The sequence below is a fragment of the Papio anubis genome, chromosome X (genome assembly GCF_008728515.1).
Source record: "Papio anubis isolate 15944 chromosome X, Panubis1.0, whole genome shotgun sequence".
Taxonomy (NCBI): Eukaryota; Metazoa; Chordata; class Mammalia; order Primates; family Cercopithecidae; genus Papio; species Papio anubis.
In genome coordinates this window covers 91347566-91400917 of record NC_044996.1, presented here as the reverse complement: position 1 = coordinate 91400917, position 53352 = coordinate 91347566, and the positions used below count along the sequence as shown (strand labels likewise).

The following is a 53352-nucleotide window of genomic DNA, read 5'->3' as shown; positions in this document are numbered from 1 at the left end:
GGAGGGTTTTTTGTGTCTCTATCTCCTTCAGTTCTGCTCTGATCTAAAATTGACACTCTAACATCGCAATTAAAAGAACTAGAGAAGCAAGAGCAAACACATTCCAAAGCTAGCAGAAGGCAAGAAATAACTAAGATCAGAGCAGAACTGAAGGAGATAGAGACACAAAAAACCCTCCAAAAAAATCAATGAATCCAGGAGCTTATTTTTTGAAAAGATCAACAAAATTGATGGACCGCTAGCAAGACTAATAAAGAAGAAAAGAGAGAAGAATCAAATCGACGCAATAAAAAATGATAAAGGGGATATCACCACCGACCCCACAGAAATACAAACTACCATGAGAGAATCCTCTAAACACCTCTATGCAAATAAACTAGAAAACCTAAGAGAAATGGATAATTTCCTGGACACTTACACTCTCCCAAGACTAAGCTAGGAAGAAGTTGAATCCCTGAAGAGACCAATAGCAGGCTCTGAAATTGAGGCAATAATTAATAGCCTACCAACCAAAAAGAATCCAGGACCAGATGGATTCACAGCCGAATTCTACCAGAGGTACAAGGAGGAGCTGGTACCATTTCTTCTGAAACTATTCCAATGAATAGAAAAAGAAATCCTCCCTAACCCATTTTATGAGGCCAACATCATCCTGATACCAAAGCCTGGCAGAGACACAACAAAAAAAGAGAATTTTAGACCAATATCCCTGATGAACTCGATGAAAAAATCCTCAATAAAATACTGACAAACCGGATCCAGCAGCACATCAAAAAGTTTATCCACCATGATCAAGTGGGCTTCATTCCTGGGATGCAAGGCTGGTTCAACATACGCATATCAATAAATGTAATCCAGCATATAAAGAGAACCAAAGACAAAAACCACATGATTATCTCAATAGATGCAGAAAAGGCCTTTGACAAAATTCAACAGCCCTTCATGCTAAAAACTCTCAATAAATTTGGTATTGATGGAACATATCTCAAAATCATAAGAGCTATTTATGACAAACCCACAGCCAATATCATACTGACTGGGCAAAAACTAGAAGCACTCCCTTTGAAAACTGGCACAAGACAGGGATGCCCTCTCTCACCACTCCTATTCAGCATTGTTTTGGAAGTTCTAGCTAGGGTAATCAGGAAGAGACAAAATTAAAGATTATTCAGTTAGGAAAAGAAGAAGTCAAGTTGTCCCTGTTTGCAGATGACATCATTGTATATTTAGAAAACCCCATCATCTCAGCCCAAAATCTCCTTAAGCTGATAAGCAACTTCAGCAAAGTCTCAGGATACAAAATAAATGTGCAAAAATCACAAGGATTCTTATACACCAGCAACAAACAGAGAGCCAGATCATGAATGAACTTCCATTCACAATTGCTTCAAAGAGAATAAAATACCTAGGAATCCAGCTTACAAGGAATGTGAAGGACCTCTTCTAGGAGAATGACAAACCACTGCTCAGTGAAATAAAAGAGGACACAAACAAATGGAAGAACATACCATGCTCATGGATAGGAAGAATCAATATCGTCCAAATGGCCATAGTGTCCAAGGTAATCTATAGATTCAATGCCATCCCCATTAAGCTACCAATGAGTTTCTTCACAGAATTGGAAAAACTGCTTTAAAGTTCATATGGAACCAAAAAAATTGCCCGCTTTGCCAAGACAATCCTAAGCCAAAAGAACAAAGCTGGAGGCATCACGCTACCTAACTTCAAACTGTGCTACAAGGCTACAGTAACCAACACAGCGTGGTACTGGTACCGAAACAGAGATATAGACCAGTGGAACAGAACAGAGCCCTCGGAAATAATACCACACATCTACAACCATCTGATCTTTGGTAAACCTTACAAAAAAAGAATTGGGGAAAGGATTCCCTATTTAATAAATGGTACTGGGAAAATTTTCTTGCCATAAATGGAAAGCTGAAACTGGATCCTTTCCTTACTCCTTATATGTAAATTAATTCAAGATGGATTAGAGATTTAAATGTTAGACCTAATACCATAAAAACCCTAGAAGAAAACCTAGGTAATACCATTCAGGACATAGGCATGGGCAAGGACTTCATGTCTAAAACACCAAAAACAGCGGCAACAAAAGCCATTATTGACAAATGGGATCTAATGAAACTAAAGAGCTTCTGCACAGCAAAAGAAACTACCACCAGAGGGAACAGGCAAGCTAGAGAATGGGAGAAAATTTTGCAATCTACTCAATCTGACAAAGGAGCAATATCAAGAACCTACAAAGAACCGGAACAAATTTATGAGAAAACAAACAACCCCATCCAAAAGTGGGCAATGGATAAGGAATAGACATTTCTCAAAAAGAAGACATGCATACAGCCAACAGGCACGTGAAAAAATGCTCATCATCACTGGCCATCAGAGAAATGCAAATCAAAAACCACAATGAGATACCATCTCACAACCAGTTAGAATGGCAATCATTAAAAGTCAGAAGAATGTGGTGCTGGAGAGAATGTGGAGAAATGGAACACTTTACACTGTTGGTGGGATTGTAAAACTGGTTCAACCATTGTGGAAAAACAGCATGGTGATTCCTCAAGGATCTAGAACTAGAAATACCATATGACTCCAATATCTCATTACTGGGTATATACCCAAAGGATTATCAATCATAAGCTGCTAAAACACATGCACACATATGTTTATTGTGGCACTATTCCCACAATAGCAAAGACTTGAATCAACCCAAATGTCCATCAGTGACAGACGGATTAAGAAAAATGTGGCACATATACACCATGGAATACCACAGCCATAAAAGGATGAGTTCATGTCCTTGTAGGGACACATGGATGCAGCTGGAAACCTTCATTCTCAGCAAACTATTGCAAAGAACAGAAAACCAAATACCACACAAATTCTCACTCAGGTGGGAATTGAACAATGAGATCACTTGAACTCTGGAAGGGAACATCACACAGTGGGGCCTCTTATGGGGAAGGGGAGAGGGGAGGGGATGGCACAGAATTATACCCTGATGTAAGCGACGAGTTGATGGGTGCTGACGAGTTGATGGGTGCAGCACACCAACATGGTGCCAATTATACATATGTAACAAACCTGCACGTTGTGCACATGTATTGTAGAACTTAAATTATAATAATAATTAAAAAAATAAGTTAGAGTGCTACCTAGGTTAAAAAAGAAAGAGAAGATTCAAATAAGTACAATCAGAAAAGACAAACATAACATTACAACTTATTTAATGGAAATATGAAAGATTTTCGGATACTATGAAGAATTCAATGCACACAAATTAAAAAATATATATAGAAAATGAAAGTATTCCTGGAAACACACCATCCCCCAAGATTGAATCAGGAAGACAGTGAAACCTCGAACAGCCCAATATTGAGCTCTGAGATGGAATTGGTAATAAGAAACTTACCAATCAAAAAATGTCCTGGAGTAGATGGATTCACAGCCAAATTCTACCAGATATACAAAAAAGACATGGTACCAATACTACTGAAACTATTCTAAAAAATGGAGGAGGAAGGAGTCCTCTCTAACTCATTCTATGAAGGTTTCTTCACCGTAATACAAAAATCTGGCAGAGAGACGCCAGCAAATAAAAACTTCAGACCAATATCCTTGATTAACATAAACTCAAAAATCCTCAATAAAATTCTAGCAAACCAAATCCAGCAGCACAACAAAAATTTAACTCATTGTGATCAAGTAGGGTTTATTCCTGGGATGCAAGATTAGATCAACATATGCAAATCATTTAATGTGGTTCACCACATAAACAATTAAAAGTAAAAACCATGTGATCATTCCAATAGATGCAGAAAAATAACTTTTGGTATAATTGAACACCCCTTCTTTATACTTATTCCCAACAGACTAGGCATCAAAGGAACATACGTCAAAATAATAAGAGCCATCTATACCGAACACACAGGCAATGTCACACTAAATGGGCAAAACCTGGAAGCATTCTTCCTGAGATCTGAAACAAGGAAAGGGTGCCCACTCTCACTACTCCTGTTTGACATAGTACTGGAAGTCCTAGCCAGAGCAATCAGACAAGAGAAAGAAAAGGCTTCTAAATAGGAAAAGAAGTCAAGCTGTCTCTGTTGATGATATGATCTTATGCTTAGAAAACGCTAAAGACTTCACCAAAATCCTACTAAAACTGATAAACGAGTTTAGCAAGGTTTCAGAATACAAAATCAATGTAGTAAATCGGTAGCATAATAATGTCCTGGTTGAGATTCACACAATCCCATTTACAATAGTCACAAATAAAATGGACTACTTAGGAATACAGCTAAACAAGGAGGTGAAAGATCTCTACGAGAACTGCAAAACACTGCTGAAAGAAACCAGAAATGGTACAAATAGATGAAAAAAATTCTGTGTTCGTGGATTGGAAAAATCAGTATTGATAAAATTGCCATGCATCCAAAAGCAGTTTACAGATTTAACGCTATTCCTACCAAACTACCAAAGATATTTTTCAAAGAATTGGAAAAAAAAAAAAACTATTTTAAAATTCATATGTAACCTAAAAAGAACCTGAATAGCCAAAGCAATGCTAAGCAAATAGCATCCAGAGATATCACAGTATCCCCACTTAAAACTATATTAAAAAGCTACAGTCACCAAAACAGCATGGTACTGGTACAAAAACGGACACATAGACCAATGGAACAGTTGAGAAAACTCAGAAATAAAGCCACACACATATAGCCATCTAATCTTTTTCAAGGCCAACAAAAATATGCAATGGGGGAAAGACTCCCTATTTAATACATGGTGCTGGGATAACTCACCAGCCATGTTTGTAAGACAGAATCTATATACTTATATTTCACCATAGGCAAAACCTAACTCAAAATAGATAAATATTTAAAATGTAAGACCTCAAACTATAAAACATTCGAGATGAAAACCTAAGAAATACCCTTCTCTATATTGACCTTGTCCCCCCACCCCACCCCCCCCCAAAAAAAAAACAAAAAACGTGGTCAACTCCCTAAAGCTATTGCAACTAAATGAAAAATTGACAAGTGGGACTTAATTAAACTGAAGACCTTTTGCAAAGCAAAATAAACCATCAACAGAATAAACAGGCAACCTACAGATTGGGAGGAAATATTCATAAACCATGCATGCAATAAAGATATAATATCCAGAATCTATAAGGAACTTAAGCAAATCAGCAACTAATAAACAAATAACCCATTAAGAAGTGACCAAGATACATGATCAGACATTACTCAAAAGAAGATAGACAAGTGGCCAACAAATATTTGAAAAAATGCTCATCAGGATCAAGTTCACAAATAGCAATATTAGCCGTAAATGTAAATGGGCTAAATGCCCCAATTAAAAGACACAGACTGGCAAATTAAATAAAGAGCCAAGACCCATTGGTGTGCTGTATTCAGGAGACTCATTGCACATGCAAAGACACACATAGGCTCAAAATAAAGGGATTGAAGAATATTTATCAAGCACATGTAGAGTAAAAAAAAGCAGGAGTTGCAATTCTAGTCACTGATAAAACAGACTTTAAGCCAACAAAGATGAAAAAAGACAAAGGAGGGCATTACATAATCGTAAAGGGACCTCTGTACCAAGAAGAGCTAACTATCCTAAATATATATGTACCCAATACAGGAGAACCCAGATTAATAAAGCAAGTTCTTAGAGACATACGAAGAGACTTAGAGTCCTATACCATAATAGTGGGAGACTTTAACACCCCGCTGTCAATATTTGACAGATCAACAAGACAGAAAATTAACAAGAATATTTAGGACTTGAACTCAGCTCTGGACCAAGTAGACCTAATAGATAGCTACAGAATTCCCCACCCCAAATCAACAGAATATACATTCTTCTCAGCATCACATTGCAGTTATTCTAAAATTGACCAAATAATAGGAAGTAAAACACTCCTCAGAAAATGCAAAAGAATGGAAATTATAACCAACAGTCTCTTAGACCACAGTGCAATCAAATTACAATTCAGGATTAAGAAACTCACTCAAAACTGCACAACTACATGGAAGGTGAACAACCTGCTCCTGAATGAGTACTGGGTAAAGAAATTAAGGCAGAAATAAATATGTTATTTGAAACCAGTGAGAAAAAAGACACAATATACCAGGATCTCTGGGACACAGCTAAATCAGTGTTTAGAGGGAAATTTATAGCACCAAATGCCCAAAGGAGAAAGTAGGAAAGATCTAAAATTGACACCCTAACATCACAATTAAAAGAACTAGAGAAGCAAGAGCAAAGTAATTCTAAAGCTAGCAGAAGACATGAAATAACTAAGATCAGAGCAGAACTAAATGGGACAGAGACACACAAAAAGCCCTTCAAAAAAATAAATGAATCTAGGAGCTGGTGTTTTGAAAAGACTAACAAAATAGGTAGACTGCTAGCCAGACTAATAAAGAAGAAAAGAGGAGAATCGAACAGACACAATGAAAAATGATAAAGGGGATATCACTACTGATCCCACAGAAATACAAACTACCATCAGAGAATACTTATAAACACCTTTACGTAAATAAACTAGGAAGTGTAGAAAAAATGGAAAAATTCCTGGACACATAAACCCGCCCAAGTCTAAACCAAACCTGGAAGAAGTTGAATCCCTGAATAGGCCAAGAAGAAGTTCTGAAATTGAGGCAGTAATTAATAGCCTACCAACAAAAGAAAAGCCCAGAACTAGATGGATTCACAGCCAAATTCTACCAGAGGTACAAAGAGGAGCTGGTACCCTTCCTTCTGAAACTCTTCCAAACAATAGACAAAGAGGAACTCCTCTCTAATCCATTTTATGAGGCCAGCATCATCCTGATACCAAACCCTGGCACAGACACAACAAAAAAAGAAAATTTCAAGTCAATATCCTTGATGAACATCGTTGTGAAAATCCTTAATAAAATACTGGCAAACTGAATCCAGCAGTACATCAAAAAGCTCATCTACCACAATCAAGTCGGCTTCATCCCTGGGATGCAAGGCTGATTCATCATACACAATTCAATAAATGTAATCCATCACTTAAACAGAACCACTGACAAAAACCACATGATTATCTCAATAGATGCAGAAAAGGCCTTCAATAAAATTCAACACCCTTTCATGCTAAAAACTCTGAATGAAGTAGGTGTTAATGGAACATATCTCAAAATAATAAGAGCTATTTATGACAAACCCACAGCCAATATCATACTGAATGGGCAAAAGCTGGAAGCATTCCCTTGGAAAACCGGCACAAAGATAAGGATGCCCTCTCTCACCACTCCTATTCAACATGGTGTTGGAAGTTCTGGCCAGGGTGATCAGGCAAGAAGAAGCTTTTGTTGGCATGTTTTTGCAATGGCTGGTACCAGTTTTTCCTTTCCATGTTAGTGCTTCCTTCAGGGTCTCTTGTAAGAGCCTTGGGTCTGGTGGTGACAAAATCTCTAAACATTTGCTCATCTGTAAAAGGATTTTATTTCTCCTTCACTGATGAAACTTATTTTGGCTGGATATGAAATTCCTGGCTTGAAAATTCTTTCTTTAGAATGTTGAATATTGGCCCCCCTCTCTTCTGGCTTGTAGAGTTTCTGCCGAGAGAGATCTGCTGTTAGTCTGATGGGCTTCCCTTTGTGGGTAACCCGACCTTCTCTCTGGCTGCCTTTAAGATTTTCCTTCATTTCAACTTTGGTGAATCAGGCAATTATGTGTCTTGGAGTTGCTCTTCTCGAGGAGTATCTTTGTGGCATTCTCTGTATTTCCTGGATTTGAATGTTGGCCTGCCCTACTAGGTTGAGAAGTACAAACCACTGCTCAAGGAAATAAGAGAGGACAAAAACAAATGGAAAAACATTTCATGCTAATGGATAGAAAGAATCAATATTGTGAAAATGGCCATAATGCCCAAGTAATTTATAGATTCAATGCTATCCCCATCGAGCTACCATTGACTTTCTTCACAGAATTGGGAAAAACTACTTTAAATTCCATATGGAACCAAAAAAGACCTCCGATAGCCAAGACAATCCTAAGCAAAATGACCAAAGCTGGAGGCATCACATTACCTGACTGCAAAGTATACTACAAGCCTACAGTAACCAAAATAGCATGGTACTGGAACCAAAATATATAGACCAATGGAACAGAACAGAGGCCTCAGAAATAATGTCCCACGTCTACAGCAATCTGATCTTTGACAAACCTGGCAAAAACAAGCAATGGGGAAAGGATTCCCTATTTAATAAATGGTGCTGGGAGAAATGGCTAGCCATATGCAGAAAACTGAAACCGGACCCCTTTCTTACACCTTATACAAAAATTAACTCAAGATGCATTAAAGACTTAAACATATGACTTAAAACCATAAAAACCCTAGAAGGAAACCTAGGCAATACCATTCAGGACATAGGCATAGGCAAAGACTTCATGACTAAAACATAAAAAAAAAAATGGCAACAAAAGCTAACATTGACAAATGGGATCTAATTAAACTAAAGAGCTTCTGAACAGCAAAAGAAACTATCATCAGAGTGAACGGGCAACCTATAGAATGGGAGAACATTTTTGCAATCTAGCCATCTGACAAAGGGCTAATATCCAGAATCTACAAGAAACTTAAACAAATTTACAAGAAAAAAACAAACATCCACATCAAAAAGTGGGTGAAGGATATGAATAGACACTTCTCAAAAGAAGACATTTATGCAGCCAACAAACATATGAAAAAAAGCTCATCATCCCTGGTCTTCAGAGAAATACAAATCAAAACCACAATGAGATACCATCACATGCTAGTTAGGATGGTGATCATTAAAAATTCAGGAAACAACAGATGCTGGAGAGGATGTAGAGAAATAAAGATGCTTTTACACTGTTGGTGTGAGTGTAAATTAGTTCAACCATTGTTGAAGACAATGTGGCGATTCCTCAAGGATCTGGAACTAGAAATACCATTTGATCCAGCAATCCCACTACTGGGTATATACCCAAAAGATTATATATCATTCTACTATAAAGCCACATGCACACATATGTTTCTTGTGGCACTGTTCATGAAAGCAGACTTGGAACCAACCCAAATGTCAATCAGTGATGGACTGGATAAAGAAAATGTGGCATATATACACCGTGCAATACTATATAGCCATAAAAAAGGATGAGTTCATGTCCTTTGCAGGGACATGGATGAAGCTGGAAACCATCATTCTTAGCAAACTAACACAAATCAGAAAACACTGCATGTTGTCACTCAAAAGTGGAAGTTGAGTAATGAGAACACATGGACACAGGGAGGGGACCATCACACACTAGGGCCTGTTGGGGGTTCGGGACCTAGGGGAAGGATACCATTAGGAGAAATACCTAATGTAGATGACGTATTGATGGGTGCAGCAAACCACCATTGCACATTTATACCTATGTAACAAACCTGCACGTTCTGCATATGTATCCCAGAACTTATAGTATAATAATAATAATAAATTCCAATTGAAACCTCTCCTTTTTTTCTGGTTTCCATTTACTTGGTAGATTTTTCTCAATTTTTAAAATTTTGAGCCTATGGATGTCATTGCATGTAACATGGGTGTGTTGAAGACAGCATACCAATGAGTCTCACTTCTTTATCTGGCTCGCCACTCTGTGCCTTTTAATTGGGGCATTTAACCTGTTTACATTCAAGGTTAGTATTGATATGTTGGATTTGTTGCTGTCATCATGTTGTTACTTGGTTATTATGCAGATCTGTTTGTGTTATTGCTTGTTAGTGTCAACAGTCTGTGTACTTTTGTGTTTTTGTAGTGGTTTGTAATTACCTATTATTTCCATTAGTGCATCTTCCAGAGGCTCTTATAAGGCACATCTGGTGGCAACAAATTTTCTTAGCATTTGCTTGCCTGAAAAGGATCTTATTTCTCTTTTGTTTATGAAGCTTAGTTTGGCTGGATATGAAACTCCAGGTTGCATTTTTTTGTTTTTAAAGAATATTCGATATAGGTCCCCAATCTCTTCTTCCATGTAGGATTTGTGCTGAGAGGTCTGTTGTTAGTTTGCTGGGCTTCCTTTTATAAGTGACCTACCCTTTCTCTCTAGCCTTTAACATTTTTTTCTTTCATTTCAGCAGCGGAGAATCTGATGATTGTGTGTCTTGGGCATAACCTTCTCATGAAGCATTTTGTGTGGGTTCTCAGTTTTTTCTGAATTTGAATGTTGACCTCTCTATCTAGGTTGGAGAACTTTCTCCTTGGTGGTATCCTGAAATATATTTTCTAATTTGTCTTTTTTCTCTTTTTCTTTTTCTGGAATGTCAATGAGTTCTAGATTTGGTCTCTTTATGTTATTCCATAATTCAGGGAGGTTTTGTTCATTAAAAAATTCTTTTTTCTATTTAATTGTTTCACTATTTTATTCTATTATATTTTACTATTTTTTAAAATTTATTTATTATTATTATTATTATTATTATTATTATTATTATTATTTTAAACAGTCGCTCTCACATTTAGTACATTTATTATGATCGTGACTGTACATCATTGTCTCCCAAAGTCCATAGTTTCAATTAAGATTCATTCTTGGTGTTGTACATTCTATAGGTTTTGCCAAATCATCTTCAATCCAAATTATATTACAGAATAGTTTCCACGCCTAACAACTTCATGTTTGTTCTTTGCCTCTCCCTATTCATTCACTTGCTCCCTCTTAAATCTTGACAAACCACAAATCTTTTTACTGTCTCTAGTTTGCCTTTTCCAGAATGTTACATAGTTGCACTCCAAACTGTATATAGCCTTTTTCAGATTGGCTTCTTTCACTTAGTATTATGCGTTTAAGATTAGTTCCATGTTTTCTCATTGTTTGATAGCTCATTTCATTTCAGAACTGAAAAAAATATTCCATTGTCTGGAAGCACTACAGTTTACTTACTCATTCACCTACTGAAGGACATATCCATTCCTTCAAGTTTTGAGTCATTACGATTAAAGTTGCTTCTCAATTATTTACATAGGGGTTTTGTGTGGCCACAAATTTTCAAATCCTTTGGAATAGCAGGATTTTCTGCATTGAAATGATAAGGGTGTTTCTATTTTGTAAGACCACCAAATTGTGTCTTTCAAGTAGTATGTAACATTTTTACCTTCCCATTAGCAATGAATGAAAATTCTTTTGTTCTACATCTTTGTCAGCATTTAATTATTGGTCAGTGTTTTGGGTTTGGCCATTCTAATAGGGTGTCATAGTATCTCATTGTTCTTTTAATTTGCATTTCTCTGATGGCATATGCTGTTGAATAATATTTCTGTGCTTATTGAATATCTGTGTATCTTCTTTGCTGAGGTACTTATTCGGGGTTTTGCCCATTTTATTGGGTTATGGAATTTTCTTATTTTAGTTTTAAGAGTTCTGTATAAAATTTGGGTAATATTCTTTATGGGTATGTCGCTGTAAATATTTTTTCCAGTCTGTGGCTTGTCTTCTCATTCTCCTGATGCTGCTTTGCAAAACAGAAGTTCACGAATTTTAATGGAGCTCAGCTTATCAATCACCTCTTTCATGGATCCACGCCTTTGGTATTTTTATTTAAATGCCATCTCAATACCCAGGTTCACCAAGAATTTCTAGGTATGTCATTCTCCAGGATTTTGTAATTTTGCATTTTACATTGAAGTCTGTGATCCATTTTGAACTAATTTTTGTGAAAGGTTCAAGGTCTGTGTCTAGATTAATGTTAGGGTGAGATGTGGCGAACGTCGGATTGTCTGCTGCAAATTTGTTGAAAAGAGACTGCTCCATTTTATTAATAGCCTTTGCCCCTTTGTCAAACATCAATGGATTATACTTAGGTGAGTTTATTTCTGAGCTCATATTGTCGGTCCATTGATTTGTTGTCTGTTTTTTCACTAATGCTATAATGTGCTGATTACTGTATGTTTATAGTAGGTTTTGAGGGTAGTGCTGTCAGTCCTCTGCTTTGCTCTTTCTTTCAATATTGAATTTACTCTCCTGAGTCTTTTTCCTCTTCACGCGACTTTAGAACCAATTTGTAATTTCATACAAAATAACTTCCTGGGATTCTGATTGGAGATTGCATTGAGTCTGTACATTCATTTGGAAAAACTGACATCATATGACAATATTAGGTTTTCTACCCATGACCTGGAATATCTCTCCATTTATTTTTTTTTTTGATGTATTATTTATCAGAGTTTGTAGTTTTCCTCATATGTATCTTGGACTTTTTTTTAGATTTACACTTAAGTATTTTATTTTAGGGCTGCTAATGTAAGTGGCAATGAGTTTTTTTTAAATTTCAAATTTCCTTGTTCATTGATGGTACATAGAAAAGTGACTTATTTCTCTTGTATCTTGCAGCACATAAAATAACTTATTGGTTACATCAGGTTGTTTCACAGATTTAAAATTTTCTACATAGACAATATATCATCTGCAAACAAAGACTGTATTATTTTGTTCTTGCCAATCTGTATACATTTTATTTCCTTTTTGTCTTATTGCAGTAGCTAAGTGTTTGCAGTAAGATGGTGAAAGCAGAAGTGAGGGATAGCTTTGCTTTGTTTGAAATTTGCCTTCAAATTTCTTACTATTAAGTATGATATTTGCTTTGTCTGAAATTTGAAGCCTTCAAATTTCTTATTATTAGAATAGTGCCAGCTATAGGACTTTTGTAGATGTCCTCTATCAAGTTGAAGTCCCTTTCTATTCTAGTGTGTTAAAATTATTTATCATGAATGAGTGTTTGAATGTTGTAAATGCTTTTTCTGCGTCTATTGACCATGATTGTGTGATTTTTTCTTCGTTGGCTATGATGTGATAGTTAAATGATATTCCAATGTTAAAACAGCTTTCCATACCTGAAATAAAATCCACTTGATTTGGTAATTGTAGATGATAAGTGCTATCTCCAATAGCAAATTGAATCAATAATGTGTATAAAGAATATACACTTTTATGTTGAGATTTTTATCTATGTTCATGAGAAGTGTCGTCATAGTTTTATTTTCTTGTAATGTCTTTGAATTTTTATATTGGGAAATGCTGACTATTATAGAATGGGTTAGAGGGAGTATTCCTCCTGCCCGGTCTTCTGTAAGATACTATGGAGCATTGATATATGTGTCCTTAAATATTTGATAGAATTTTTTAAAATTTATTTATTATTATTATACTTTAAGTTCTAGGGTACATATGTGTGCATAGCGTGCAGGTTTGTTACATATATACTTATTATATGTTGGTGTGCTGCACCCATCAACTCGTCAGCAGCACCCATCAACTTCGTCACTTACATCAGGTATAATTCACTAGGTTGGGAAGTTCTCCTGGATGATATCTGAAGAGTGTTTTTCCAACTTGGTTCCATTTTCCCCTCCTTTCAGGCACACAATCAGACATAGATTTGGTCTTTTACATAATCCATACTTCTTACGCAGGCTTTGTTCATTTCTTTTTCTTCTTTTTTGCTGGAACTCTTCTCGCTGTTTCATTCGTTTGATCCTCAATGCAGCTGATGCTCTTTCTTCCAGTTGATAGAATTAGGTTACTGAAGCTTGTGCATTTTGTGGCGTGTTGTCATGTCATGGTTTTCATCTCTTTCATTTAGTTTATGACCTTCTCTTCCTTAATTATTCTAGCCATCAATTCTTCCACTTTTTCCAAGATTTAGTTTCTTTCGCTTCAGGTACGTAATTCCTCCTTTAGCTCTGAAATTTGATGGACTGAAGCCTTCTTCTCATCTCGTCAAAATCATTCTCCGTCCAGCTTTGATCCATTGCTGGCGATGAAGGCTCACGCAGCGCTGATGCGGGAGATGCGCTCTTATTTTTGAATTTCCAGCTTTTCTGCCCTGCTTTTTCCCCATCTTTGTGGTTTATCTGCCTCTGGGCTTTATTGATGGTGACGTGCTGATGGGGTTTTGGTCTTCTGGAGTGTCCTTCCTGTTTGATAGTTTTCCTTCTAACAGTCAGGATATTCCCTCAGCTGCTCGTCTGTTGGAGATTGCTTGAAGTCCTCAGACCCTGTTTGCCTGGAGTATCAGCAGCTAGAGATGAATATTGCACTGAACAGCAAATTAACCGCATAATCACCAGTTCTTTTTGGGGAAAGCTTCCTCTCGGGGTGTACTCCCACCCCACCAGTGAGGTGTGAAGTGTCAGACTGCCCTAGTGGGGATGTCTCCCAGTGGAGGCTACTCGGGGTCAGGGGACCCGCACTTGAGCGAGCAGTCTGTCCCTTCTCAGATCTCAACCTCCGTGTTGGAGATCCACTGCTCTCTTCAAAGCTGTCAGACAGAGTCGTTTAGATCTGCAGAGGTTTCTGCTGCTTTTGTTATTGTTTGCTGTTCCCTGTCCCCAGGGGTGGAGTCTACTAGAGACAGGCAGGTTTCCTTGAGCTGCTTTGAGCTCCACCCAGTTCGACTTCCCTGCCAGCTTTTTTTACATCATAGCCCCTCGGCAATGTGAGAGCCCTTCCCCAACCTAAAACATGCCTTGCAGTACATCACAGACTGCTGTGCTAGCAATGAGGGGGAGGCTCAGTGGCGTGGGACCCTCCCGGCCAGTTGTGGGATATAATCTCCTGGTGTGCCTGTTTCTTAAAGTGCAGTATTGGGGTGGGATTACCCGGTGCCAGGTGTTGTGTGTCTCCAGTTCACTGAGATTCCCTTCCTCCTTGCAGCACAGGTGAGGCAATGCCTCACCTGCTTCAGCTCTGGCTGAGTGGGCTGCAGCAGCTGACCAGCACCGATCATCCGGCCTCCCCAGTGAGATGAACCTCAGTTGAAAATGCAGAAATCACTGATCTTCTGTGTCGCTGGCGCTGGGAGTTGGAAACTGGAGCTGTTCCTATTCGGCCATCTTGCTCCGCCTCCCCATTTTATTTTAAAAAGCCAATCTTCAAGCTTCAATATTCTTTTCTGAGCTTGGGTATTCTGCTGCTAATGCTTGTGATTTCATTATGAAATTTTTGTAGTGTGTTTTTCTGCTCTACCAGGTTCATTGTGTTTTTTTTTCTATATTGACTATTTTGTCTTTCAGCTCCCGTAAGTTTTTATTGTGAATTCTACCTTCCTTAGATTGGGTTTTAATATTTTCTGGGATCTCAATGATCATTCTTTCTATCTATGTTCTGAATTTTTTTTATCTCATTTCAGCCATCTCAGCCTGGTTAAGAATGCTTGCTTGAGAATTAGTGTGGTTGTTTGGAGGAAAGAAAACACTGTTTTTTTTGAATTGTCAGAGTTGTTGCTATTTTTGTTGGTCTGTTGTTTCTTCAATATTTAAAGTTGTTTTTTGGATGAGTTTTTTTTTCTTTTATTCTACTTGATGACCTTGTGTGATTTGATTGTGGTATAAGGTGGGTTCAGTTGACTGGCTTCATTTCTGGAATATTTAAGATGGCCAAGACTCAGCTCAGTACTCCTGGATTGCATGCTCTGACTCTGGGGGACTGGTATCAGGTCTCCACTTTCTTCTCTGACTTTTCAAGGTTAGGAACTTTCTGGGAGGGCTGAGGTGCTCCTGGACCCATATAAGGGGCAAGGTGCTGCCAGATCACTGGTCACAATACTTCAATGGATAGTACCAGCCATAGGGCTGTGGCAGCAGTATCTGCCCTTATTCTTTTTTTTGTTTGTTTGTTTTTTTGAGACGGAGTCTCGCTCAGTCGCCCAGGCTGGAGTGCAGTGGTACGATCTCGGCTCACTGCAAGCTCCGCCTCCCAGGTTCACACCATTCTCCTGCCTCAGCCTCCCGAGTAGCTGGGACTACAGGCGCCCGCGGCCACGCCTGGCTAATTTTTTTTTTTTTTTTGCATGTTTAATAGAGACAGGGTTTCACCATGTTAGCCAGGATGGTCTCGATCTCCTGACCTCATGATCCGCCCACTTCGGCCTCCTAAAGTGCTGGGATTACAGGCGTGAGCCACCGCACCCGGCCTTATCTGCCCTTATTCTTATGTGCCAGTTGCAATTCCCACTGCAGTATGTATGGGTTTATGCTCGTCAGCTGCAGCACGGTGCTAGCAGGTGCCAGGGTGCTGACCTTTGTGAGAGCATTCGCAGCAATTGCCAGTATTGACAGCATTGCCTTTTGTAGGCCAGTGGCTGGCCGTCATGCAGGTGTTTGCATTGACAGCACGACTAGGGGTCATAGGGCTTCCCGGCAGCAACTGTGCATACCTTCACACTGGTGGCAGTGTTATCATGGGGTTAGGATGCTCTGGTTGGCACAGGTCTTTGTGGGCCTTTTATGCATGTTCCTGCAGGTGGCGGTGGCGACTCAGGGTGCAGGCGGGTCCATTTTTTCTATGCCTAGTTTCTGCCGGCAGCTGTTTCAGCACAGAAAGGGGGTACTGGTGGGGGCAGTGCTGGCATGCCTTCTGCTTGCCAATGATCTGACAACAATGGTGGTGCAGTGGGGGGAAGAGGTAGGGTGCTGTGCACTCATGCCAGGAGTAGTGGCATGGCAGGGTGCACACAATTATGTGTACTGGTAGAGAAGGGAAGACAAGATTCCCCCCCCCTCCCCACACACACGAGTACCAGTAAAGCAATGTTGGAGGTCGTCATGGGTGAGTGCATGTAGGCAAAGTGGCACAGGGGAGGCTGCTGTAGTGGGAGGATATGGGCTAGCTGGGCTTGTCTTCTGGGGCAGCTCTGTTCCAGGACTTTGCAGGTCAGATGCTGTCCACCAGCACAGGAACTGTGATGCAGGACCCCGGGAGGTACTTAGGGGCTGCACTGCAAGCAGGCATGGCCAGACTGGGGCCCTGGGAGAAGCCAGCAGAATGAGGGGTGCTCAGATTGGACTGGCCCTGTCTCATGGGCAAAATCACCCTGCAGAGTTCAGGTCTGACAGTTCCCCTAGGGCTTAAGTCTCCTGTGGGAGGCAGTCGAGCCTAGGGGCATGGGCAACCCTTGTTGTGCTCCTCCAGATGTTCTGGCATCATCTTCCAGCTCTGCTCCAGCTTGAATTCTGCCCCTACCACTTCTCTGAGCACCTCTCCCTGCTAATCCAAGTGTCCGTGGTGGTCAAGGTATTTTTCCTGCTATGATTCCAGAGGCTCATGTTGAAAGTTGGTTGCTCCTTGACTGTTCAACTCACCTTTTCCCCCAGGTGTTTCTGGGAGCCAGGAGCAAGTCCCAGTGAACAGTAGCCCTGTGCAGGGTTCCCAACTTCCTCCCCATTCAGCCCAGCATCTGTGTCTTCCCTCCATCCACCCTCAATGCCTTCTCTCTGAAGATCTGCTAGGATTGTGTCTTCCCAATGCCCCAACCAGTCTTCCCAATGCCCCAACCCTTTGTGGGAGATGTTCCTTCTGGCTACATCTAGTTGGCCATCTTGCCCCTCAGGAGAAAACAATTATTTTTATTTAATAACTTTTAAACATTACTTTCTGTGGCTCTTTTAGGAATGCCCAATTCTTCTGGACTCATGAACCGCCGTGATGCCATTTCCAAAACAGATGCCACTGTGGTGGCATTACTGAAGGAAGCTGGTGCCATTCCCCTTGGCATAACCAACTGTAGTGAGTTGTGTATGTGGTATGAATCCAGTAACAAGATCTATGGCCGATCAAACAACCCATATGATTTACAGCATATTGTAGGTGGAAGTTCTGGTGAGTTGGACATTTTAGTAGGGCATCAAGAGCTGTGTTAACAATAATAATTATGAATTGTATTAATAAACCTGATACAGTATAGCATCTCTAACCTATAAGAATGGATGCAAAAACCCAGGGTATGTGTGTGTTGATGGAGAAGAAATGGGAGTCATGTGAGAGCCTTGGTTAACTCTGATATTTTGAAGATAGATAGAGGAGAAGTAGCCAGCAAAGGGAATTGAGAACGAACTACAAGTGATGTAGATAGGAAACATCATAAAGTGTATAGAGACTAGAAAAAAAAGGTGTATGGAGACTAGAATTGACAAGACTTTTATTAAGCCTGAATGGATGCATACGTGGGTTAGCAAAATATGATGTTTAAACTTGTGGGTGCTAAAGCTACATAGACATTTGAGATTTCTTTTACTATATGACCTTAGTCACATGAAGTAGGTGCTCATTAAGTCAGTTTCCTTTGCTTGTAAGATGGCCATATTAAAGAAATCAGACTTGTAAGGTTACTGTGATGATTAAAAATTTAAGTGTGACTTCAGGTTTCCGGTCTAGCATATATGGGGTTTAGAAGTTTTTACTCCAATTCACACAATAAGAACAAAAGCTGAACAAACTAAAAAATAACAACCATTATTAGATTTATCAATATGCCGAGATAATGGGAAAACCACTCTTCCCAAAACTGAATGAAAGACAGGCAGATACAAAGAATCGGAACTTGCTAGAACAGAAGCCTAGGAGCAGAAAATTTCAGGGGAACCAGCACAGCAGTAGAAAAACCTAAACTATAATTGATCACTTGCTGGAGGTTCATTTTGAAAAAGTTTAAGAGTCAAAATGTATGTGGTGGTTGGGTGGGGGGATCTTGGGGGCCTCACACAATTTCAAAAGTTTTACCTTCAGGAGCCCTACTGTGTTCCCAGGTGAAGATCGGAGAGAAATCTTCTCTTGCTTCTTGCACAGGGAGGGAAAAAGTAGCCATTTTGAAATACTACTTCCAAAGCCTACTGTTCTTCTAACAAGGAATTTCCTCAGAGAAACTATTTTTATCAGAACCTAACTTAGTAACGTTTTATAAGAAACTAATGGACTTGACCTAGGGGAAAGAAAATATCCAACTCCAGTCCTGTCTAGGTTTCCTGTCCTACTGAAGGGGTCAAAGCAGAATAAAATTGGGAAGCACATGTTAGGGTCACAGAGCAGGGGCACATGCTAACTAAATGACTGAGACCTAATCATATGATTATAAAATACTTCCTCTCCTTGCCTCCACACACCTTATCACTACACCAATAGGGATTTTCTATAATGGGGGTTCTATATAAACCAGAAGAACTGTACATCATAGGTGTTATTTAAGAAGTCTCTAGGGAAACTCAAAGACAACAGAGGAGGTGGAAACTGTGGCACCAGTTGAAAATTTTACACCTGAAACCTATGGCTACAGCAGACAGTAAACACAGACTAACCCCTAGCCAGGGAAACATAAAACCTCACATTAAAGGCCAAATACCCCCAGTTCTTTTATCTCAGTACATCATGTTTGGCTTTCAACAAAACGATTATAAGGCATACTAAAAGACAAAATCACAGTTTGAAAAGACAAAGCAAGCATCAAGATTAGCAATATGGCAGAGATATTGAGATTATCAGACTGAGAATTGAAACCATTTGTGATTAATATGTTAAGGGCCACAATGGAAAAAAATGGTCAACATGCAAGCACAGATCTGTAATGTAAGAAGACAGATGGGAACTTCAAGAATCAAAAGCAAACGCTAGAAATAAAAAAGTTATAACAGAAATGAAGAACATCTTTGATGGGCTCATCAATATGTTGTATACAAAATAGGAAACCTTCAGTGATATGGAAGACCTGTCAACAAGAACTTCCAAAACTGAAAGTAAAGAGGAAAAAGAATGAAAAAGACAGAACAGACTACCTAATAATTGTATGATTACAAAAGCATATAATACACATATATAATTGGAACACTAGGAAGAGAAGAAAGAGATTTTAAGAAACAACAATAAATGTTTGAGAAGAACTACACCTAGCATACTGTTTCATCCTTAGAAGATTAAAGAGAAAGAAAAAAAATATTTAAAGAAGAAGGAAAAACATACCTTATCTATACAGGAGCAAAGATAGAATTATATTGGTATTTTCTTCAGAAACCATGCAAACAATAAGAGATGGGCATCCACTTTGGGAGGCCAAGGCAGATGGATCACTTGAGGTTAGGAGCTCGATACCAGCTTGGCCAACATTTTGAATCCCCATCTCTACTAAAAATACAAAAATTAGCCAGGCCTGGCAGCAGGCGCCTGTAATACCAGCTACTCGGGAGGCTGGGGCAGGAGAATTGCTTGAACTCGAGAGGTGGAGGTTGCAGTGAGCTGAGATCATGCCACTGCACTCCAGCCTGGGTGACAGAAGGAGATTCCATCACACACACACACACACACACACACACACACACACACACGGGAGTCCAATATTTAAACCATTGAAAGAACCATCAACTTAAAATTCTGTCTAGCAGATCTATTCTTCAGAAATGAAAAAGAAATAACGATACTCTGAGACGAAGAAATATTGACAGAATTTGTTGACAGTGGAGCAATAGAGCAAGAATGTTAAAAGATGTTCTTCAGAGAGAGAGAAAAAAAAGAATACAGGCCAAAAACCTGAATTCATGTAAAAAAAAAAAAAAAAGAAAGAAAGAAAAGAAAATTATTAGAGAAAGATTGAACAAAGTAAAATAAAGTATTTTTAAATTATTGATTGATCTAACATGTAATTGTTCAAAATAATAATGCCAAAAATGTATTGGGTGATTATAGCTTGTGTATGAGTGAAATGAATGACAACAATGTTATATGGGATGGGATAAAGGAATTGGGAATGTTCCTTTATAAGATAACTGCACTACTTGGGAGGTGGCAGAGTATCATTTGAAGGAGACTTGAGTTAGTTCTAAATGTATATTGCAAACTCAAGGGCAAATATTAAATTTTAAAAAAAGTATACTTTAAGTGGCAAGAGAGGAGAATAAATGAAAACATACAATATAGTCAGTTAAAATCAGAGACTTAGCCTCCCACACAGTAATAGTGGGAGAACTTAACACCCCAATGAAAATATTAGATAGACATTGAGACAGAAAATTAACAAAGATAATCAACACCTGAACTTAGCTCTGGATCAAGTGGACCTGATAGATATCTACAGAACTCTCCACCCCCAAACAATGGAAAACATATTTTTTTCTTTCTTTTTTTAAAAAATTATTTATTATTATTATACTTTAAGTTCTAGGGTACATGTGCATAACGTGCAGGTTTGTTACATATGTATACTTGTGCCATGTTGCTGTGCTGCACCCATCAACTCGTCAGCACCCATCAACTCGTCATTTACATCAGGTATAACTCCCAACATATATTTTTTTCATCATCACATAGCACTTACTCTAAAATTTATCACATAATTTGAAGTAAAACATTCCTCATTAAATGCAAAAGAACTTAAATCATAACAATTTCTCAGATTACAGCACAATCAAATTAGAACCCAAGATTAAGAAAGTGACCCCAAACCAAACCACACAACTACGTGGAAATCGAGCAACCTGCTCCTGCTCCGGAGTGACTTCTGGGTAAATAATGAAATTAACAAAGAAATCAAGAAGTTCTTTGAAACTAATGAGAACAAAGACACAATATATCCGAATCTGGGCCACAGCTAAAGCACTGTTGAGAGAGAAATTTATAGCACTAAATCCCCACATCAAAAAGCTAGAAAGGTCTAAAACTGACAACCTAACATCACAACTAAAAGAAGTAGAGAAGCAAGAGCAAACAAATCTCAAAGCTAGGAGAAGACAAGAAATAACCAAGATTAGAGCAGAACTGAAGGAGATAGAGACACAAAAAATCCTTCAAAAATCCATGAATTCAGGAGCTGTTCTTTTGAAAAAATAAATAAATAAATAAAATAGACCACTAGCTAGACTAATAAAGAAGAAAACAGAGAAGAATTAAATAGACAAAATCAGAATGATATTACCACTGACCCAACAGAAATAAAAACAACCATCAAAGATTACTATATACACCTGTATGGACAACTAGAAAATTTAGAAGAAATGGAAAAAAATTCCTGGATGCATACTCCTTCCCAAGACTGAACCAAGAAAAAATTGAATCTCTAAATAGAACGATAATGAGTTCTAAAATTGAAGCAGTAATAAATAGCCTACCAACTGAAGGAAAAAAAAAAAAAAAAAGGCCCAGGACCAGATGGATTTACAGCTGAATTCTACCACAGGTAGAAAGAGGAGCTTGTACCATTTCTGCTGAAATTATTCCAAAAAATTGAAAAGGAGGGATTTTTTTTGTAACTCATTCTATAAGGCCAGAATCGTCCTGATAAGAAAACCTAGAGACATACATAGGCTCAAAATAAAGAGTGGAGGAAGATCTACCAAGCAAATGGAGAACAAAAAAAAGCAGGGGTTGCAATCCTAGTCTCTGATAAAACAGACTTTAAACTATCAAAGATCAAAAGAGACAAAGAAGGCCATTACATAATGGTAAAGGGATCAATTCAACAGGAAGAGCTAACTATCCTAAATATATATGCACCCAATACAGGAGTACCCACATTCATAAAGCAAGTCCTTAAAGACTTACAAAGAGACTTAGACTACCATACAATAATAATGGGAGAATTCGACACTCCACTGTCAACATTAGACAGATCAACGAGACAGAAAGTTAACAAGGATATCCAGGAATTGAACTCATCTCTGCAGCAAGCAGACCTAATAGACATCTACAGAACTCTCCACCCCAAATCAACAGAATATACATTCTTCTCAGCACCACATCACACTTATTCCAAAATTGATCACATAATTGGAAGTAAAGCACTCCTCAGCAAATGTACAAGAACAGAAATTATAACAAACTGTCTGTCAGACCACAGTGCCATCAAACTATAACGCAGGACTAAGAAACTCAATCAAAACCGCTCAACTACATGGAAACTGAACAACCTGCTCCTGAATGACTACTGGGTACATCACGAAATGAAGGCAGAAATAAAGATGTTCTTTGAAACCAATGAGAACAAAGATACAACATACCAGAATCTCTGGGACACATTTAAAGCAGTGTGTAGATGGAAATTTATAGCACTAAATGCCCACAAGAGAAAGCAGGAAAGATCTAAAATTGACACTCTCACATCACAATTAAAAGAACTAGAGAAGCAAGAGCAAACACATTCAAAAGCTAGCAGAAGGCAAGAAATAACTAAGATCAGAGCAGAACTGAAGGAGATAGAGACACAAAACACCCTCCAAAAAATCAATGATTCCAGGAGTTGGTTTTTTGAAAAGATCAACAAAATTGATTGACCACTAGCAAGACTAATAAAGAAGAAAAGAGAGAAGAATCAAATAGACGCAATAAAAAATGATAAAGGGAATATCACCACCGACCCCACAGAAATACAAACTACCATCACAGAATACCAAAAACACCTCTATGCAAATAAACTAGAAAATATAGAAGAAATGGATAATTTCCTGGACACTTACACTCTCCCAAGACTAAACCAGGAAGAAGTTGAATCCCTGAATAGACCCATAGCAGGCTCTGAAATTGAGGCAATAATTAATAGCCTACCAACCAAAAAAAGTCCAGGACCAGATGGATTCACAGCTGAATTCTACCAGAGGTACAAGGAGGAGTTGGTACCATTCCTTCTGAAACTATTCCAATCAATAGAAAAAGAGGGAATCCTCCCTAACTCATTTCATGAGGCCAACATCATCCTGATACCAAAGCCTGGCAGAGACACAACAAAAAAAGAGAATTTTAGACCAATATCCCTGATGAACATCGATGCAAAAATCCTCAATAAAATACTGGCAAACCGGATCCAGCAGCACATCAAAAAGCTTATCCACCATGATCAAGTGGGCTTCATCCCTGGGATGCAAGGCTGGTTCAACATATGCAAATCAATAAACATAATCCAGCATATAAACAGAACCAAAGACAAAAACCACATGATTATCTCAATAGATGCAGAAGAGGCCTTTGACAAAATTCAGCAGCCCTTCATGGTAAAAACACTCAATAAATTTGGTATTGATGGAACGTACCTCAAAATAATAAGAGCTATTTATGACAAACCCACAGCCAATATCATACTGAATGGGCAAAAACTGGAAAAATTCCCTTTGAAAACTGGCACAAGACAGGGATGCCCTCTCTCACCACTCCTGTTCAACATAGTGTTGGAAGTTCTGGCTAGGGCAATCAGGCAAGAGAAAGAAATCAAGGGTATTCAGTTAGGAAAAGAAGAAGTCAAGTTGTCCCTGTTTGCAGATGACATGATTGTATATTTAGAAAACCCCATTGTCTCAGCCCAAAATCTCCTTAAGCTGATAAGCAACTTCAGCAAAGTCTCAGGATACAAAATTAATGTGCAAAAATCACAAGCATTCTTATACACCAGTAACAGACAAACAGAAAGCCAAATCATGAATGAACTTCCATTCACAATTGCTTCAAAGAGAATAAAATACCTAGGAATCCAACTTATAAGGCAGATAAACGACCTCTTTAAGGAGAACTATAAACCACTGCTCAGTGAAATAAAAGAGGACACAAACAAATGGAAGAACATACCATGCTCATGGATAGGAAGAATCAATATCGTGAAAATGGCCATACTGCCCAAGGTAATTTAGAGATTCAATGCCATCCCCATCAAGCTACCAGTGAGTTTCTTCACAGAATTGGAAAAATCAGCTTTAAAGTTCATATGGAACCAAAAAAGAGCCCGCATTTCCAAGACAGTCCTAAGCCAAAAGAATAAAGCTGGAGGCATCACGCTACCTGACTTCAAACTATACTACAAGGCTACAGTAACCAAAGCAGCATGGTACTGGTGCCAAAACAGAGATATAGACCAATGGAACAGAACAGAGTCCTCAGAAATAATACCACACATCTACAGCCATCTGATCTTTGATAAACCTGAGAAAAACAAGAAATGGGGAAAGGATTCCCTATTTAATAGATGGTGCTGGGATAATTGGCTAGCCATAAGTAGAAAGCTGAAACTGGATCCTTTCCTTACTCCTTATATGAAAATTAATTCAAGATGGATTAGAGATTGAAATGTTAGACCTAATACCATAAAAACCCTAGAAGAAAACCTAGGTAATACCATTCAGGACATAGGCATGGGCAAGGACTTCACGTCTAAAATACCAAAAGCAATGGCAACAAAAGCCAAAATTGACAAATGGGATCTAATTAAACTAAAGAGCTTCTGCACAGCAAAAGAAAATACCATCAGAGTGAACAGGAAACCTACAGAATGGGAGAAAATTTTTGCAATCTACTCATCAGACAAAGGGCTAATATCAAGAACCTACAAAGAACTCAAACAAATTTACAAGAAAAAAACAAACAACCCCATCCAAAAGTGGGCAAAGGATATGAACAGACAGAAGACATTCATACAGCCAACAGACACATGAAAAAATGCTCATCACTGGCCATCAGAGAAATGCAAATCAAAACCACAATGAGATACCATCTCACACCAGTTAGAATGGCAATGATTCAGGAAATAACAGGTGCTGGAGAGGATGTGGAGAAATAGGAACACTTTTACACTGTTAGTGGGATTGTAAACTAGTTCAACCATTATGGAAAACAGTATGGCGATTCCTCAAGGATCTAGAACTAGATGTACCATATGACCCAGCCATCCCATTACTGGGTATATACCCAAAGGATTATAAATCATGCGGCTATAAAGACACATGCACACGTATGTTTATTGCAGCACTATTCACAATAGCAAAGACTTGGAATCAACCCAAATGTCCATCAGTGACAGACTGGATTAAGAAAATGTGGCACATATACACCATGGAATACTATGCAGCCATAAAGAAGGATGAGTTTGTGTCCTTTGTAGGGACATGGATGCAGCTGGAAACCATCATTCTCAGCAAACTATCTCAAGAACAGAAAACTAAACACCGCATGTTCTCACTCATAGTTGAGAACTGAACAATGAGATCACTTGGACTCGGGAAGGGGAACATCACACCGGGGCCTATCATGGGGAGAGGGGAGGGGAGGAGGGTTTGCATTGGGAGTTATACCCGATGTAAATGACGAGTTGATGGGTGCTGACGAGTTGATGGGTGCAGCACAGCAACATGGCACAAGTATACATATGTAACAAACCTGCATGTTCTGCACATGTACTGTAGAACTTAAAGTATAATAATAATCATTTTTAAAAAATTAAAAAAGAAAGACAACCTCTCAGAGAAGCAATAAAAATAGAAAACTTTAGGCCAACATTCTTGATGAACATCAATGCAAAAACCCTCAATAAAATACTGGCAAACAGAATTTAGCAGCACGTCAAATTGCTTATACACCATGAACAAGTTGGTTTCATCCCTGCAATGCAAGTTTGGCTCAACATATGCAAATCCATAAGTGTCATTTGTTGCACTAACAGAACTAAAGATAAAAAAACGTGATTATTTCAATAGATGCAGAAAAGGCCTTCACTAAAATTCGGCATCCCTTTATGTTAAAAGCTTTTAATAAACTAGGTATTGAAGGAACATACTTCAAAATAATAAGATCTATATACGACAAACTCACAGCCAATATCACACTGAATGGGCAAAAGCTGGAAGCATTCTCCTTGAAAACAGGCACGAGACAAGGATGCCCTCTCTCATTACTCCTATACAACATAGTATTTGTTGTTCTGGCTGGGCAATTAGGCAAGAAAAAGAAATAAAGCATATTCAAATAGGAAGAGAGGAAGTCAAACTACCTTTGCTTGCAGATTACATGATCATATATCTAGAAAACCCCATCATCTCAGCCCAAAAGCTTCTTAAACTGATAAGCAACTTCTGCAAAGTCTCAGGATACAAAATCAATGTGCAAAAATGGCTAGCATTTCTATTCACCAATAACAGGCAAGTAGAGACAAATCATGAATGAACTCCAAATCACAATTGCTGCAAAAGAATATGATACCTAAGAATACAGCTAACAAGGAAAGTGAAGGACTTCTTCAAGGAAAGCTACAAACTACTGAAAGAAATCAAATAGGACACAAACAAATTGAAAAAAAAATCCATGCGCATAGATAGGAAGAATCTTTATCGTGAAAATGACCATACTGCCTGAAGTAATTTATAGAAATTACAAGGGTTTTGAAGGTTTTGAACATTTCAGATGAAAACACTAAAAGCAACTGCAATAAAAGCAAGAATTGACCAGTGGAATCTAGTTAACTAACAAGCCTCTGCACAGCAAAAGAAACTATCATCAGAGTGAACAGACAACGTACACAAGGGGAGATAATTTTTGCAATCTATCCCTCTGACAAAGGTCTAATATCCTGTGTACAAGGAACTTAAACAAATTTACAAGAAAAAAAATTAAAAAGTGGGCAAAGGACATGACCAGAGACGTCTCAAAAGAAAAACATTCATGCAGTCAACAAACATATTAAAAATAGCTCAACATCACTGATCATTAGAGAAATACACATCAAAACCACCATAAGATACCATCTCATGCCAGTCAGAATGGCAATTATTAAAAAGTCAAGGAACAACAGATGCTAGCTAGCTTGCAGAGAAAAAGGAATGCTTTCACACAGTTGGTAGGAATGTAAATTAGTTCAACCTTTGTGGAAGACAGTGTAGCAACTCCTCAAAAACCTAGCAGAAATACCATTTGACACAGCAATCCCATTACTGGGTGTGTTAGTCAGGGTTCTCTAGAGGGACAGAATAGGATAGATTTATACATGAAGGGGAGTTTGTTAAAGAGTATTGGCTCGCAGGATCACAAGGTGAAGTCCCACAATAGGCCATCTGTAAACTGAGGAGCAAGGAAGCCAATCTCAGTCCCAAAACCTCAAAAGTAGGAAAGCTGACAATGCAGCCTTCAATCCGTGGCCAAAGGCCTGAGAGTCCCTGGCAAACCACTTATGTGAGTCTAAGCATCCAAAAGCTGAAGAACTTGGAGTCTGATGTTTGAGGACAGGAAGCATGCAGCATGGAAGAAAGATGAATGTTGGAAGACACAGCAACTCTGCTCTTTCCAATTTCTACCTGCTTTATTCTAGTCACACTGATTAGATGGTGCCTGTTATGATTGGGGGTGGGCCTGCCTCTCCCAGTCCACTGACTCAAATGCTAATCTCCTTTGCAACACTCTCACAGACACACCCAGGAATAATGCTTTGCATTTTTCGATTCAATCAAGTTGCCACTCAGTATTAACCATCAAACTGGGTATATACCCAAAGGAATATAAAGCATTTTATTATAAAGATACATGCACGCATATGTTCATTGCAGCACTATTCACAATAGCAAAAACATGGAATCAACCCAAATGCCCATCAATGATAGATTGAATAAATAAAATGTGGTACATATACACCATAGAATGCTATTCGGCCACGAAACGGAACAATATCATGTCCTTTGCAGGGACATGCATGGAGCTGGAAACCATTATTCTCAGTAAATGAATGCAGGGATAGAAAACCAAACACAGCATGTTCTCACTTAAAAGTGGGAGCTGAATGATTAGAACACATAGACACGTGGTAGGGAACAACACACACTTGGGCCTGTTGGGGGATGTTGGGGGAAAGGAAAGCATTAAGAAGAATAATTAATGGGTGCTGGGCTTAATACCTAGGTGATGTGTTGATCTGTGGTGCCAAACACCGTGGCACACATATACCTATGTAGCAAACCTGTACATCCTGCACATGAACCCCAGAACTTAAAAGTTGATGGGAAAAAAAAATAAGAGCTCTTTTCTATATGGGAGAATTAAGAAAAAACAGAAACACAAACACAGACCCAGGGGAGAAGTATCCTCAGGGAAGACCTTATCAGTAATTACTTTAAAATGTAAATGGTTTAATATACTCAAATAACATAGATGAGTAGAATAGATTAAAATTATGATCTAAATATATGCTGTGAGCAAAAGACTCACTTTGGATCTAAAGACACAAAAAGGTTGAAAGTGAAAAGACGGAAAAAGATATTCTATGCAAATAGTATATTAGATTATTTATTTGCAAGTATTTTGTGTTTCCTTTAGGTGGTGAGGGCTGCACACTGGCAGCTGCCTGCTCAGTGATTGGTGTGGGCTCTGATATTGGTGGTAGCATTCGAATGCCTGCTTTCTTCAATGGTATATTTGGACACAAGCCTTCTCCAGGTAATGTTAATATGATTGGAAGGGGGGTTCTACTTTTATAATTCAGAGCAATTCAGAAATTTTGTTCCTAGCAGGATTATCTTACTTATCAGGGTGATTATTGCATATTTCTCAATGTACTTAAATAAAACTAGGTACTGCTTATTGAGCACCAACTCTGGGATTGGTGCACAAAATTGTGCAAGAGTCTCCTATAACTAATTTTATTTAATACTTATAGTAGTTGGTTTTTTTTTTTCAGAAAGATATCCCCAGTTTACAAATGACAAATTCAAAGCTCAGAAAGATTAAATAAACCTGCCCCAAATTAAATAGTTAAACAAGTAAATCATAGTGCTAGGATTCAAACCTACTTGGATTACAGGAGACTGTTTTCTATCCACTGTACTAAAATGACTTATCAGGTAAATTTGATTTTCCCTCATTTAAAGGGCAAAACAACACAATTTCAGAAACAGTGGAAAGAAAAAGTAAAATTCTGTCACCTAGAAACTCTAGTTATTGGCATTTACTGTCTTTTCAATGAATTCAAGGAGTATTTATTTTGTATTATTTATGATGGTAAGAATGTTAAAGCAGAGTCCCTTCATTCAAGGAACTTAAAATCTTCTAGACTTACAAAAAGTGATTTAAAGGTAATATAAGGTAGTCTAATAAATAGAATTGTGGTATAGTAAAGCAGAACATTTTGAAATTTAGATTAATCATAAAAATATGCTAAGAATAAATCCTCATTTGGTCATGGTTTTTAGGAATCAGCATTATAATAATGGTCCATATACACCATGGAATACTATGTAGCCATGGAAAAGAACAAGATAATTTCCTTTGCAGGAACATAGATGGAGCTGGAGGCCATTATCCTTAGCAAACTAACACAGGAACAGAAAACCAAATGCGATGTATTTTCACTCATAAGTGGGAGCTAAATGATGAGAACATGGGAACACATAGAGGGGAACAACAAGCACTGGGGACCTTTCAGAGGACAGAGGGTGGGAGGATGGATAGGATCAGGAAAAATAACTAATGGGTACTAGGCTTAATACCTGGGTGATGAAATAATCTGTAGAACAAACCCGCATGACACATGTTTACCTATGTAACAAACCTGCACATCCTGCACATGTACCCCTAAACTTAAAAGTTAAAAAGAAAGATAAATCCTGGCTCTTCATGACTTTAAAGAATTATGCACAAAAAGAGTACTGAAAATTGGCCTGCTAGGAGTTGACCTATTTTTTATCCCTTCCATATTTTATTCTAGGTTCAGGGGGTACTTATGCAGGCTTATTACATGGGTAAATTGTGTGTCCATGTGGTTTGGTGCACAAATGATTTCATCATTCAGGTAGTGAGCACAGTCCCTGATAGGTAGTTTTTTGATCCTTGCCCTCCTCCCATCCTCCACCTTTAAGTAGGCTCTGGTTTCTATTGTTTTCTTCTTTCTGTCCATGTGTACTCAAGGTTTAGTTCCACTTACGAGTGAGAAGATGCGGTAGTTTGTTTTCTGTTCCTGTGTTAATTAGCTTAGGATAATGGCCTCCAACTGCATTCATATGGTTGCAAAGGAATATTTGATTCCATTTTATGGCTGCATAGTATTTCATGGTGTAAATGTACTTCATATTCTTTATTCAATCCACTGCTGATGGGAAGCTGGATTGATTCCATGTCTCTCCTATTGTGAATACTGCTGTGATAAACATATGAGTTCATGTGTCTTTTTGGTAGAACAATTAATTTTCCTTGGAGTATATATCTGGTAATGGGATTACTGATTTAAATGGCAATTCTAAGTTATTTGAGATATCTCCAAACTCCTTTCCAAAGGGCTGAACTAATTTACATTCTTACCAACAGTATATAAGCATTCTCTTTTCTCTGCAGTCTCATCAGCATCAGTTATTTTTCGATTTTTTCAATGATTGCCATTCTGACTTGTGTGAGACAGTATCTCATGGTGGTCTTTATATGCATTTCTCTGATGATTAGTAATATTGAGCATTTTTATAGGTTTGTTGGCTGCTTGTACATCTTCTTTTGAGAAGTGCCTGTTCATGTCATTTGCTCACTCTTTAATTGATTATTTACTTTTTGCTGGTTGATTAAGTGTCTTATAGATTCTGGATATTAGACTTACGTTGGATGCATGGTTTCCAAATATTTTCTCCCATTCTGTAGACTGTATGTTTACTCTTTTGATGATTTCTTTTGCTACGCTGTAGCTCTTTAGCTTAATTAGGTCCCACTTGTCAAATTTTCTTTGGAATTGCTTTTGGAGACTTAGCCATAAATTCTTTGCTAATCCAGTGACGAGAAGGGTATCTCCTAGGCTTTCCTCTAGTGTTTTCATAGGTTGGGATCTTATGTTTAAATCTTTAATTTATATTTGGTTAATTTTTGCATATGGTGAAATGTAGGGATCCAGTCATATTTTTCTGCATATGGCTGGCCAGTTATCCCAGCACTATTTATTGCATAGGAAGTCCTGCTCCCCTTGCTTTTGTAAATTTTGTCTAAGATCAGATCGTTGTAGGTTTGTAGCTTTATTTCTGGGATCTCTATTCTGTTCCATCGGTCTATGTATCTGTTTTTATACCAGTTTCATGCTGTTTTGGTTACGTTAGTTGTATAATACAGTTTTAAGTTGGGTAAAGTGATTTATTTGCCTTTGTTTTTCCTTAGGATTCCATTGGCTATTCAGATGTTTTATTGGTTCCATATGAGTTTTAGAATAGCTTTTTTAAAAAAAATTCCATGAAAAATAACAGTATTTTGATAGGGATAACATTGAATATGTAAATTACTTTGGAAAGTATGGCAATTTTAATGATATTTATTCTTCCAATCCATGATAATGGAATATCTGTTTGTTTCATCTCTAATAATTTTTCAGCAGTATTTTGTTGTTCTTTTTGTAAAGATGTTTCACCTCTTTGGTTAGTGGTATTTCTAGATATTGTAGTTTTGGTGTGGCTATTGCAAATAGGATTGCATTTTTTATTTGGCTCACCAAGAATATTACTGTAGTGTAGAAATGCTACCGATTTCTGTACATGAATTTTGTATTCTGAAACTTTACTAAAGTCATTTATCAATTCTGGGAGCCTTTTGGGAGAGTCTTTTTGAATCATATTGTCAGCAGAGAGAGATTGACTTTGTCTTTTTCCTATTTGAATGTCCTTTATTTCTTTCTCATGCCTAAATGCTCTGGCTGGGACTTCCAGTATTGTGTTGAATAGGAGTGATGAGACTGGACACCTTTGTCTTATTGCAGATCTCAAGGGGAATTATTCTGTCTTTTGCCCATTCAATATGATGTTGGCTGTGGGTTTGTCATAATTAGCTCTTATTATTTTGATGTATGCTCTTTTGATGACTAGCCTTATAGGGTTTTTATCATGAAGGAATGTTAGATTTTATTGAAGTCTCTTTCTGAATCTATTGAGGTGATTATATCTTTTTTGTTTTAAATTCTGTGTATGTGGTAAATCACTTTTTTTTTTAATTTGCTTATGTTGAATTAACATTGCATTCCAGGAGTAAAGCTTACTCAACTGTTGTGAATTAACATTTTGATGTGCTGCTGAAATAAGTTTGCTAGTATTTTGTTGAAATTTTTTCTGTCTATATTCATCAGTCCTGACTTTTGTTGTTGTTGTTGTGTCTCTGCCAGATTTTGGCATCAGGATGATGCTTGATTTCTAGAATGAGTTAAGGAGCATCCTCTCCTCAATTTTTTTTTTTTTTTTGAGAGGGAGTCTCGCTCTGTTGCCCAGGTTGGAGTGCAGTGGCACGATCTCGGCTCACGGCAACCTCCACCTCTCGGGTTCATGCCATTCTCCTGCCTCAGCCTCGTGAGTAGCTGGGACTACAGGCGCCCACCACCATGCCCAGCTAATTTTTTTGTATTTTTAGTAGAGACGGGGTTTCACCATGTTAGCTAGGATGGTCCCAATCTCCCGACCTCGTGATCCGCCAACCTCGGCCTCCCAAAGTGCTGGGATTACAGGCGTGAGCCACTGTGCCCGGCTTCAATTTTTCCTTTTTTTCGGGGTGGGGGGGGATAGTTTCAGTAGTATTGGTACCAGGTTTTCCTCTTTCTTTCTCTTTCTTTCTTTTCTTTCTTCCTTTCTTTCTCTCTCTCTTTCTCTCTATCTCTCTCTCTTCTTTTCTTTCTTTCTTTCTTTCTTTCTTTCTTTCTTTCTTTCTTTCTTTCTTTCTTTCTTTCTTTCTTTCTTTCTTTCTTTCTTTCTTTCTTTCTTGCACTTCTGGTAAACTTCAGCTGTGAATCCATCTGGTCGATGGCTTTTTTGCATTGGTAGGTTTTTTTAAATTATTGAATTAATTTCAAAGCTTTTTTGTCTTTTCGAGGTTTCTCTTTTTTCCTGGTTCAATCTTCAGAGGTTGTGTGTTTTCAGAAATGTATCTATTTTATCTAGATTTTCTAATTTTGTGTCCATAGAGGTGTTCATAATAACCACTGAGGATCTTTTGTATTTCTGTAGGATCAGTTGTAATTTCACCTTAGTCATTTCTGATTGTATTTATTTGGACTTATTTTTTTTTCTTTGTGAGTCTAGCCAGCAGTCTATCTTATTTATTCTTTCAAAAAAGAAACTCTTGGTTAAACTGATATTTTGTACGAACTTTTGCATGTCAATTTCATTTGTTCTACCCAATTATAGTTATATATTTTCTACTGCAAACTTTGAGTTTGGATTGTAATTTACTTTCTAGTTCCTTTGGGTGTGATCAGATCATTAATTTTAGATCTTTCTAACTTTCTGGTTCAGGCTTTTAACATTTTAAACTTTTAACAGTGCATTACCTGAATCACAAAGATTTTGGTAAGTTATTTTTTATTATCATTAACTTATAATAATATTTTGATATATGCCTTAATTTCATCATTAACCCAAAAGTTATTCAGGAAGACATTATTTAATTTCCACATATTTGTGAATTTTTGAAATATTTTATTTATATTGGTTTCTATATTTTTTGTACTCTGATCCAAGAGTGTGTTTGGTATGATTTAAATTTTTTTTGAATTTATTGAGACTTGCTGTAATACCAAACTTGTGGTCAATCTTAGAATACGTTCCATGTGTGGATGAGAGAAATGTATATTCCATGATTGTTGGGTGGACTATTTTGCAGATGTCTATTAGTTACAATTGGTCAAATGTTAATGTTATATCCTTCATTTCTTTGTTAGTTTTCTGCCTCAAAGATCTGTCTAAGGCTGTCAGTGGGGTTTTGAAATCTCCAACTATTATTGTGTGGCTAAGTTTTTTTCTTAGGTCAAAAAGAACTTGTTTTGTGAATTTGAGTGCTACAAATATATATATAAGATAATTCAGTCTACTTGGTAAATTGAATCCTCTATCATTATATAATGTCTTTCTTTATCTTTCCTGATTGTTGTTGGTTTAAAATCTGTTTTATCTTATAAAAAGATAGGAACTCCTGCTTTTCTTGTTTGCTATTTGCATGGTAAGTTTTTCTCCATCTCTTTACTTTGAGCCGAAAGTGTTGTTACATGTGAGAGAAATTCCTTGAAGACAGCAGATGGTTGCCTTTTTAGTTTGGCATTTAGACCATTTACATTTAGGGTTAGTATTGATGGATGAGATTTTGATTCTGTACTCATGTTGTTAGCTAGTTGTTTTATAGTATTCATTGTGTAATTGCTTTATATCATCTGTGGGCTGTTTGCTTGAATTGTTTGTGGTAGCAGGTATCATTCTTTTGTTTCTATGTTTGGCACTCCTTTAAGGACCCCTTTTAAGGTTGGTCTGGTGGTAACACATTTCATCTGGGAAGGACTTTATTTTTTGTTTATGAAGCTTAGTTTGCCAGGACATGAAATTCTTAGTTGGAATTTCTTTTCTTTGAGGATGCTGAAAATATACCCCTCTGTCTTCTGCCTTTAAAGGTTTCTGCTGAGAGGTGTGCTGCTATCCTGATGGAGTTCTCTTTCAAAGTGACATGACCTTTTTCCTTAGCTGCCTTTAAGGGTTTTACTTTTGCCATTGACCTTGGTGAATCTGATGGCTCCATTCCTTGTGAATAGTCATCTTGTATAGTACCTAGCCGGAGATCTGTGTATTTCTTTGATTTGCCTGTCAAACTCTCCAACAAGATTAGGAAAATTTTTATGGACTATGTTTTCAAATATATTTTCCAAGTTAATTATTCTCTTTCCTCTCTCAGGCATGCCACAGATGCATAGATTTTGTTGCTTTACATAATCCCATATTTCTTGGAGGTTTTGTGTATTGTTCTTATTTGTTTTTCTTTATTTTTGTCTGACTGAGTAGATTTGAAAAACTAGTCTTTGAGCTCTAAGAATCTTTCCTCGGCTTGGTCTATTCTGCTCTCAATACTTCCTACTGTATTATGAACTTTTTGTAGTGAAATGTTTAATTCCAGGAGCTCTGTTTGGTTCTTTCTTTAAATGGCTATTTCATCTCTCAGCTCTTAGATCATTTTAATGAATTCCCTGGATTCCTGGGATTGGGTTTCAACTTTCTCCTGACTCTCGATGAGTTTTCTTTCCATTCAGATAATGAGTTCTGTATCTGTCAAAAAGGCTAGTTTGTTCATTTGGAGATAAGGGGATGTTCTGTAGGGTTTTCTTGTTTTTTTTTTTTTTCATTTTCATAATTCTTGCACTTATTCGTTCTCCTCTGAGGGGGCTCGTGTTCCTTTAACTGTGTTGAAACCTGATTATAGTCAGTTGGCTTTAATTCTGTGTGCTTTCAGAAGACCAGGGCTCTTTTCAGGATCTTTATTAGTGATTGGATTTTTGCCTTGGATTTCTCAGGCACTGTATACTGGCAAAAAAAAATTTTTTTTTGATGTTTTTTTGATGTAATTTAGGCTGTAATCTAGCAAATGGCATATAAGGTTAATGACTGGTAGATAGGCCCTTACTCAACAACTTGACTCTTTTGCATTTCTGAATGTTCATAGTTGTTATCTGTGGTTGGTTGGAGAGAAATGACCTCATTGGGTCTGATTCTAGGCCTTGGTGGGACACCCTCTGATAACTAGTGTAGTGCCTACATTTCCTATTTTAGGTGCTCCAGGCTGCAGAGGTCACAGCTGGCAGGCAGGCCATACCCTTCCCAGATTGGACCTGCAGAGGGAAGCATGCCCCACTGCCTCATTCACTCACAAACCCAGATGTTTTACTCTTTTCAGTGTTCTGAAAGTAAGGGCTCCTCCCCTGTTTAGTCACTACCAAAGGTGGAATTTCTTGTCTGGCTTAGAGCATCATGTGGGGGCGGTCATATGACCTGCTGTCTGGTTGTTTTCTGAGAGAAAGAGAGCTGTGTTCATCCACAGCGTTCAATCAGTGGTAGGACTGCTGGAAGTCCAGACGGTGCTATGCTGGAAGCCCAAGCCAGTGAGTCTTGCCTGGATAGGAGCATCAGGGGTGGGGAGAGTCACAATGAGTACTATCCAGGTATTTCCCAAGGGAACACAGATCTGTGTTCACTGGCAGATTTCAGGCAGTGGCGAGGCTGCTGTGTTTGACGTGCAAGCTAGCAAGTCCTGCCTGGCTAGGAGCAGCAGGGGTGGGTGTAGTTACCTGGTTCACCATCTTGATGTTTCCTGAAGGAGTACAGAGCTGTATCCACCACAGAGTTCAGGCTGGGGTGGGGCTATTGTGCTGGAAGCCCAAGACAACAAGTTCCATCTTGCCAGGAGCAGTGGGAGTGGGAGCATTCACCCAGTTTACTGTCTAGGTATTTTCTGAGGGAACACAGTGATGTGCCTTCCCACAGATTTAAGCCAGGGTCAAGGATACTATGCTAGAAGCAGGAGCTGAACATTGTCTGGCAAGGAGGAGTGGAGCAGTCTTACTGCTTTCTGGCACTTTGATGGAAGCCTCTGCCTCTCTTATGGCAGCTAGTGCTGGGCTGCTTAGGGATTCAAGGCATGTGGGGCTCCACATGGTCTTGAGTAGCGCTTCTGCAAAAACTCCCCGTGGCTCTCTGTATCAGTTGAGATGTCAAGGGGGCGGAGTCAGGAACGTTCTCTTACTCCCAGGATAGTGCAAGTCTCTGTGGGAAGTATAGATCCCTCAAAGGCTCTTACTCTCTCACCTTTTCACAGTGTAAGGGAGCTCCTTCTGGCTGTGAGTCAAACCCAGGTATGTGCAGTGCCCCAGGTTTACTCTTCTCTTTCCTCTTTGTGTCCCCTTGATCCTTTGATGGTTCTTGAAATGGTTTCTTATAAGATTTACTTGAAGAGTCAATTTTTACTCACCATTTGTTTTCTCTTCAAGAGAGCAGCACACTCTTACTGCTTATAGTCAGCCACCCTGAACCTATACATTTGCATGTAGTCTTTCTGAAGTATAATAAGGTTTTTTGACTTTATTGTAGATACTTCATGAAATTCCTGCAACTTGAGTCACATAGAGTCCTCTGAGTACTAGCAGGCTTCCATGTGCCTCTTTGCTCATTTGCAACAGCCATACTCTTAACTTATTTTTTTTCAAGATGGCTGACTAGAAACATTTTTATTTATGTGAAATCCATTTTGAAGAACAAAAATAGTATGTAGACAATCACACTTTGAATACACTGTCCAAGAGAGAACACGGGAGTTGAATAAAAAAGTAAAAGGAAACACCATAAACTAGAAAGGAGTTGGAAAAGAGGCAGTTTTCTTAAGCAGGACTGGCCAGGAGCTGGGTGTGACTTCCCCATGCAAGGAGAGGGTGAGTGAGAGCCTTTCTGTGGCCCACTTTCTCCCTGGAGAATCATACAGTCCAGACCATGACAATGCACTTTTACTTTAACAAATCCTGAGTCTAACTTGAGGAACTCCTGGGAGAATGTGAAAAGGAACTCCTCTAGAGAAAGAACTCATTTAGGGCCCCTTACCTTTTCTGAAACATAAGTGGCAATAACAAGATATCGTTTTTGATCTTAGGTTTTAATGGACTAAAAATTGTCCTGGTACACAGCAGCATCACCCCTAGGCATTAAGAAAACTCAGTCTGTTGCTTAGGGAACTGGCATGCAAGCATGCAGTAGGCTCCCATACCCAGGACTGAGAAGATGCTGTGTTCACTGGTGTTGGGAAGAGAGAACTACTCTTGGGACTTGAGCAGCTTACAGTTTGCCATGAAGCCTTGATCTCAAGTTTGGCAGGAGTTCCTATGGTCCAGGGCTGAGTTGTAGGCTAGTTATGGACTTCCAGGTCTGATGGGTCAGTTGAATCTTCTGCCACAGCCAGAAATGGGGAGCAAGCCTTGGTGGGACTGAGGCATGATAGGGATGCACATCCTTCTTCCACTGACCAGGGCTGCAGCTTCTGGAATGAGACCCACACTCTCTGTTGCAGGACATTGATGTGACAGGTGCTGTCTCTCACTGAGCACTCTTCCAGGGACCTGAGCATCTCCCCACCCTAGCTGGTCAAAGTTGGTACCTACACTCACCATTGACGGACATAAGTGCAAGCCCACAGGTCCAGCTTTGCCCTTGCCTCAGAGAATGCATGGTTCGGGATCCTGCAGATTGCACCACCCCATCTACCACTTGAGGCACCTGAGCACTCTTCCTAGGGAGCTGAGATTTGGCCTAAACTCCCTGAAACTACCACTTCAACTGGTTTCTACTTGCAAGCATTGGTTGCTGGCCCAAAAAGCCCATCACGACTGCTGCCAACATGAACACATAGTGCTTGGGGACCAGAAGGACATCTCACACTGCTATTGCTATTGCCTATACTATGTTGACTGCACGGGGCTTAAGAGCCCACTTTCCTACTTAGTTCACTGATAACACAATTGCCATTCAAGAAAGACACCCAGAGGCCCAAGAATTGGCCCACCTGGAACCACCAATGTGGGTACTAGTGTACACCACTCCTTGGCACGAGGATGGATACTCTTAGCTACCACTGCTACCACTGGAGCCTGAATACAGGCCCATCTGGTGTCAGTCCCTAGCACAACTTTACTAAAGCCTTCACTAACAAGCATACCCTAACACACAGAGGGAATCCACAGATACCACAAATGCTCTTTACAACCAAAAATACTATACAGAGATTTAACTGCTGCATGCATCTTGAGGCAAAGCCAAAGGGCTCAACACAACCAACATTATAGAAACATCTTCAGGAAAAAGTCTCCCCTAAGGAAAGTAAATTTAAAAATAGAAAGAAGTGATTGTTATACCAGATGCACAGATGTCAACATAAAGACACAGAAACATGAAAAAGCATGGAAATATGACACCCTTAAAGGAACACAATACTTCACCAGCAAGAGCTTCAAACAACAGAAAAAAAATCTCAAAATTCCATGTAAAGAATCCAAAATAAAGAAGCTCAGTGTGATGCAAGAGAAGTCTGAATACCAATATGAAGAACTCAGAAAAACAAATCAGGACATAAATGAGAAATTTACCAAAATGTGTGTGTGTATATATATATATATATATATATATATATATGAGATATGTATTTTTTAAATGTTTTATATATATAATATATCTATTTTAAATGTTGTTATATATATTTTTTAAATGTTTTGTATATATATATTTTAAAACAGGAATTCTAGAACTGAAGAATTAACTTAAGGAAATACAAAATACATTCAAAACTTCAAGAATAAGACTATACAAAATAAAAGAAAACAATTTTACAACTTAAAGAAAGGTCTTTTGAAATAATTCTGTCAGACAAAAATAAGAGAACAAAGAATTTTAAAAAAACAACAACAAAAAAAAAAACAAGGCCTTCAGGATCTTTGGGACAACAGAAAACAACTGAATGTAAACGTCATTAATATTCCTAAGTGTGAAGATAGATCAAAGTTTAGAAAACATATTTAATGAAATAATAGATGAAAACTTCCCAAGTCTACCAAGAAGTTTAGACATCCAAACACAAGAGGCTCAGTGATCCAAAGAAACAGATTACAAAAAATCTTCATCACAGCACATTAATATAACTGTCCAAAGTCAATGTGAACAATTATTTTTAAAAACAGCAAGAGAATCCAATCTGTCACTGATGGACATTTGGGTTGATTCCAAGTCTTTGCTATTGTGAATAGTGCTGCAATAAACAATGTCCATCAGTGACAGATTGGATTAAGAAAATGTGGCACATATACACCATGGAATACTATGCAGCCATAAAAAAGGATGAGTTTGCGTCCTTTGTAGGGACATGGATGCAGCTGGAAACCATCATTCTTAGCAAACTATCACAAGAACAGAAAACCAAACACCGCATGTTCTCACTCATAGGTGGGAACTGAACAACGAGATCACTTGGACTCAGGAAGGGGAACATCACACACCGGGGCCTATCATGGGGAGGGGGGAGGGGGGAGGGATTGCATTGGGAGTTATACCTGATGTAAATGACGAGTTGATGGGTGCAGCAGACTAACATGGCACAAGTATACATATGTAACAAACCTGCATGTTATGCACATGTACCCTACAACTTAAAGTATAATAATAATAAATAAATTAAAAAAAAAAAAAAACAGCAAGAGAAAGTCATCTAGTTACCTATTAAAAAAACCCATTAGACTAACAATGACCCTCTCAGCAGAAACTTCAAAGGCCCAAAAATAAATGGATGATATATTCAAAGTGTAGAAAGAAAAACAACCCTGCTGACTGTGAATAATATATTCAGCAATACTTGCCTTCATAAATGAAGGAGAAATAAAGTCTTTCCCATACAAATGCTGAGGGAATTTGTCACGATTAGATTGGCCCTACAAGAAATGCTCAAGAAGTCCTAAACATGAAAGCAAAAGGACATTAACCATTATGAAAACACGTGAAGGCAAAAGGAATTTACCATTATGAAAACACAGAAAAATAGAACTCACTAGAAAAGCAATCATACAAAAATGGAAGAGAAATGAATCGAATGGCACTACTACAGAATTCCATCAAACCACAATGACAAACAATGTGAGAAAAAAAAAACTTATGAAACAAACAGAAAACAATTGACAATATGGCAGGAAGAAAACCTCAATTGTCAATAATAATTATGAACATAAACAGACTAAAATCTCAACTTAAATGACACAGATTGATGAAATGGTAAAAAATGATCTAACCAAATTCTTCTTACAAGAAAGTTACTTTATTTTAAAAGAGCTATTAACTGAAAGAAAAAGGGTAGAAAAAAATGGTCCTTCCAAATGAACATCAAAATTGGGTAGGAGTAGCTACATTTTTATAAAATCAAACAGACATTAGGTCAAAAACAATTAAAAAGGTAATAATATAATGATAAAGAAATCAATTCAGCAAGATAATATAACAATTCTAATTATATATTTACCCAACATTGGAGCATCCAGATTGATAAATATCACTAGATATCTAAAGAGGAGATAGATTGCAATACAATAATAATTAAGGATTTAATTCCCCACTCACATTAGGCAGATCGTGAAGACAGAAATTCAACAAAGAATGTTTGACTGTAACTGGGTTATAAATCTAAATGGATGTAATAGACATTTACAGAACATCCTTCCTGACAACTGAAGAATACACATTCATCTTATCAACACATCGAATATTCTCCAGTATAAACCACAGGATAGGCCACAAGAAAAAGCTTCAACACAATTTTTAAAAATTGAAATTATATCAAGTATCTTCTCGGACCACAGTGAACACTACTAGAAATTAATACCAACAGGAACTTTAGAAAGTATACAAATATTTGGAAAGAAAACAACATGTTTGTGAATGACCATTGGGTCAATAAAGAATTTAAGATGGAAAGCAAAATATATTTGGAACAGAAATTGAAATGCAACATAGCAAAACTTGTTGGTTACAGCAAAAAGAGTGTTAAGAGAGAAGTATATGGCAATAAAGGCGTACATCCAAAAAAGGTACAAAGATTACAAAGTAACAATTTAATGATGCATATTAATCAACTAGAAAAGCCTGAACAAATCAAGATTACATTTAGCAGAAGAAAAGAAATAGCAAAGATTAAAACAGCTAAATGAAGTTGAAGCTAAAAACATAATACAAAGAATCAATGAGATTAGAAGTTGGGCAGATAAACAAAATTGATCAACTGTGAACTAAGCTAACAAAAAAGGAGGAAGACCCAAATAAACACAGAAATGACAAAGGAAACATTAAAATTTATACCACAGATATTAAAAAAAAATTGTCAGAGACTATTATGAAAACTGTATGCTTAGAATCTAGAAAACCTATAGGAAACAGATACATTCCTGGAAACATAAAATCTACTGAAATTGAATCAGGAAGAAATAGAAAATCTGAGAAGACAACTAATGAGTGATGAGCCTGAAGCTGCTATAGAGTCTCAAAACAAAAACAAGCCAAGAATGGATGTATTCACAGCCGAATTCTACCAAATAAATAAAGAATTATACCAATCATACTGAAATTATTACAAAAACTTGAGAAGGAGTGAATTAATGCCAACGTCACCAAAGTCAGGATCACACTGATACCAAAACAAAATAAGGAAATATATATATATATTTATAATGCCAATATTTTTAATATACCTAGACACAAATATCTTCAACAAAATACTAGCAAAGTTGAATCTAACAGCATGTCAAATAGACCACATACTATGATTAAGTGGGTGCTATAGCAGGGATGTAAAGATGGTTCAACATAGGCAAATAAGTAAATGTGATATATCACATCAACAGATTCGAGAACAAAAACCTTGTTATCATTTCAATTGTCAAAGAAGAAATGTTTATCATTTCAATTGATAAAACTTATCATGCCTTCATGGTAAAAAATTCAAAAAACTAGCCACAGAAGCAACATACCTAAAAATAGTAAAGGCCACATATGACAAACCCCCAGGTAACATCGTACTAACTGTGGAAATGCTGAAAGCACTTCCTCTAACAATGGGAACAAAATGAGAATACCCATGTTTGCTACTTTTCAATGTAGTACTGGAAGTGATAACTAGAACAACCAGGCAACAGCAATAAATAAAAGGCATCTAATTAGAAAAAGAGGACGTTAAATAATCTCTGTTTGCCAAAGATATAATCTTGCATGTAGAAAAACCTAAGAACTTCACCAAAAATATTTAAATTTGATAAATGAATTCAGTAAAGTTTCAAGATACAAGAATCAACTTACAAAATCAGTATAATTTCTATATACTAATTATGATCTGAGAAAGCATAAAGGCAATCTCATTTATAATAGTTACAGAAACAAACAAAATACCTGTCTATAAATTTAGCCAAGGAGGAGAAAGATTACTACAAAGAAAACTACAAAACACAGATAAAAGCAATTGAAGATTTCAAAAATAAATGGAAGAACATTCTATGCTCATACATCAGAAGAATTAATATCATTAAAATGACCATATCACACAAAGAAATCTACAGATTCAGTGCAATTCCTATCAAAATACCAACATCATTTTCACAGTATTATAAAAAATTAAAATTTATAAGGAACCAAAAAAGAGCCCTAATAACTAAAGTGTTCCTAAGCAAAAATAAAAAAGCTAGAATAGTTTCATTACCTCACTTCAATAATATTATGAGGTGATAGTAAGCAAAACAGCAAAAAAAAAAAAAAAAAAAAAAGACGTGTAGGTCAATGGTACAGAATAGAGAACCCAGAAATAAAGCCACATAAATACAGCCAAGTGATCTTTGACAAAGGCAGCAATAATATACATTGTGGAAGTGAATCACTTTTCAATAAATGGTGCTGGGAAAATTGGATAGTCATATACAAAAGAATGAAACTGGACTACCTTATTTTACCATATACAAAAATCAACTCAAGATTAATTAAAAACCTAGACAGAAGACCCCAAATTATAAAAAACAAAACAAAACAAAACAAAAAACTAAAAGAAAACCAAGGGGAAATATTTTGGACATCTATCTAGGCAAATAATTTATGACTAAGACCACAAAAGCACAGTCAATAGAAACAAAAATGGACAAATGTGACTTAATTAAATTTAAAACCTTTGCACAGCAAAGATGTAATCAACAGAGTGATGAAACAACCTATTGAATGGAAGAAAGTATTTGCAAATTATTCATTAAACTGAAGACTTACATTCAGAATATATAACAAGCTCAAAAAACTCAACAATGATAAAACATTTCATTTACAACTGGGCAGAGGACATAAACAGACATTTTTCAAATAAAAGACATACAAATGGCCAATATGTATATGAAAACTAGCTCAACATCACTAGCTATCAGAGAAATGCAAGTCAAAACCAATGTGAGATTTTTATCCTACTCCAGTCAGAATGGGCATTATTAAAATACAAAAAGTAACATATGTTCACGAGGATTTGGAGAAAAGGAAATCTTACACATTGTGCCAATATAAACTAGTGTAGTCTGTGTGAAAAACAGTATGGAGGTTTATCAGAGGGGTAATAATAGAACTACTGTTTCATCTGGCAGTCTCTCTACTGGATATCTACCCAAAGGGAAAGCAATTATATAAAAGATACCTGCACTTGTATGTTTATACAGAATTATTCACAATAGCAGAGATATGGAGTTCAATTCCTGGATATCCTTGTTAACTGTCTACGTATGATCTGGATAAATAATGTTAACAGTGGGGTGTTAAAGTCTCCCATTATTATTGTATGGGAGTCTAAGTCTCTTTGTAAGTCTCTAAGGACCTGCTATATGAATCTGGGTGCTCCTGTATTGGGTATATATTTAGGATAGTTAGCTCTTCTTGTTGAATTGATCCCTTCACCATTATGTAATGGCCTTCTTTGTCTCTTTTGATCTTTGTTGGTTTAAAGTCTGTTTTATCAGAGACTAGGATTGCAACCCCTGACTTTTTTTTGTTTTCCATTTGCTTGGCAGATCTTCCTCCATCCCTTTATTTTGATCCTATGTGTGTCTCGGCATGTGAGATGGGTCTCCTGAATACAGCAAACTGATGGGTCTTGACTCTTTGTCCAATTTGCCAGTCTGTGTCTTTTAATTGGACCTTTTCATCCATTTACATTTAAGGTTAATATTGTTATGTGTGAACTTGATCCTGTCATTGTGTTATTAGCTGGTTATTTTGCTTGTTAGTTGATGCAGTTTCTTCCTAGCATCGATGGTCTTTACATTTTTGCATGTTTTTGCAATGGCTAGTAATGGTTGTTCCTTTCCATGTTTAGTGCTTCCTTCAGGATCTCTTGTAGGGCAGGCCTGGTGGTGACAAAATCTCTAAGCATTTGCTTGTCTGTAAACAATTTTATTTCTTCTTCACTTATGAAACTTAGTTTGGCTGGATATGAAATTCTGGGTTGAAAATTCTTTTATTTAAGAATGTTGAATATTGGCCTCCACTCTCTTCTGGCTTGTAGATTTCTGCCGAGAGATCTGCTGTTAGTCTGATGGTCTTCCCTTTGTGTGTAACCCGACCTTTCCCTCTGGCTGCCCTTGTCTTTTCTCCTTCATTTCAACTTTGGTGAATCTGACAATTATGTGTCTTGGAGTTGCTCTTCTGGAGGAGTATCTTTGTGGCATTCTCTGTATTTCCTGAATTTTAATGTTGGCCTGCCTTGCTAGGTTGGGGAAGTTCTCCTGGATAATATCCTGCAGAGTGTTTTCCAACTGTGTTCCATTCTCCCCATCACTTTCAGGCACCCCAATCAGACGTAGATTTGATCTTTTCACATAATCCCATATTTCTTGGAGGCTTTGTTCATTTCTTTTTACTCTTTTTTCTCTAAAGTTCTCTTGGCGCTTCATTTTATTCATTTGATCTTCAATCACTGATACTCTTTCTTCCAGTTGATCGAGTTGGTTACTGAAGCTTGTGCATTTGTCACATAGTTCTCGTGTCATGGTTTTCATCTCTATCCGTTCATTTATGGACTTCTCTGCATTGGTTATTCCAGTTATCCATTCTTCCTTCAAGGTTTTTAGTTTCTTTGTGCTGGGTATGTAGTTCCTCCTTTAGCTCTGAGAAGTTTGATCCACTAAAGCCTTCTTCTCACATCTCATCAAAGTCATTCTCTGTCCAGCTTTGTTCCATTGCCTGCAATGAGCTGAATTCCTTTGCAGGGGGAGATGTGCTCTGATTTTTTGAATTTCCAGCTTTTCTGCCCTGCTTTTCCCCCGTCTTTGTGGTTTTATCTGCCTTTGGTCTTTGCTGATGGTGATGTACTGATGGGGTTTTGGTGTGGGTGTCCTTTCTGTTAGTTTTCCTTCTAACCATCAGGACCCTCAACTGCAGGTCTGTGGAGTTTTTTTGAGGTCCACTTCAGACCTTGTTTGCCTGGGTATCAGCAGCAGAGGCTGCTGAAGATAAAATATTGCTGAACAGCTAGTGTTGCTGTCTGATTCTTGCTCTGGAAGCTTCATCTCAGAGGTGTACCCAGCCATGTGAGGTGTGAGGTGTCGGTCTGCACCTAGTGGGGTATGTTTCCCAGTTAGGCTACCCAGGGGCCAGGGACCCACTTGAGCAGGCAGTCTGTCGGTTCTCAGATCTCATCCTCCATGCTGGGAGAACCACTGCTCTCTTCAAAGCTGTCAGGCAGGGACATTTACATCTGCAGAGGTTTCTGCTGCTTTTTGGTTAGCTATGCCGTGTCCTCAGAAGTGGAGTCTACAGAGGCAGGCAGGTCTCCTTGAGCTGCTGTGGGCACCACACAGTTTGAGCTTCCAGGTGACTTTGTTTACCTACTTAAGCCTCAGGGATGGTGGGAGCCCCTCCCCCAGCCTCACTGCCACCTTGCACTTAGATCTCAGACTCCTGGGCTAGCAATAATGGAGGCTCCATGGGCCTGGGACCCTCTGGGCCAGGCGTGGGATTTAATCTCCTGGTGTGCCGTTTGCTAAGACCCTTGGTAAAGTGCAGTATTGGGTTGGAGGTTACCCGATTTTTCAGGTGTTGTGTGTCTTAGTTTCCCTTGGCTAGGAAAAGGAATTCCCTTCCCCCTTGTGCTTCCCAGGTGAGGTGATGCTTCGCAGTGTTTCAGCTCTCCCTGGTTGGGTTGCACCCACTGACCAGCACAGACTGTCCTACATGCCCCAGTGAGATGAACCTGGTATATCAGTTGAAAATGCAGAAATCACCCATCTTCTATGTTGTTCACGCTGGGAGCTGGAGGCTGGAGCTATTCCTATTCGTCCATCTGGGGTGTCCCCCTCCCCTGAGATATGTTGATACAGGTATAAAATGCACAGTAATCACATCAGGGTAAATGGAATTTTCATTACCTAAAGGATTTATCCTCCTCTTGTGTTACAAACAACCCAATTATACTCTTTCAGTTATGTTTAAAAGTTCAACAAATTATTGTTGACTGACTGTAGTCACACTGTTGTGCTATCATACACTAGATCATATTTATTCTATCTAACTATGTATTTGTACCCACTAACAATCCTCCCTCCCATACTTCACTACCCTTACTAGCCTCTGGTAACCACGATTTTACTCCCAAGGAATCCTCCTTCTTCTTTAATGTAAATGCTTACTGCTACATACCAACCTGTTTATATAGCTTTTGCTGCATCCCATATGTTTAGGTATGTTGTAATTTAATTCGTCTTAAGGTATTTTCTAATTTTCATTCTGATTTCTTCTTTCACCTGTTGGCTGTTTGAGAATATTTTTAAATTTCCAGTCTTCATGGATTTACCAGTTTCCCTTCTGCTGTTGATTTCTAATTTTATTGGAAAACATGTTTTGTACATTATTTGGGGCTGACCACCATACCTGACCGAAATAATATATATTTTAGCTGGCAACAAATTAACTTCAACCACATATGAAAACGTTATTCTTGTACATATATGCCCCTCTTTATGTTATTGATGTCAAAATTATATTGTGTATCTAGTATCATAGATTCATAGTTATTTTCATGTTTTTGTCCTTTCATTTCATGCCAGAATTAGAAGTGATTTATACACCAATATTATAGTATCACAGGAGTTAATATCTGTCTGCATATTTATGTCTGCCTGAGATCTTTGTTGGTTATTTATGGTTTTATGTTGCTAACAAGTGTCTTTTGATTTCAACTTGAAGGACTCCCTTTGGCAATTCTTGATGACAGGTGTAAAGGGAATGAAAAACCTCAGTTTATGTTTGTCTTGGAAAGTCTTAATTTTTTCTTCAGTTTTGAAGAACTGTTTTGCTGAACCTAGTGTTCTTATTTCTCAGGTTTTTTTTTTTTTTCTCTGCCCTTTGAATATATCATTCCAGTCCCTTCTGTACTGTAAGGTTTCTGCTGGGAAATATGGTGATAGTCTTATGGAAACTTCTTTCTGCACAGTGAGTAGCTTTTCTCCTGCTACCTATAAGATTCTCTCTTTATCTGTGATTTTTGACTATTTGATTATAATTTGTCTTGGTATGAGTCTGCTTGGGTTTATCTTAGTTGGAGTTTAATTTTTTAGCTTTTCCCATTTTTATGTAACTTTCCTCAAAATTGAGAAGTTTTTGGCCTTCTTTCTTCAAATAATTCCTCTTCCCTTTCACTCTTTTATGGGTGTTTCATATGCATACATTTGTCCAGTTGATGGTGTCACATGAGTCTCTTAGACTCACTTCACTTTCTTTCATTTGTTTCTTTTTTGCCACTCTGAGATGAAAATTTTAAATGACCTATTTTCAGGTTTGCTAATTATTTGTTCTGCTTGATCTAGTCTGCTTTTGTACCCCTCTACCAAATTTTGCAATTCCGTTATTCTATTCTTCAGCCTCAGAACTTAGTTTTTTAAAATAGGTTCTCTCTCTTTGTTGATATTCTCATTTTGTCTGTTTTCTCTTTTAGTTACTGAGCATTTTTAAGATGGCTATTTTGAATTCTTTATCAGATAATTCATAAACCATTTCTAAAAATTGTTTTCTTGTTTTTAAATTTTCTTAATTTTATTTTAAGTTCCAGGATACAAGTGCAGAATGTATAGGTTTGTTACATAGGTATAGGTGTGCCATGGTGGTTTGCTGCACCTATCAACCTGTCTTCTAGGTTTTGAGACCCACTTGCATTAGCTATTTTTCCTAATGCTCTTTCTCTCCTCACCCCCACCCACCGAGTAGCCCCGGTGTGTGTTGTTCCCCTCCCTGTGTCCGTGTGTTCTCATTGTCCAACTCCCACTTATGAGTAAGAACATGCAGTGCTTGGTTTTCTGTCCCTGTGTTAGTTTGTTGAGGATGATGGCTTCCAGCTTCATCCATGTTCCTGCAAAGGACATGATCTTGTTCCTTTTTATGGCTACATAGTATTCCATGGTGTATATGTACCACATTTTCTTTATCCAGTCTCTCCCTCCCTTCTCCATAATTTTTTGGATAATTTGGGTAGTATTATAATTAGTTCTTTCTTAAATATTTGATAGAATTCAGCAGTGAAACCATCAGGTTACTGCTTCTGTCTCATTACTCATAATTAATTTGCTAAGATTTTTTATTTTTCCATGGCTCACTCATGTTAGGTTATATATGTAAATAATTTTTTTTTTTAGTTTTTCAAAATTACTGGCATATAGTTGTTCATAATAACTTATTTCTTCCTTTCTATTAATTTAAGGTTTGGCATGTTGTTGCTTTTCTAGTTCTCAAAGGTGCAGAATGTGTTTGTTTATAAAGTCTTTCTACTTTTTTGATGTATGCATTTATTGCTATAAACTTTCCTCTTAGTACAACTACTAATGTATCCCATAGGTTTTGATATGTTTCCATTTTATTTTTCTGTCAAGAAATTAAGATTTTTTCCTTAATTTCTTTATTTACTTATTGTTTGCTCCACAGCATGCTATTTAATTTTCATGTATTTGCTTAGTCTCCAAAATTCTGCTTGTTATCAATTGCCAGTATTATTTAATTGAGGTAAAAGAAGTTACTTGTTATTATATTTATTTTTTTAAAAAAAAATTCTAAGACTTCCTTTGTAGCCCAATATGTGTTCTGTCTTGGAGAATGTTCCATGAAACGATGAGAAGGTTGTGTATTTTGCAGCCATTGGATAAAATGCGTCCTTTTCTCTCAGATTGCACAATTCCCTTTAGTGTTTCTTATACGATTGTTCTAGTGGTTATGAAATCCCTCATCTTTGTTTGTCTGGAAAACTCATTATTTTTTTCATGTTTGAAGGAAACTCTGGTAGGCACAATATTCTAAGTTCAAAGCTTTTTTTTCCTTCATTATTTTGAAGATAGAATCCCACTCTCCCCTTGTCTGTAAGGTTTCCTTTGAGAAGTTTGCTTCCAGACTATCAGAGCTCTTCATAAGTTATTTGCTTCATCTTACTGATTTTATGGTCCTTTCTTTGTTCTTGACCCTAGAGTTTGATTTTTTTTTTCAAATTTTATTTTAAGAACAGGGGATAAAGAAAATGTGGCACATATACACCAGGGAATACTATGCAGCCACAAAAAAAGATGAGTTCATGTCCTTTGCAGGGACATGGATGAAGCTGGAAACCATCATTCTCAGCAAAATAACACAAAAACAGAAAACTAAACACTGCATGTTCTCACTCATAAGTGGGAATTGAACAATGAGAACACATGGACACAGGGAGAGGAACATCACACACTGGGGCCTGTTGGTGGGTGGGAGGCTAGGGGAGGGATAGGATTAGGAGAAATACCTAATGTAGATGATGGGTTGATGGGTGCAGCAAACCACCAGGGCACGTGTATACCTATGTAACAAACCTGCATGTTCTGCATATGTATCCCAGAACTGTATATTAGACCTTTGTCAGATATAGAGTTTGCAAATATTTTCTCTCATTCTAGAAGTTTTCTATTTACTCTGTTGATGGTTTCTTTTTCTGTGCAAAAGCTCTTTCACTTAATTATATCCTACTTGTCAAATTTTCTTTTTGTTGCAATTGCTTTTGGGTACTTAGTTATAAATTCCTTCCAAAGGATGATGTCCAGATGTTGTTTTCTAGATTTTCTTCTAGGATGTTTATAAGTTTAATCTTACATATGTCTTTAATCAATCTTGAGTTAAGTTTTAATATGGTGAAATGTATTTTGCACATGACTAGCCAGTTATCTAAACACCATTTATTGATAGGCACCTCATTCCCCATTACTTGTTATTGTCAACTTTGTGGAAGAACAGGTTATTTGTAGATTTGAAGCTTTATTTCTGGGTTCTCTATCCTGTTCCAGTGGTCTAGGTGTCTGGTTTTGTAACAATATGATAGTGCTTGGTTACTGCAGCCTTATAGTGTAATTTGAAGTTGAATAATGTGATGCCTCCAGCTTTGTTCTCTTTGCTTAAAATTGCTTTGGCTATTTGGACTTTTCTTGGTTCCATATGAATTTTAGAATAGATTCTTCTAATTCTGCAATAAATCACATTGATAATTTGATGGGGATAGCAAGGAATCTGTAAACGGCTTTGGGAAGTATGACCATTTTAACAATATTAATTCTTCAAATTCATGGGCATAGAATGTTTTACTTTTTTGTCATCTCTGATTTATTTTAGCAAAGTTGTATAATTCTCAAACTCAAAAACTTTCACCTCCCTGGTTAGCTATATTCCTAGGTATTTTATTCTCTTTGTGGCTATCATAAATATATTACATTCTTCATTTGACTGTCAGCATGAACGTTATTGGTGTATAAAAGTGCTACTGATTTTTGTGCATTGATTTTGTATCCTGAAACTCTAATGAAGGAGTTTATCAATTCTAGGAGTCTTTTGGCACAGTGTTTAGGACTTTCTATATATAAGACTATATAATCTGTAAAGATAAATATAATGACTTCCTTTCTTTTATTTGGGTTCCTTTTTTTCTTATTCTTGCCTGATTGCTCTGGCTAGGACTTCCTAGCACTATGTTGAATAGGAGTGATGAGGGTGGGCACCCTTGTGTTTTTCCAGTTCTCTAGGGGAACACTTCAAGCTTTAGTCAATTTAGGATAACGTTGGCTGTTAATTTTTCAATGATGGTTCTTATTATTTTGAGGTATGTTCCATGGGGCCTAGTTTTTAGAGGATTTTTAACATTGGAGGTATGATGAATTTTATGAAAAGTCTTTTCTGCATTCATTGAGATAGCATTAGATAGATAGATAGATAGATAGATAGATAGATAGATAGATAGATAGACAGATGGATGGATGTATCTTATCTAACAAGGAATTTATGTCACTGCTGCTAAAGCAAAACATCCTGTTCACTGGGTAAAAGACCTGCTTTATGTGTATACGCTTCAGTGCAATTTTAAAAAATACTGTAATTTCAGAACTTCCAAATTTCAACAGATGCCAGCGTTCCCTCCTTTTTCATATGGGAAAAATCCATTTGAAGCTTGGACAAAAATTCCACAGCTGTATTCTTCAGGATCACTTTGCAGAGTCGTCAAGACTCAGATACAGAGGAAGCTTCAATTCAACCTTTCAGAGAAGACATTCCAGCTCTCATGATCTCATCAACCAAGAGAATGTTGGTGGCGATCACAGTGCAGGAGTGAAGAAGCTGCTTCTTTACAAAATAGTTATCCCATACGCGTACTTCTGCTGCTACTATTGGCTTACCTGTGTTCAGGTCCACACCCACAAGCTCACCTGATTCTGAATGTTCAGCTTGAATTTTAGCTAATGTTTCCTGAAGGTCAAAACCAGAGTTCAGAGCAAGAACCTTGGGAATAATGAGCAACGCATCAGCAAATGCTTGGACTCCAAGCTGTGCCCTGCCATTTACACTGGGCTTACATTTAATCAGGGCTTCTGCCATAGCCACTTCCACAGCACCAGCACCTGGAACCACACAGCCATCATCAATAGCATTTTTGACAGCCCTCAAGCCAACCCTCACTGCATCTTTGATCTGAGTGAGTGTGTGCTTATTTGCTCCTTTGATCAATAAAGTGACAGAACGAGGGTGGTTACATTTCTCAATAAAGGTGAACTTCTCTTCTTCCAATGTACACTTATATACAAGTCCTGCATGTCCCAAGCAGCCAGGACTTAGGTTGTCAAAATAATCCAGGGCTACCCCACCACAAGCAAGAGTCAGCCTCTCCATATTTCTCCTTTTAGCTATACGCAGAGCAAGTATGCCTTCTTTTTTTCATTTCATTTTATTTTTTTTATTATACTTTAAGTTCTAGGGTACATGTGGATAATGTGCAGATTTGTTACATATGTATACCTGTGCCATGTTGGCGTGCTGCACCCATCAACTCGTCAGCACCCATCAACTCGTCATTCACATCACGTATAAATCCCAATGCAATCCCTCCCCCCTCCTCCCTCCGCGTGATAGGCCCCAGTGTGTGATGTTCCCCTTCCCGAGTCCAAGTGATCTCATTGTTCAGTTC

General features: G+C 37.7%; 1 protein-coding gene and 1 pseudogene across 2 annotated transcripts; one reads left to right on the top strand and one right to left on the bottom strand.

The window, feature by feature from the left end:
• Window positions 1-15908: 15908 nt before the first annotated feature.
• Window positions 15909-29844, top strand: LOC101008769 (fatty-acid amide hydrolase 2-like). The gene is made up of 2 exons (XM_003919251.5): window positions 15909-17670; window positions 28882-29844. The coding sequence occupies exons 1-2, from the start codon at window positions 17463-17465 to the stop codon at window positions 29040-29042; spliced, it is 369 nt and encodes a 122-aa protein (XP_003919300.1). The 5' UTR covers window positions 15909-17462; the 3' UTR covers window positions 29043-29844.
• A 22317-nt stretch (window positions 29845-52161) lies between these two features.
• LOC101008414 lies at window positions 52162-53095 on the bottom strand (annotated as a pseudogene). Its single transcript, XR_004180763.1, has one exon. The product of XR_004180763.1 is annotated as a T-complex protein 1 subunit zeta pseudogene (transcript).
• Window positions 53096-53352: the final 257 nt, after the last annotated feature.

Excerpts from the sequence above, each read along its gene's own strand:
- LOC101008769 (XM_003919251.5), top strand. The coding sequence starts at position 17,463 with ATGCCCAATTCTTCTGGACTCATGAACCGCCGTGATGCCATTTCCAAA. Across the intron at positions 17,671-28,881 it reads TATTGTAGGTGGAAGTTCTG|GTGGTGAGGGCTGCACACTG; the intron begins GTGAGTTGGACA and ends TGTTTCCTTTAG.